Here is a 55,915-nt window from a genome sequence, read left to right as displayed (position 1 = left end):
AGATCAAGGCAGCTGTGAACACAGAAACAGCTGGGAAGAAACCAAAAACAGGTGAATTAGGATCAGGTTACAGCTCCATCTTGCTTCCCTTTCTTTAGCAAGCAACCCAAAAAATTATTACATCTTTCCCATCAATATAGACAATTCCTAGAGTGCAAAATCTTACCAGATGCCTATTCATACCTGCAATAGGCATCCCAAGATCAAAGAATTCACAGCATTAGAGCTAAGTGGGCAGAAAGGGATGGTGTGGGAGAGAGGGAGGAAGAGACTTATGATATTTGGGGTGTTCTTGAACTACAACCTCTAATTGGTAATTCCGATTGGAATAGCTGGGGTGAGCGTTTCTTAACCTTGGCAACTTTAAGACAGGTGGACTTCAATTCCCAGAATTCCCCCGAAAGCAATTCTGGTTTGGGAATTCTTGGAGTTGAAGTCCACCCATCTTAAAGTCACCCATCTTAAAGTCACCCACCCAGCTATTTGAAGGGCCAAGCTTTGCCACTCCTGAACTTCACTTAGCTTGGGCTTGCAAGGTCCTTACATTAAAAAGATAATTTGGGCAAATGGAACACAACCAGATTCATCCAGGGTTCCAGTGAGCATTTTGCATATCATTCCAATTAAGTTAGACCTTAATATGATGGGGAATTCTGGGAGTTGAAGTCTACAAACCTCCAAGTGGCTAAGGTGGAGAAACATTGATCTATGCAATGTCCCCTTCCATTTACATGTTGCACATGGAAACATCTGCTCCCCTACAACTCGGCCCCAATCTTTCTTCCTTGTAGATGCTATCACCTTTCTCTTGTACTGTGATTTTACGGCCTCCAAATGATGATTAAATTTGGAACCTTACCAGTCAATATCTGGAAAATCCCTGTGGCGTAAAACAGGCTTCCCCGCTTCATCGTGTAGAGCTGCCACATGAAAATAATGAAAGCTAAACTGGAGAAGAGAAGGCTTAAAACCATGAATGCCTGGACTCCATGAAGCCATTCTGGGGAGAGAAATCATTGAAGAGGGAAAAAAACCATTAAGAACAGACCTTATCAATCTGCCTTCTCCAGAAAATTTTCCAGCAGCCCAAATGGCTCGAAAATATGAGTCATATATAATGGGAAATTCTGGGAGCTGAATATCTGAGGGGCACTTGGTTTGAAAAAACGCATTCTTATCTTGAAGCAAAATAGTGAATATCACACAAGTATGCAACCTTCACTCCAACCTCTTGCCAAGTTTTACCCTTTCCTGCAGATTCTAGGAGATGACCAGGCTGGGCACAAGGGAGGGGTCAAATGCTTAAAAGTCATGAGTCTCTGCATGCCCCACAAGAAATCTAAGTCCAGCCCACCTTGAATACCTTCTTAATTCCCTCTCATTTCTCTTGACTATTAGTAGCTCAGATTCTTCTAGAGATCTTAAGTCTTTATACTCATCTGAACCGCCTGAATCTCCTGATTTCCCTGCCACTTGAAGGGAAATGGCCATAGATGGTCCTGGGCCATTTCCACAAAACCCAAAGTATATACTCACTACTGTCAGACACCGGGTGACAAGTCCAGTTCTGGTGCTGGTTATCCATCAGACATTCATTCCAGATGTTCACTGTTTCTCTGTTAGGCAGAACCCACCATGACTAGAACAAAAACAAAATAAAACACCCCAGCAGAGACAAGGAATTAGGACAAAACAGATGAGGCCAAACAGGTCACCTTTCCAAATGGGTGAGTGAGTGTTAATAAACTTCCTCCAACCCATAACAGGTACTGTTCCAGTACGGTGCTCCAGAGAGCCCACCCGTCCTCCTTACCTGTATTTGTGCTCTTCCGCGCAGGGAGCATACGGCGCCTGTGCAACGCTCTGCCGAGCATTGCAGGAGGTAAGGACGCATGCCCGCACTGTGTGCGTTCATGTGGTGGATGCCAGGCCCCGTTGCACCGTACCAATTGCATCAGGATCCGGAACCCACCACTGCTCTATATATACCATTTCAGACAAGTGGCTATCCAGTCTCTTCTTAAAGGCCTCCAATGATGGAGCACCTATAAATTCTAAAGGCAAATTGTTCCACTGGTTAATTATTCTCACTGTTAGAAAGTTTTCTTTAATTCCAGGTTGCTTCTATAGATATAGGCAGAATGAATGAATGGATGGATGGATGGATCCTTGAAATTGAACTGCGTATTATACAGGCAGTCCTCAAACTTATTACTGATCTCTTAGTGACCAATCAAATTTCAAATGCAGCTGCTACCTTGAGGCTAGTTATGACCTGGATTCAAAGTTCTAACAGTCGCCCTACATCCCATAGCAAACTTTGGGCACTCAGCAACACGGCTGCATTCACAAATGTTTGCATTGTCCCATGATCACACAATTGCCTTTTACAACACTTGCAACCAAAATCAGCACTTCTGGTTTTATAGAAAATCATTGGTTCGCTTAACCATGATGGTAATTTGCTTAATGACTGCTGCAAAAAAGATTGTAAATGAAGTGTCATGTGACCAACCCATTTTATGACTATCATGACTTACAACCATGGCGATCAAGCTCCATTATGGTCATAATTGGGACTGCCTGTACCTGTAATTGTAAAGTTTGTTTTCCCATCCTGTGGAATCAAGGAGGAAAATGTATTCAGTGCAACAAGAAGCATTTGAAAATATTCTGACTTTCCTAAATATTTTTTCATAACTTTTTCTCTTCAAGCTTTTCTTCTGTAATTGGTTTTATGTGTAGTCTCGTAGTGATGCTGCCAAGCTCTGGAGGCTGCCACCCATTCCTGAATCTTTCTCCCAATAACTTCTCCTAATGTTTCTCTTCTCCGTTCTTCTTTCCTAGTGTTTTGATCTAGGCTTCCCCAAAAAGCACGAAGCAGATTCCTGGTCTCAACTAAAGCCCTTTTATTAAAGAATGTGAATTCCTCTCATTCACATACAGCAAAGGCCTGCCTGGTAAACAGTCTTTCAAAGGTGAATTTATGACCACAGACATTATCTAGCTTGGAAAGCTGCCATGTAAATATTTTCCAAACGCAGAGCTGTGCACGGAAAGACTGGGCACAGAGTCTCTGAGATTCACGGACAGATCTTCACACTCCTGAAACAAACTAATGAACAAATTGTTTCCTGCAAAATCCCACTCCCCTTCCGCTCCTCTTTTATTTCCTGTGGATGGGGCCATTCACTATCCTGTGGCTTTATTCCCAAGTCGACCCTAATTTCTGAGCGGTTCTTTTCTTCTGGCAACTCTGTGCATGTGCGCACTGAGAACAGGCTCCAGCTGTTCTTCTGCCTCACTGCTGTCCAGCTCTGAAGGCAGCTGACAACTGCCAGATGGCCTTGGCCCCATCTCTGCCTCTGACGCAGAACCCTCGTCGGAGCCTTCCCCAGCCACCAGGACTGGCCCATGCTCCTTCCCAATCTCCTCACTGTCCGAATCTGCTGCCAGCTCTGCTAGCCACTGGCAGGCCACAACACCTGGTATAGGTGTTCTCTATTCCTTCATTTTTTTTCTCTTAGTGGACAGAGGAACTTTTGACTTTTTAAAAAAGATGTCATATACAGATAGTCCTCAACCTATGACCACAATTGAGCCCAAAATTTATGTTCTTAAGTGAGAAATTTGTTAAGTGAGTTTACCCCATTTTTTCACCATATTTGTTAAGTGAATCACTGCAGTTCTTAAATTAGTACCGCAATGCTCAAATGAATCTGGTTTCCCCATTGACTTGGCCGGTCAGAAGGTTGCAGATGGGACACTGCAACCATCATAAATGTGAGTCAGTGTAAATCACGTTGGCATGGGGATGCGGTAACAGTCATAATTCTGAAAAAACGGTCATAAATCACTTTTTTCACTGGCGTTGTAACTTTGAATGGTCACTAAATGAACTGCTGTAAGTTGAGGATTACCTGTACAGGTAATCACTTGACTTATCACCATTTCTTTAGTGACCATTCAAATTTACAACAGCACTGAAAAAACTGATTTATGCCTATACAGCATCCCTTGTACAGCATGAGCACAGGAACGTGAGACTACTGTATCCTTTTGGTGAGACACAAGCAGAAATCCAACAGGTGACTTTTCTTTCCTTTTTTCTTCCCCTGTGGCCAGGAGGGAAAGGAAAACAATTGCAGATAGTCCTCAACTTATGTTCGCTTAGTGATCATTCAAAGTTACAACGGTACTGAAAAAAGTGACATGCAATCTTTTTTCAAACTTACGACTGTTACAATATTCCCATGGTCAAAGGGTTAAAATTTGGACACATGGCAACTGGTTCGTGTTTATGACGGTTGCGGCCTCCCAGGGTCAAGTGATGATTTTTAGTGACAAGCAAAGTCAATGGGGAAGCCAGAATCACTTACCATATATACTCGAGTATAGGCCGACCCGAATATAAGCCGAGGCACCTAATTTTACCACAAAAAACTGGAAAAGTTATTGACTCGAGTATAAGCCTAGGGTGGGAAATGCAGCAGCTACCGGTAAATTTCAAAAATAAAAATAGATACCAATAATGTTTTTGAATATTTATTTCAAAGAAAAACAGTAAACTAGCGGTGTATTCAATGAAATACTTCACTCACCTCATGATGCTGATGTCCCGCTGTGATGATGATGTCCCGTGCAGCCACGGGAGCGATGTCCCGCCTCCTATGACACACGGCACAGTGATTCCTATCATTGGATCACTGTACCAGAGGAGGTGGGACATCGCTATGTGGCTGCTTGCCATAACAAGGAGGAGGTGGGACATCGTTGCAGAGCGGCAGGAGGGGGAGGAAGGGGAATCGTAAGACAGCCCTGCATTACATTAGAACGTGAGGAGGGGGGATGGTGCGGTGCGTGCTGCGCGGCAAACTGACACAGAGGGAGGGGAAACTCACAGGGGCACTGGGCCATTCACGAGTGTCACCCAGCGGCATGGCCCCGCCCCTTTTTCTCCTCCATTTCGGGCAAATTTTTCACTGACTCGAGTATAAGCCGAGGCGGCTTTTTTCAGCCCAAAAAGTGGGCTGAAAAACTAGGCTTATACTCGAGTATATACAGTAACAACTGTGTTACTAACTTAACAACTGCAATGATTCACTTAATAAATGTGGCAAGAAAGGCTGTACAACGCGACAAAGTCCACTTAACAACTGTCTTGCTTAGCAATGGAAACTTTGGTCTCAATTGTGGTCATAAGTCAAGGATTGTCTCTGTTTAAGATGTAACTGGTGGAAACCCTATTAAAGAATCAAGTTTTGGGAGCGAAAGGGAAAGGTTGCATGGGAAGAAATAAAACAAAAGGGAGTAAAGCAAATATCTTGCAAATTACTTTCATTTCAAGTGATACAACAGGGGACACAATGTATCTATCAAATGTCTCAAACACAAAAAAATATTTTAAGACAGGGTTTCTCAACCTTGTAATTTTAACATGTGTGGACTTCAACTCCCAGAACTCCCCAGCCAACATTGGTAGCTGGAGAATTCTAGGAATTAACATTCACCCATCTTCAAGTTGCCAAAGTTGAAAAAGATTGTCTTGAGGAATTAAGGTGCATGGAAATTTTGGCTTGTTTTGTTTTGTTGGAAAGTTAGATTCCTCATTCAAGATAAAATTATTAATGAGTTAAACAAGTCATATGTGCAAATTGTTCAAAGTGGAAACAGGATTCATGGCTGTAACCCAGCCTTTTCCTGTGTTAACAGGCATGCTTCTGTGGTTTTTTAATCAACAAACTACTAATCCTGAGGGATTTGTCAGATTTCTGAAGCAAGGAAAGAGGCACAGACAGAGAATTATCTGTCTCTTTCCCCAGCAGAGGTTCAAAATGCCGCCACTGACAATTCACCATTCAAAACAGATACACGCACGAACACACAATCATCTTAAATCAGAGGGGCTTAATATCAATCATCTTCCCAAAACTAGTCAGAGCAACAAAATATGGGGATACAGACATATTCTTTGGGATCAGTATAAAGCAGAATAAGACAATCTTTATTTTATTTTTTAAAAATCTGTTTTGAATTTAAAGGAGGAAAAAAAGAATATACAGTAGTTTAAAAAATAGTTAAAAAATTGAGTTCATAAAGGCTTTTCAGGTTGTGTCATATACCCCATTAGTTGTTAGTTGGTGCTTGTTTCCCAAATGCATTTTTGTTTACCTTTTAAGAGGGCTCTCCCAAAACATAAATGGTGTGCATAAGTATGTTTACAGATGTGTAAATATATTCTGCTTTTGGGGAGAAACAAAGACCAATTAGAAATGCAAGGAGCAAGAAGAATTTCAGGCAAAAGTGTTCTGCCATTGGGGAGTCTTTGAAGTGTCTATGGCCTTCTCTTAGGCTCTATTCTTGACATCTGAGGAGCAATTATCTTGAATAAAAAATGTGGCTGGCACTTTCAAGGGATTCTCTTCAGATCAGTTTATGTGCATCCCTTACATATATTTAGCTTGTGAATAAATCTTATTATTCTTAACAAAGAGATGAGTAAATGTGTAGGAGCCAAGATCATCTGGGGCACATTTGAATGCCCTTTGGTTCAAAGTCTTTGCCTAACCAATCTTAAAGAAAACAACCAGATGACATAGCCTGCTTCTCATTCTTAGCTCTTAAACCAAGGCATATTAATTTCTTATTTTTCTGAACTAAAAACTAAAGTGGTGTTTTCCATCTTCTCTTGACACCAGCCTTGCTATCCACATAACTGGTGGTTGATGGTGATCAAGCTTATATTGCAAAAGGTGAGAGATCAAGCCAACTACCTTCATTTTTATCATTTTTTCAGCAACAGATAGAGATGATGGATATAAGTAAGTTGTTCAGCATTTTTTCTTCATTCTAACCCACATTATTATATGTGTAAAACCTTTATCCTAGGAGTAAACATTTTAGCCTCTGGATAATCAGATGATGAGCACATACTAAAATTTGGAAGGTTAGAATCGCTTGCTGATAAAAGAGAAGAGGCAGAACCTGGGAGAAGGTGGAGTCAAGAAAGCAATCAGCCTGGAGTCCTTACATTCCCATAAGTAATCAGCCCCCCTTGAATTCTGTTGACTCTTCTCTAGTCCCAATTTAGTGCTGACCATTATATTAGTTGATTAGATTCTTGTGTATAGGCATAAGCAATAAATCAGCTTAACTACAATTTAACTTGTAGCTATGGTTTTCCCCTCAAGTGAAATGCTGAGCAAAGATATTTACTATCCTTGATTAAAACCTGGTACCTCATCAAAGAGTCAGAGGAAATTGTCTCTACAGTTGAGCTTACTAAATCATGAAGCACCCCTTATGAAATCCAGATGGCTGGACAATTCTGAGAATTGTAACGTAACAGCACTGAGCACAGAAGGGTAGGGAATGTAGAATTAGTAAGCAGCTCTCAAACAAAATATTGAATCTGCAGATTAAAAAAGAACTGGACTATTTCAATTCTTACTTACCTTGTCCAAGGTGGCTACGAAGAGTAAGATGAGGATAAGAACATGGAGGGCTGTGACCGCAAAGAGTAGGAAACTCATCCTGGAAGCTGAATGGAGAGAAGAAAAACATAGATTAAGTTTACACGTATCCTTCCTCGTGGCTGGTTAAAGCAAGTAGGAACCACTGTTTTCCCAAGCAAAATTAATCCTACTATGTCTCCTCAAATTGATAAATTATGTGCTCTCCAGATTCTGCATTCCAGAAGCTTTCTCCCTGTTATCCAGTTATCCGTGTCCCTTTCCAAGGATTCACAAATCTCAGTTCCAAAGGAAAAACAAATGAAAAATTTCTCCCGTTACTCAGACCTTAGCCAGTTTATTCCAAATTGCCTCAGGATGCTCAGATATTGAAGCCCATCCTTAAATGCAACGTATTTCCTCCTTCCTCCTACCCCACGTCAGAGAAAGCAGTATCTGGGCTCCTGCAGCTAGTTTAAATTCCTGTGGTTGTAAGTCTGGCTTAATCTGATCCAGATGTTTTAGAATTATGTGAGTTGTGGGCAAGAAGAGGGAGGTAGAAAAAGAGCAGTAATTGCCTAGCTATGTTGCCGCCCTTTTCAGTCCCATCAAGACTGCACACGCGCACGCTTACACACACTCACAAACGGTTTGTTTTCCTCCAAATGGCAAAGAAGTAATCCAGTGTATCTCAACCATGGCAACTTTAAGACATGTGGACTTCTACTCTCAGAATTCTGAGAGTTGAAGTCCACATATCTTAGAATCATAGGGCTGGAAGGGACCTTGGAGGTCCCCTACTCCAACCCCCTGCCCTTGGCAGATCACTTCAGACAAAGGGTTGTCCAATCTTTTCTTGAAAGATCCTCCAGTGATGGAGAACCCACAACTCTTAGTTATTAAAGTTGAGAAACATTGTAATAGGCAGTGCAATGCAGTGCAGTGCAATGCAGAATAGAGCAGAGAAAATAAATCTGGGTCTGACTTTAGAATTAAGCAATAAATGCTTCCACTTTTCTCGTCTTCTTGTTGCTAGCTGCTTTTTTCAGTTTGTTTTAGTGCCAAAATTTCCCCCACTATATAGCTTTGCCAACATGGCTCAGATTTGTGTTTTTCTTCCACACTGTCAAATTTATCACCAGGTATTCCATTAACAGCAAATCTGATTATCTAGTGGGGTTACTTGTGTGACCATATTCTGGCCATAATCCATGGGTTGCATTCCTACTTTGCAATTTAAGATGTACATTAAAAATAATGTATTCATTAATCTGGTATTTGAAACAGATTTACTGCAGGCAGTCCTCTACAAGACCACAATTAAGCCCAAAATTTATATTGCTAAGCGAGACAGTTGTTGTGAGTTTTGTCCCATTTTACAGCCTTTCCATTGTTATTAAGTGAATCACTGCAGTTGTTATTAGTAAGATGCTTGTTAAGTGAATCTGGCTTCCTCATTGAATTTGCTTGTCAGGAGGTTGCAAAAGGCGATCACATAACCCTGGGATATTGCAACCGTCCTAAATATGAACCAGTTACCAAGCAACTGTATTTTGATCATGTGATCATGGGGATGCTGCAATGGTCATAAGTGTGAAAAATGGTCATGAGTAACTTTTTTCAATGCTGTTGTAATTTTGGTCACTAAACAAATAGTTTGTAAACCGAGAAGTATCCGTAATTCATCACCTTCAACTTATGAATGGAAACATTTTGGTTAATCCATTAATTCAATTGTTTTGGAGAACCCAAGTCTTTACTTTAAGCTCTATTGTAGCTCATACCATAGAAAATGCTGGCCAGGGCTGTTGAAAATTGTAGCTTAACCCCAACCATAACTTAGCCAATGATATGAGCCATTGGAATTTTTGACTTGGCAATATCTGGGAGGTCCCATGTTACTCATCTCCAAATTCTAGCATGGGTGAGGTTTAATCATATGATTTTGAGACGGGAGTCATACCAGTATTATTATTACTGAAATGAAATTGGAAGTGGCCTCATCTGAGCAGTGGGAGACAACAATAGCACCATTGTCCTCCTCCTCTAGCAAGAAAACGTTTTGGGGTCAAGCCTTACTAATGGCCTTCAAATTCCTGAGCTTTGAAAAAATATTTCATTTCGTGTTTTGAACAGTTCTTGAACCTTTTGTGTCTTGGGGCCCTTGTTAGAGGCAGGTGAAACCTACAGGGCCCCTTCTCAGAAATGTATTTTAAAATGAATAAAATAAAATAGTGAAATCAGTTGTAAATGTTATCCCATAAGTCCACAGATGCCACCATCACCCTGAAATCTGCGCATAGATCTTCAACTCCATGGACTGCAGGTTAAGAGCCCCCTTTTTTAGAATAAAATAAGAGACCCAGTCTGGTGGGCTGACAGGGCTGTTGCCTTCTATGGCTGAGAATTTGGGGAGCTGTAATCCCTATATATCTGGGGTGTTAATTGGACAATAGGAGCGCAAACAAGAGGATAACCACAGATATGTCAGCTTAGAGTAGGGCTGCAGTTTAACAGATCTCATTATCCACTATGTGACTGCTTTTCAACCTGATCTGCTTCTTCACAAATGCTGCAATATTATGTTTGAAGGGGCATTTCCTTCATTTTGTAATCTAAACAGAAATTCTTCATGGACTAAAGCTCGATTGTTAAAAATTCTCTTCTGCTTACTGTTACACATGAACTTTGCTGCCAAGTGACACTTTTCAGACTAAAAAAGGCGTTCCCTTCCTTGACTAATTCTTTACCAAGAATTGGAGTTTCCTGACCTAGGCAGCAAACAACCTTCTCCAATCCAGGAGGGGATCAGAGGATGGTTAGAGTAAGAATGCTGTGAAAGGGTTAACCTACTGCTGAATCAAAAGGCACCCTTTCTTGGAAAGTTTGGTTACTCTGCAAAGATGCCTGAAACTGCATAATTATAAGGTAACATGCACAAAAATAAGTTCTGCAAACTTAGCAGCTCTCCCTGCCTTGCAAAAAAATAGGGGAAACCTTGAATAATGCAGCAAAGATTAAAAGGAAGCACTGTTGCATTGGAAGAAGTGTAAAGATAGTCCTTGACTTACAAACACAAAATTTATGTTGTTAAGTGAGAAATTTGTTGAATTTTGCCGCATTTTATGACCTTTCTTGTCACATTTGTTAAGTGAATCATTGCAGCTGTTAAATTAGTAACACCGTTGTTAAATGAATCTGACTTTGCCATTGACTTTGCTTGTCAGGTCACAAAAGGGGCTCACATGACCCCGGGACACTGCAACCGTCATACATATGAATCACTGCCAAGCATCCGAATGTAAATCATATGACCAGGGGGCTGCAGCAACAGTCATAAATGTGCAAAATGCACCCAAGTCATTTTTTCAGTGCTGCTGTAAATTTGAACGGTCACTAAAAGAACTGTTGTAAGTCAAGGATTACCCTGTAATTGAAGGAAAGTTTGCATAGAACGAACTACTGTAGTTTACAGCACAAATATTCTGTATGTATTTATTCAGCAAAATATAGAGCCAGTGAGACTTTTTTTCTGAGTTTGTGTTTAAGTTGAAATTCTATAGGCAATCCTTGACCATTCATTTAGTGACCATTAGAAGTTACAACAGTAGTCTAAAAAGTGATTTACAAGCGTTCTTGTCAAGGTCTCTCCATGGTCATGTGATCAAAATTTAGGTGCTTGGCAACCAGCATGTATTTACAAAAGTTGCAGCAGCCCAGAGTCACATGATTAGTATTTGGGACCTTCCAAGCTGGCTTCCTACAAGGAAAGTCAGTGAGAGAAACCATTGCCAATAACCATCTAACTGCAGTGATTCATTTAAGAATCATGCCGAAAAAGATAAAATTGGGTGTGACTCACTTAACAACCACCTTGCTTAGCAACTGAAAGTCTGGCCCTCAATTTGGTCATAGCTCAAGGACTACCTGTATTTAAATCTTAAACTTTTCAAGGTAATCTGCATGAAATCCAGCAGTTTCACTGCAAGGCCATTTTCAAAAGCTTTTCAGCCACATTTAAAAGTTGCTTAACAGGATGCAGCAAACCGAAAGCAATCAAAGGCATTAACAATAAGCTAGCTGGGTTTTGCATTTGGTTGTGATGTAATAAACCCTTTTTAGAAGAACATAATCCAGAAGTGGGGAATCTGTAGTTTTCCAGATGTTGAATGGCAACTCTTAGCAGCAGCCCCAACAAATGGCAAGGACATAAATGAGGAATGCCATAAACCTTAATGGGACAACACCTGGAGGAGAATCATAGTCCACCCACTTCTTTACAACTTCTCACATCCAGATTTTTCTCCAATAAAGTCGGTGTGGAATGGGGGCAGAAACGAAAGCCCTAAAAATTTACTTTATGCCCAAAAAAAAATTGGCATTCCAGCCTCCTGCTAGTTCTCCAGCAACATTCCCCTGCCTCCCAAGAATTGGCGTTTTGAAATCTATTCAGAATCGCGATTGGCTAAAATTTGGGGATGCATGGGGTGGAGCCTCCATTGGCGGCTAATCCACTACCTTTCCCCCCAATAATTTTAAATAAAAAGTTTGATAGAGGAATGGAAGCATAACATGCCTTGGGACTCTTTCTTTTTCCTTTTTTAAAAGACTGCTGCTTACGGGCTTAGCCAAAATACGGTGCCAAACAATTAAAAAAAAACTCGAGAAAGCAACGATATGCGTTCTGAAAGGAAGGCGCGAAGGATAATGGATGTTGGGCGGGTGAGAAAAGCGATCGCTGGAGAAAGGATGGGCGGTTTAGGGATTAGATTAGATGGCGGGAAGGGAGGGGGGCGAGTAGATCGGCCGTCTGATAGGACGGCGCCGTTTCTCTCCCTTCTCCCGATCCTTTTCCAGAAGAGTAAAGTAATCGCTTGCTATCCTCCGTCGCCTTCCCGCCTCTCCAAGTCTAAACGGATGAGATCCCTCCTAAACCCTTCCAAAAGTCCACTCGCCCCCCCCACCACACACCGATTCCCACTTCGATCGGTCTCAGAACGACCCACTCGCAACTTTCTCTCCGTCTCATCCACCCGTGTGGGCTTAGTTACCTGTTGGCAGCGCAGGGCTGGGCAGGGGTGCAGCCGATCTGTCTCCGTTGGCGCTCAGTACTTCTTCGGAAGTTTTTTTCCTCTGGACTGCCCCCGCTTCTTTTTTTTTTCTTCTTCTTCTTTTTTCTCTAATACAAATTTAGTTCATCCTGCTCGTACCACGTTCCCCTCGCCCTGCCCTTGGCTTCTGGCCACGTGGGTGGGAACAGAGAGCGCGTGGCTGGCCTGATGCTTTCGAGAAGGGAACTGGGGAAAAGGGTGGGCCGGGGGTCGCTTGAAAGGCGCCCGGCTTTTCGAGAGGGTTGGGTCACTCCCCTCTGTCGGTGCCTCTGCTTGGTTTTTTGCCAGTAGTTGCAAGGAGAGACAGATACAGGTAGTCCTTGACTTATGACCACAGTTGAGCCCAAAATTCCCATTGCTAAGCAAGATATTAAGTGAGTTTTGCCCCATTTTAGGACCTTTTCTTGTCACCATTGTTAAGTGAATCACCGCAATTGCTAAGTTAGTAACACGGTTGTTAAGTGAATCTGGCTTCCCCATTAACATTACTTGTCAGAAAGTTGCAAAAGGGGATCTCATGACCCTGGGGAACACTGCAACAGTCATAAATATGCAACCGTCTTAATTTTGATCACCTGACCGTGGGGAAATGCTATGTGTGAAATGTGCGAAAAAAGGTGGTTGTCACTTTTTTTCACTTCCTTTGTAACCTCAAATGGTCCCTAAACAAATGGTTATAAATCAAGGACTACCTGCAATTGTTTCCACCTGCCCTTTGGGAAAAAGTCACCTGTTGGATTTCTGCCTGTGTCTCACCAAAAAGACAAATGGGGAGGAAAGGGCAGTCTTGGCTCCAACTGTACAAGTGATGCTGCACAGCTGAAAATTCATAAATAACATCTAATTAGAGCCCCCTTTATAGGAGCTACTGGATACTACCATGATGGCGAACCTATGGCATCCGTGCCACAGGTGGCATATGGAGTCAATTCTGAGGGTACGTGAGGCGTTGCCCTGTCAGCTCCAGCTGATTTTCGGCCTTGATTTTCAGCCACTTTTCGCTCTCCAGAGGTTTCCCTGAAGCATCCAGAGGCCGAAAAACCGCCCAACACGCAAACCGGAAGTTCGGGAACGGACTTCCGGTTTCTACATTGGGCTGTTTTTCGGCCTATCTCCCATCCCAGAATGTTTGAAATACATGGCCTGCCGGAGAGAGCGGAGGCCACGGGGGGGGGGGGGGCAAATAGGGTCTACGGGTACGGGAGTGGGCTGGAGCATTCCAGTCATGATGGGGAGGGGCAGGTACGATGGGAACTTCAGGGCTAGCCATTACCGGGGAAGGAGGGTTCGCTACGTCACGGAGATCCCTCCTTCTGGCCCTGCTAGTTCCACTCCAGGGCCAGATGGCGAGAACTGTCAGGGCCCTGGTCTCTGGCTGTTGTTGCTAAATGCCAGCTCTGTGGTTCACAAAGCTCCCCTCATCCGGGACCTAATTTTAGACGAGGGGGCAGACCTGGCATGTATTACTGAAACCTGGCTGGGCCCGGAGGGAGGAGTCCCCCTCACTGAAATGTGCCCAGAAGGTTTTCAGGTGCTTCATCAGCCGTGACCTCATAGAAGGGGTGGGGGAGTGGCCGTCATCGTCCGAGGGTCTTTTGCTCCTCGTAGGATCCCTGCTCCAGAGCTTGTCGGGTGTGAGTCCCTGCTGATGAAGTTGGACCTTGGAGGTCAAGTGGGTCTGTTGCTAACGTACCTACCTCCCAACAGCGTTGCAACAGCCCTCCCCTCGCTCCTCGAGTCAGTAGCCGAGTTGGTGGTAGAGTTCCCCAGGCTTATGGTTCTGGGGGACTTCAACCTGCCTACCCTTGGTGAACGCTCTGATGGGGCGCAGGAGTTCATGGCTTCCATGACAGCCATGGACTTGACCCAAGTAATTCGGGGTTCGACTCATTCGGCGGGTCACACGCTTGACCTCGTATTCCTCTTGGAGCAGTGGAGACGTGATCTAGAGTTGAAGGGCATTAAGACCTTGCCCTTGTCATGGTCTGATCACTTCCTACTGAGGCTTGACTTTTGGAAACCAATCCCCCACTGTAGGGAGGAGGAACCAATTAGGTGGTTCCGCCCCAGATGCCTGATGGACCCTATGGGATTTCAGACGGCGCTTGGAGAAATACCTGACACTCTCGTCCGCAGTCCGGTGGAGTCCTTAGTCGCTGCCTGGAATACAGCGGCAGCGGGGGCTCTAAACCGGATTGCGCCTTTGCGACCTCTCCGAGGCAGCGGATCCAGGAGGGCCCCTTGGTTTACCGAGGAACTCCGGGAGATGAAGCGCCAAAAGAGACGCCTAGAGCGCCGCTGGAGGGCCAGTAAATCTGAGTCAGACCAAGCACTGATGAGAGCCTTTATCAGAGCCTATCTCGTGGCAATACGGGCGGCGAAATGTTCGCATTTTGCTGCCCTTATTGCATCCGCTGAATCGCGCCCAGCCGCCTTGTTTAGAATAACCCACTCCCTCTTGAAAGGGAGGGATGGGGATGACCCTTTACAAGGTAGAGCTGAGGAATTTGTTCAGTATTTAATGGATAAAGTCACTCGGATTCGGACAGAGCTGGACTCCAATTGCACGGTACCAGCCGAGGTACCGGGGGAAGGTCTTGAGCATACTTTATGGATTGAGTTTCAACTTGCTTCTTCTGAGGAAGTGGACAAGGCCATGGGAGCGGTGAGTGCCTCCACTTGTATACTGGACCCGTGCCCCTCCTGGCTGGTCTTGACCAGCAGGGAGGTGACACACGGCTGGATCCGGACGATAGTTAACACCTCTCTCCGGGAGGAAAGTTTCCCGCTCCTCCTAAAGGATGCAGTGGTGAGACCCCTCCTGAAGAAACCATCTCTGGACCCAGCCATTTTGAGCAACTATCGCCCAGTCTCCAACCTGCCCTTTGTTGGGAAGGTTGTTGAGAAAGTGGTGGCCTCTCAACTCCGACGGTCCTTGGATGAAACCAATTATCTCGACTCCTTTCAGTCGGGTTTCAGGCCTGGTTACAGCACGGAAACTGCTTTGGTCGCGCTGATCGATGATCTCTGGCGGGCCAGGGATAGGGGTCACCCCTCTATCCTTGTGCTCCTTGACCTCTCAGCGTCCTTCGATACCATCGACCATGGTATCCTTCTGCGACAGTTGCGAGAGGTGGGAGTGGGAGGCACCGTTCTCCGGTGGTTCTCCTCCTACCTCTCGGACAGGTCGCAGTCAGTGTTGGTTGGAGGGCAGAGGTCGACCCTAAGGCCCCTCAATTATGGGGTGCCGCAGGGTTCGGTCCTGTCCCCCCTCCTATTTAACATCTACATGAAGCCGCTGGGTGAGATCATACGCCAGCACGGGATTAAGTACCACCAATATGCGGACGATACGCAAGCTGTATCTGTCCGCCCCATGCCAACTCAGCGAAGCAGTAGAAGTGATGTGCCAGTGCCTGGAGGCTGTTAGGGTCTGGATGGGAGTAAATAAATTGGCACTCAATCCAGACAAGACCGAGTGGCTACTGATGTTCCCTCCCAAAGATTGGCCAAATATTCCATCTCTCAGGCTGAGGGGTGAAATTATACACCCCTCAGACAGGGTTTGCAATTTGGGAGTCCTCCTGGACCCTCAGCTGACTTTAGAACACCATTTGTCAGCTGTGACCAGGGGGACCTTTGCCCAGGTTCGCCTGGTGCACCAATTGCGACCCTACCTGGATCGGGAGGCCCTTCAGACAGTCACTCACGCCCTTGTGACCTCAAGACTGGATTACTGTAATGTTCTCTACATGGGGCTGCCCTTGAGGAGTGTTCAAAGACTCCAGCTGGTCCAGAACGCAGCCACGCGAGTGATCGTGGGTGCACCCAGGTACACCCACGTCACACCTATCAGCTGCACGGTTACCCATTAGTCTCCGAATCCGCTTCAAGGTGCTGGTCGTTACCTATAAAGCCCTTCATGGCATCGGACCTGGGTACCTGAGAGATCGCCTCCTGCCGATCACCTCCCATAGGCCGATTAGATCACACAGGTTAGGTCTCCTCCGGATTCCATCTGCCAGCCAATGTCGGCTGGCGACTCCCTGGGGGAGAGCCTTCTCTGTCGCAGCTCCAGCCCTCTGGAATGATCTCCCCGTGGAGATCCGGACCCTCACTACTCTCCCGGCCTTCTGCAGAGTCGTTAAGTCCTGACTGCTCCAGCAGGCTGGGGGGCTCTCGAAATATCCAGCCCCTTGGAAATTGTGACTGTTGTATATTTTAATATGTTGTTTTGTGTATTACCCCCCTCCCTTGTTTTATTGTAAGCCGCCCGGAGTCCTTCGGGAGTGGGCGGCATACAAATCAATAAAACCATAAACCATAAAACCATAAACTCTGGGGGCTTCAGGGAAGCCTCCGGAGGGAGAAAAACAGCCCAACGGGCAACCCAGAAGTCCATTCCCAAACTTCCAGTTTGTGTCTTGGGCCATTTTTTGCCCTCCCTAGGCTCCTAGAAAGCTTCTGGAGCCTGCTGAGGGAGAAAAACGGACCTACCAGCCCACCGGAAGTCAGAAAACGGGCCTTTTCTGGCCTCCAGACGGCCTCTGGGGGAGAGGGGAGGCCGCTTTTGGCCTCCCCAGGCTCTAAGAAAGCCGTGTGCGCATGCGCAGGGCAGGGGGGTATTACGCGCACAAGCACAGTGGGCACAGCACGGGCGGAATAAATTATGGGGGTGGGTGCGCGCATGCTTTTGGCAGCCGAGGTGAAAAAGGTTAGCTATCACTGGTATAGTATATTGGGCATTCTGTTGGATTTACCTCTGATCAGACCATTCCAATTCTTCGTGACTTGATGGGCTTCATTTGTCCCAAGATTGGGTGTCAAGAATGGCTCCTTTGAGTTCTTGTAATGTCATGCATGGGTCAGTTATCCAGCCACATTGTCTTCTCTGCTCAAGGTAGTCCATGCTTAAGACCATATTTGAGACCGGAATTTATGTTACTAAACTAGGCGGTTGTTGATTGAATCACAACTGATTTTACAACCTTTTTTGCTGTGTTTGTTAAGTGAATCACTACAGTTGTTAAAAGTGAATCATGCAATCATTATTTGAATTTAGCTTCCCCCCCCCCCCATTAAGTGTGCTTGTCAGATACCAACTAAGACCTCAAATGGTAATCATATGACCCTGGAACATTATAATCATCATAAATACATGCTGGTTGCCAAGCACCCAAATTTTGATCATGTCACATGGGGATGTGGCAACAGCTATATCCCCAGCTATAAGTGCAAAAATCAGTCATATGATTCATATTTCTTTCGGGGCCATTGTAACTTCAAATGGATGCCAAATGAATGACTAAGTGGAGGTCCACTTGTATTTTCTTTTCAATTGCCTTCCATTTTCCAGTATCGGGATCTTCTCCAATGATTTCTGCCTTTTGTGTCCAAACTATTTAAACCAGGAGTTTCAAACTCAAGGCCTGAGGGCCAGATCTGGCCTATGGGGTGCGTAGATCTGGCCCACAGGGCCGGCCTGGAAACAGTAAATGACCTGCCTATGGTACTTCTGCCAGAAAAAAATGAGCTTGGGGGAGGGTGGGCTCCATTTTCACGGGCAGAGGGCTAGCAAAACAAACTAAAAACAAAACAAAAGGAGAATGTGAGCATGTAAGAAGGGACAGGAAAGGGGAAAGGGGAAAGGAAAAGGAAAAGAAGATGGGAATAGAGCAAGGAAGGAAAACGAAAGAAAGAGGGGAAGGAAGAAGAAAGGAGAAGGAAAAGGGAAGGAAGAAGAACAGGAAGGAAGGAAAGAGATTATAATGAGGTAGGGTCTCAGGGAAGTCCTATCTTAGCATTTGGCCACCAAAGGTGTCCCAACACGAGTGATGTCAAGCTGGCCATCCGCACCATGGCCACGCCCCCCACCCCGGCCATCTGAGATCAATCACAACCCTGGTGCAGCCCTCAGTGAAATCAGGTTTGACAGCCCTGAGTTAAACTTTAGCTTCATTTTCAGTGTTTCTGATGAGCAATCTGCCTTTACCTCACCAAGGACCAAACCATTTGTTCAGTCCTCAGCAATTTCCCCCAGTGCCGCTATTTGATTTTCCTTTGTTCAACTTTTGACATGGCCCAGCTTTCATATCCCTATTTTACAACTGGAAAATCTATGACAGTATATATGCTTGGTTGTCAACAGGATGCTTCTGAACATTCATGTTTTATTTGGATTGCATTCACTATGTGAGTTCAAAATGGGGTCACCCTCTCTGCTCCATTTGATAAGTTGGATCACCATCTTGTTTTCAGAGCAAAACAGCCCAAACCAAATTCTATCAATTCTCCAGAGTCAGGTATCACAACAGGTAGTCCTTGACTTAACGACAGTTCTTTGAGTTACCATTCAAAGTTACATTGGTACTGAAAAAAAGGGATTCATGAACAGTTTTCACACTTACGATTGTTGTAGTATCCCGAGGATCATGGGATCAAAATTCAGATGCTTGACTCATATTTATGACATTCATAGTGTCATAATGTCCAGGGAAGGGGGGTGTCACCTGATCACCCTTTATGACTGACAAGCAAAAGCAATGGGGAACCAGATTTACCTAATAATAGTTTGACCAATTTAAGAACTACAATGATTTAACAACTGTAGCAAGAAAGGTTGTAAAATGGGCAAACTCACTTAACAAATGTTTCACTTAGCAACAGAAATTTTGTACTCAATTGTGGTCATAAGTTACCTATGCTCTTTTATTTTTATGGCTTTTAAAAAATTCCAGCTTTTTGATTCTTTAACAAATACATACGCATAAAAGCAAGCTGATATTATTCTGGCATGTCCTTTCATGGACTGTAATTTTCCTCCTTAGATTATCCTCAGCTGGCAGTTATTTTTCCTGGCAGGAAAATATGTCTACTGCACTGGAGAAGAACTGAAGGGGAAAGGTGCAGAAATATAATAGACACACAGAGAGAAATGTTGCTAGGCTAAAATCTAATTCAGTACTCTAATAGTGGCCAACCACTTATCCTTAGCAGCTGCTGTTCAGCGGTACATTATCTCTGAACGCAGAGAATCCATTTAGTCATTAGTATTAGTAGGAGTTTTATATATTATGCAGTTATAGCTAAGCACAGTACAGATATAGAATAAAACATATTCTATAAAATTCTATTATAATTACATTATAATGTAAATTTAGAGCCTCTAAACTAAAAGGTCCTTGCCATATAATGTCAATCACTATACATATACAATTTAATGGATGAAAATATATTATATTTTAAAGCAATTTCAGAAAGACTCATAAAAAAGAAGCACTTAAATACTTTATTTCAAGTTTCTATCCACTTAAGTAATCCAATTCCATAGGTACCTGTCTCCCTTAAAATAAGATCACCCAGAAAATAAGCCGTAGTATGATTTTTTTCAGGATGCTCGTAATATAAGCCTTACCCCCAAAATAAACCCCAGTTAAGATCACCAGCCAGATGGACGCATTTAGTACCGTATTTCCCGAAAATAAAACCTGACTGGAAAATAAACCCTAATGTGTTTTTTTGGAGCAAAAATTAATATAAAACCCAGTCTTATTTGGGAGGGGGGGAAAACACGGTAGTTTGGTGAGTGTCTTTTCAAAGAACCACAACTAGATGAGAAAGACTCTTAATAAACAAGTCACTGTTATCTTTATTAAAAAAAGTCTAATTAAGAAATCAATCACACATTAAACAAATTGGGTACCATCCAGGTGCACTGAGATTGCAATCCAAAAATTTCAGTCAGCAAGATAATTCTAATCAAGAATTCTTGGTGTGCTCCTAATGTATCTGTGGCACAGCAGTCTCTGAATAACGAATTTGTTCAGATCCCAGTTAGAAGCTATTAGTACATTGTTTTATTGGGGTAAATAATAATTAACCAGAGATTCCACAAAGAAATGCTTTTAGAAATCTGCAAATCACAGATTTTCATTGTCATTTGTAAAACCACCCCAAAATTTGGTAAGATTTGTTAAGATTCTAAGGCCTACCACAGCTGTTGCTATACCTGGTTATAAAAGAGGAAATCTAATCCTGAAGTAAGGCTTATTTTCTTGAGCTGCAAAAATACAGGATGACCATTAGATGGCAATGAGGGATTAATATTTTCTGCCTCTCTTTGCTATCCGCCAGGGGTTTTATGGATTTCTGCTACCTGGATCTGATGCTCAAAGTAAATGTATAGAGGTAGAAATAGCCAGAAACAGACACAGAGATTTATTTATTTTTTAAAATGGTGATCTTTGGAGAGAAAGAAAAAATAGTGTACAAAGTACTGTTCATAATAGTTGCCTGTTACATTCAACCAAACCTTCCACTATTACATTTCTGGTTAACAACTTTACAAGACTGCATCACTTTCAGGGAAAATATCCAAAGGCACTTTATAGCTGTGTATAAAAATAACAGTGTGCTTTGTAATACTAGATCTCTAGTAGTTAAGACAATTTGATTATTTTCATACAATTATTTACTATCTTCTTGACAGCTCAAGGTAGTTAACAATGATGTACAGGGAGATTAATTACAAACACAATTCCATCCTCTATAAAAACATGTATAATTGCCTATCCAACTGAGCAGTCGGACCAATTCATATGCAAAAAAATTGTCTGAATAAGACAAATTTTGCTTCAATGGAAAGGTGTTAACTCCATCTACTTTTGCAGTCTTAACGTGCCATCCCATTCTAACAATATATTAACCCAAAAGGTGCTTCATAGTTTTTTGGTTTAGCTTTTCTTTGATACTAGCATTTGTACTTTGAGAGTCAATTTGGTGTAGTGGTAAAGGCACCAGACAAGAAACTGGGAGACCAAGAGTTCTAGTTCTGCCTTAGGCACAAACCCAGCTGGGAGTCTTTGGGTCAGTAACTTTCTCTCAGCCCTAGGAAGGAGACAATGGCAAACTACTTCTGAAAAGAAGTGCCAGGAAAACTAGTGGCTTGTGCAGTCTCTTTCCACTCTGAAAATTGGACATATTTAATGTTCGTGGGAAAAAGTATGGTAAACTCTGATTTGTTGCTCAATGACATTTAAGGACTCGGTTTGCTGTGATTAATTAAATAAACCTATATTTTAAACATTTAATGGTTTTGTGCAATGGATGGACCCAATCATTATCCCCAATGTTAAGATTAAACAATCATGGGATTACACAAAAGAACTATGTATATTCCACATAAATCCTGACAAAAAATGGCCCCGTTTTAAATCACAATTCATATGTGTGTGTGTGTGTGTGTGTGTGTGTGTGTATAATTGTATATACCGTGGGAAAACCAAGAATTTTAGGAGCCAAAATGCACTCTAAAAATTGAATTTGGATTATCTGCAGATTGTCTCTTAATATATATTACATATTTAATACTTTAGGTATTGGATAGAGCAAGGACAGCCAGACTGAATTTCTCATTCAATCACATTAGCCCAACCTATATCACAGAAATGCTATGTATGTTATGTATGCCATCTGGAGCTCCTAAATGAGCTATACCTTTCACAAACATACTGTCATCAAATTTACTACTGGTACTAACATGCCCAAAGATAGTAAAATATTTTTTTGTTTACTGATTAAATTGCTATCACATCTTTTCATCAAGAAAGAATGGAATCACATTAGATGTTTCAACTTATTTTAAACAAAGTTACCACAACTTTTACATATACAAGCTACCTTTCTTTCATCATGGAGATTTAAGAAATGCTACCTCTTCTGGAATATGGCTGTGCTTTGTGAGATAGAAAGATGGACAAATATGAAGAATGAACGGGTGGCAAGAAAATAAGATAAAACAGAATGAACTGGCAAAGTACTCATTTCTCTAGAAATAAGTAACAGGTGAAGTGATAAAGATATTACAAGATAAAAGACACAGTTTCCCAAATAGGTAATTTTCAGGTGTTAGAATTTCAATTCCCAGCATTCCATTGCCAGCATAGATAGATAGCCTTGATGAGAATTCTGGGAATTAGTTGGTAACCACCAGTCACAAGAGACAGATATTATTCCCATTTGATGCAGGTTGCAGAAAAGATGATTAGAGAGTAACTTTCTTCCTTCCTTTCTTTCTTTCCTTTTCTCTCTTTCCCTTTCCTCCATTTTAAGACCTTTTTCATAACTACTAGTCCCCTTTTCTCAAATAAAGGATTAACTCATCAGTGAGGAAAGTTATAGCTGAGTCTATTTTCTTCTGTGTTGTTGTTTTCATTTGCAGTCATTTCTTAAATATAGGAAATCATTTAAGAAGAATCCAGCACCTGCAGTTAGGAGTAATACAATATTTCAATCATTTCACAGTTTACTGCATCATTCAAAAAAAAATATGGTGACCTGATTGAATGATCCAGCAATTACTGGTCACCAAAGGAATTGTTTCAAATAAAAATCCAAGGTCTGAACCTCACAAAAATGCTGTCATTCTAAATTCTGCTCTTTTTATTATAAATACAAGAATGAGAAGCTTTGATTAGAATTATAGAATCTGAATTCAGGTTGATCCAGCACAAATTTAAGAGTCCATTTTTTCATGATAATAGTTTCCACAATTGTTATTTGTAGCAAATTCTCAGAAATCAGATTCCCTTTAAAAGCTTGTTTTAACCTCAGTTTCCTTTCTATATCATGGGACCAAATGTGATATTTTAAGACTGATGTGGAGATTATCTATATGAAATCTACCAGAAATTTCAATAAAAACATTCTGATTTAAATAAATAACACAATTTAGTGAAGAAACACAGGATTAAATATTTGAATATAAATATACAATTTAGATGTGGTTCTGTATAGCCAACATTCAAATCTGTCTTATATTTCTGCAAAGGTCAGTGGATGAGGTGCTATTTCCTGTTTTATGATATTCTTAGTGACATGTTCAATGTTTGATCTTTCACTACATTTCAATCCTGTCTCTCTTCAGGCTAATGTGAGAACCAGGATGAGGTAATAGTTAAAGGCTGGGAGAAAAACTGGAAACCTCTATACAAATCTACTCCTAGTTACGGATTTTGTACCCACCAGTCCTCCAAGCCCAATTTACCTCACAAGGCTATAGTAGGAAATCAGAAAAAGGAGTATTATACTTGGAGTTTCTAGAAGAAAGACAGTACACAAATTAATGGAGGATTGTGTATTCTAAAATTTTTATTTTAAAAATGGAAACGTGGTCTTTCAACAATCTGTACATTCTGATGTAAATTTTTGGTGCTCTAAATTAACAATATCCACAGTTTGAAGCTCTTATTCTCCTTTAAGCTGATGGGCAAATGAAAAACTTCTCATTATCAAAGGCTGTAGTATCACACAAATTTGCCTCTCCCGGTTTTAATGGACCCCATTTAATGTGTTTTAGTAACTAATCCCTTGCAACTGAGATAAACTGAGGTGTCTATTACCAGGTTCTGGGTCTCCCTCAAAAGTCATGAGGACTAGAACCATAAGAATGCAACTCATGGGCATTATATCCAGGACATTCTCTGTCCATTTGTTTATGAAATTTGCTTCCTACATTATCTCTAATGTCCCTAAGGCAGTTTCCAACAAAACTGTTGTCACAACTGTGACGCCCCTCATCCTAATCTTTAGTTCTGGATGGGGTTGCATTACCTGAGACAGACCCACTGCACAACTTGGGGTTTCTTCTAGACTTGTGATTCCTGCTCAAAGGTGAGTGGCAATCATGGCTAGGAGAGCCTTTGTACAACTTTGTGTTGTGCACCAACTGTGTCCTTTTCTGGATCAGGGTCACTTAAACCACCTTGGTTATTTCAAACTTGGGACTACTGCGAAGCGCTCTTTATGGGGCTACCCTAGAAGATTGCAGGGACAGTTTTGGAAGCTGCTAGGGTGGCACATGTAAATACCAGTGCACTAAGGGTCAATCTGCTTCTGGATGCAATTCAAGGTCTCTCATTATTTTAAAGCCCTCTCTGGCATCCGGCAGAAGGATATCTGCAGGACTGCCCTTCCCCAATGGGATTGGCCTGCCCCATTCATGCTGGCAGAAGTGATTCTACTGCAGATCCCATCAGTCAAGGAATTTCAGCTGGTGGGATCCAGAAGAGCCCTTCTTGCCTTGTCCTTTGGAACATCTTGCCACAGGAGGTGAGGTCTGCCCTCACCCTTCAGGAAAAGCTTTAAAAGCTTGGCTATGCAGGTTGGTTTGGAGTCCTGAAGGAGAAGCTTTTGGTTGGAGCTTTTGGTTGGTGCAGAAAACAGAAGAAGGCACCACCATCACTTTCTCCACTCCAAATCCAAGGTTTTTGTTTGATTTTTTTTTTTTTTGTAATTTTATCCGGCTTTATACTGGTTTTATATCTGCATATTTTACCACACCCCAAGCCTCTCAGAATAGCCTCCAACTGCGAGATCGGTGGCAAATAAGTTTAGTAATTTATTAATTAGTAACATAATTCTGTTATTAATTCTCTGGCATTGGGAGCGACCGTATTAGCAGAAAGCAGAGCAAAGAGTGGCTTGTGATATCTTGCCAGCCCAGCAGAAAAGCTACATAAATCATACTCTGTCTCTCTGTGTGTGTGTGTGTGTGTGTGTGTGTGTGAGAGAGAGAGAGAGAGAGAGAGAGAGAGAGAGAGAGAGAGAGAGAGAGAGAGAGAATTTTTGTGTGTGTCTCCTCCCAATCACGCGGATGGTGCAAGATTTCCCCGCGTCTCCACCAGGCTCCTGCCTGCTCCTTCCCCACCCTCTCTGGGACTTCCCCTCTTGCTGTCCCCCCTTGATCTCCCCGCCTTTGCCAGTTTCCTTTCCGAAAACCGTCTCCGTGGCAACCGGCTTCAGCGGGACAAACTGAACGAAGGATGTGGTTTTGCATGACACTTCAGCGATGGAACATTGCCATGGTAACCCGCCCGCGCCGCCCCTCAGCCAGGCTCCGCCCGAGCAGGTCGGGCGCGGGGGGGGAGGGGTGGGAGGAGGAGGAGGAGGAGGAGGAGGAGGAAGAGAGAGACGAGAATCTTGGAAGGGTGTGGGCAAAAGGAAGGAACGAAGAAGGGAGCTGTTAGTCTCGGACATGCGCAGTGGGAGGGAGGGGGAGGCCTGGGAGGTAAGAGGGCTGGCTTATTGGGAGGGGAGGGGCATAAACGTCGCTGTAGTTTGAAGGGGGCTGAGACCTGTGAGGCGGATGGCTGTGATTGGGCAGGGCATACAAGTATTATTTGTAGGCACGTGACTTTGCAGCACCGCCGTGTGGCCCTTTCAGGACCTTAAGGGCTGACATGTTGAAAGGGCTTTGATGTGCGTTGTTAGATACGGGTTGGGAGACTATCCTCCATGATCACATGGGTCCTTGGGGTTCAAGTGAAGGGTCGCATGGCTAGAATTAGGTGAGATCAGGCTTCGAGGTTATCTAGCAGGATTTGAAAAAGAAATTATCCCCAAGAGTAGGTGTCTCCTATGAAGGATTGTTTTGATCCTTTACAGGGAGCACTTGATTCACCTTTATTATATAGTGTAAACAGGCAGGAGCTATTGTGATTTCATCTACTTATCCTTTGGGATCTCAAGTTCTGGATCTTCATACTGTAGGACGTTATCACCCAGCCCTCTCCCAGAAAAAATGAACTATCCTAGGAAATATTGAAAAGGCAGAATATTTCTCTGGATGTGAAAAGGAAGAAACATGTTTTAAAAGACGGAATAGCTTCCTGCAGCTTCCTGCCCAATGAGCCATTAAAGCCTGAACGCTTTACATAATAAAGAGTTCTCCCCTTCAGCTCCAGAGTGATGGGATTAAGGCATGATAATCCCCCTTTGTCAATGAGCCATTAAAGCCTGAACCCTTTACATAATAAAGAGTTCTCCCCTTCAGCTCCAGAGTGATGGGATTAAGGCATGATAATATTGGCCCTTTACCCAACTCGCCACATGGCATCTGAGAACTCTACCAAACCTGGATTCAAAATGCAGCCTAGAGAGTTGCCCCTGCATGGGCCCATGAGAGTCTGACAACCAATCAGAATACAAGATCAAGATCAAAGGCCAGAGAGGGCATAAAACCATGGACTTTCAGCCTCTCTTCCTCCCTTCCCTTCTCTTCTCCACCAACACATTTCTTCCAACAGTACAACATGCTGAAACAAGGACTAGATCTACGTGTATCCACTCTTTAACTAATATGCAGTTAGAGCCTGCTGACAGTGCGCCCTAGGCAAAGTTGATGTATTACAGGTAGTCCTCAATGTACAACCACAATTGAGCCCCAGATTTTTGTCACTAAGTGAGCGACAAAATTTCTTAAATAAATTTCACCCCATTTTACAACCTTTCTTGCCAGAGTCGTTAAATGAATCACTGCAGTTGTTACATTAGTAATATGGTTGCTAAGTGAGTCTGCTTCCCCATTAACTTTGCTTGTCATAAAGTTACAAAAAGTATCAAGAGGACCCTAGGGCATAAATATGAATAGTTGCCAAGGGTCTGAATTTTGATGACATGAGACCATGGGGGTGCTGCAAAGGTCACAAGGGTGAAAAATGGTCATAAGTCAGTGCCATTGTAATTTCAAACAGTCACTAAATGAACTGTTGTAAGTTGAGGACTATCTGTATTATACCATCTATAACAAGCTTGAGTTGTTATTAAAGGCATGCAAGCACATAAGATTAACATAATAAAGTGGCAACCTCAACTTTAAGGCACTGCAGAGCATGGAAGTGTTTACTCCGTTCATGGGTCTGAGTTCATATTATGCATTTATTGGAGGAAGATTCAGTCAAAATGAAAAATGGAATGCAAGAAGGAAAAGTTTGGAAAAGAAAGTAGCCTGGAGGGTGGGTTAAACATAAGGCAAATACAAGACAAGGTTTTTGGGAGAAGAAAGTACATCCCTCTAGGCAGAATGTGCAGAGAATAGGGCTATACCTAAGGTTTAAAAATGGTACAATATTTGACTAGGCAGCTGCTGTTATTTTGAAGATCCAGTGACAATGATAAACCTGAATGGGATGTTAGTATAATCTGAAAGCCTAGAACTTTATAGTATACAGCATGATAGAAAATTACAGGAATGTATGGAATGTAAAGTAGATGATGGGGGTAGGAAACAGAGCAATATATCACTGTCCCTGAGTACACTTAAAAGTTTCTTGAGGTTAACAATAAATATACATTCTTGTGCAATCTTGTTTTAACTCATTCAATTGTACTGCCCTCTTAACAAGTAGTGGAATTTAACAGCTCTCAATCAATCATCTTTTTTATTTTTTAAATGTCAAGGGATTTGTCACTTACTAATGTTTTTCCTTTCCTACCGTAACTCATTTAACCTTTTTTTTACTTCCTGTTCTGACCTCCAATTTTTAATCCATTTTATTTTGTTGGCATCCTAAATTACCTGTAAATGAATCAAGGAAACACTTCAGCTAGTTGGATATAGCTCACACTTTTGCTTCTCCTTCCCCTCCCATCTTTCATCAGGATTGGTGGAAAGCTGATGCATTTCTTGGAGATGGTTGCTAACAACTGAGTGAACAAAAGCAACGGCTGATGTTGGCTGGAGAGACCAGAATACTGTATCAGAGCATACAAAAATACTGACTGCTTAAATATTAATTGTATATTTGTCATAAGGGTTCTCTAGCGAACAAGGTACTTTTATTATTTTTTGTTGGGGGGGGTGCTGATTTAATTCAGGTTTCAGATGCTAGAAAATTATTAGGCTAAAGAGAAAGGTTTGTGAGATAGTGATGAATGTGAGGATAAAAATGAAGGAGGTTTTGTGGTTTTGAACTGAGTCATATTCAGGCAAGGATATTGAAATGGATCTGATTCTAACAGACTCCTAAATCCTCTTGGGAAAATCATTACATTTTAGTTAAAGTCTTCTCCTTGAATTGCTTTAAGTAAAAACAAACCATGGTGGAAGGGTAGAATGCATTTTTTTATTTCATTAAATAATATTTGTGCAATATGGAATATTTCTTTTGGGGGGGAAAGAGGATAAAGCGAAAGAGCTAGAGATATAATTTTTAAACAGTCCTGGGACCATTGATGAATTCAGGTGGTCTTTCAGTGGTGCTTTAGATAAATTTTGAAATAGAAATGGACCTAACTGCTGAAAAGGTGTGCAGTTGTTAACTTTATGAAAAGTGGTTTGTCTGTTCAACTTTGCAGACATTTGCAATAAAATTAGTTACTAAAGTAACTATAAGATCTCTCTATTGTTCAGCCAGTTCAAGGAACCTGGAAGGCAGGCTCCTTTAATCTGTTGCTTTCCAGATATGCTGGGATCACAATTCTCAGACTACCAAACTACATAGTTAAGGCCATATTTGATTGGGATTCTGGGAACTGTTATCTCAACACTTTGGAGAAGAGATAGTAGATATGATTAGATTTTTCCATGATCTCCTATGCTGAGACTGCAGTGACAGCCAGATTTTAAATGTGGCAGTGGCAGACAATGTTGCATCATGTTCTTCCATGTTCAGGCTTACTCATATCATATAGGAAGTCTTGACTCATCCTTAGATTCAGACCTCAGATCGTGAACTCGCCATTCAACCTTGCTAAACTTCAACTTGTCTGTTCCTCTGCATCCAGAGTCGTCCAAATAACCCAGTCAGACTCTTCATTGCACCATTTTTTTCTAACCCAGTACAGACATTTAAAGATTAATATCACCAACATGTTGATGATACTCACCTTCTGCTGCTGAGTTTCATTCCCTAATGGCTTCATGTAGCTGTTAAATAAGAAGAGAGACAAGGCCTGTGGCACTCCATAATGGGCTCTATTTCATTCTCTCCATCAGGATACTGGCTGTTCAGGAATAAGAACCACCACTAAAAAAAGGGTGGCTGCATTCTTGTAGAGGCAATCCATGGTGGTATGGTATGAACCTGGATTCAGAGGCGTACCATAGGTGGCATGAAACATGTAGGCAAAACTGACAAGTTTAGGAGGGCGACACTCCTTCCCCCTTGTCTCATAAAAGCCTACCAGTTAGGACAAATAGTGCAATTCTCATCCCATAATACCCTGACTTGAATTTTAACAAATAGTCATCTAGATATTCCTTTTTAATATTTCCCCAAATAGAATTACAAATAATTCTACCCAAGATTCTTCTATTTCATAGTTTTTATACTCTGTCTTCTGCATGTTTAACTTATTTGTCATTTAATGTCAACATGGAAGAAGAGGGTGCTTATGTCACTATTTTTGGTAAGCCTTTCCATTAGATATAATTCTTAGCTGACACAAAACAATTAGGGAATGACTGTATTTACAAGTTGTGCATTTCAGTATTATAGCTCTATTTTGGGAGACAGCCATGGAAGAAAAAAATCACGATGAATTGAGAAGATGAAAGGAAGATGATATATAGCACACTGTACAAGTTATACTAAGTATCAGAGGTAAACATCTGATGAGGATTTCTTTTATAGGAATAGTTGAAATACTCACTTTTATGGAGCATCGCTTTAAAGGAAAAGGTATTTAGTTTGTTGTTTCATCATTGCCATTTAAATGATAGCCATTTGTATTTTAATCTGCTCTTCCTTCAGAGGGCTTAGGACAGTGCATATACAATAGGCCTCTTCACCCATATGGTTATATAGGTTAAAACACATTCTTCAAACACAAAGACTTCAACTGCCACCTGGTTGGCCAGGGAACTCTGGGATTTGAAATTCACACTTCTTAAAATTGTCAACGTTGAGAAGCCCTGATGTAGACCAACAACTCTTAATGGCTTAGGTAGTAAAAGAGTCATTATAGCGGTTTTAGTCCAACAGCCGTTTGCAAAACTACACTTTGTTTGTTCCTAAATAAAAAGAACAAAACAGGCTTGTGGTTTAAAGTAGTATAGTTCCATGGTTTGCATAAATTTGTTTGTTGGATTTGTATCATATGCCAAGTCATAAATCAGTTTTACAACAATAATATGTAAATGTATTCAACATGCTAAGCCAGAGGCATAACACATGATGGCTCAGTATGATGGGTAAAACTGGGCCCCAGGAAATGTTATGACACCAGGTTTGAATTTGAGGCTCCTTAATTGCAGGTTGAGGATTTTGGCCATTTTTCACATGCTACTTTCATGAAACAATTATTTTTAAAAAGTGATATAATGTTTCAGAATTCTCTTTCTCTCAACAGGTAGAAATTGAAGATGCCATTCTTCAAATCTGCCTCAAGCTTTCGTTCGGAGAGTAGTGAAGGGGACCTAGAAGGCATAGGTAATTTTCCAAGAGAGGAAAGAGAATATTGTGATGGTGATGATGGAGACCTAAAGATATGGGTACCTTTTAAGGGAGAAGAAGAAGTTATCGCCATAGGAACCGTCTGCACTGCCAAATTCTACATTGGGGTTAGAGATATTGGAGCCTCTGAAACAGGCCTATAATATGTTTTCATTGTTGAAATAGGAAAGCAAGAAGCCTAGTTTTGCCTAATTTTCCCTAGTTGACTGGGACAGTGGTTGTTTCAAAGTGACTGTCGGGCTGGGATCCAAAAGTTTTGTTTATCCCTTTTGTAAGCCATTATCTCTACCAGGGACTTGAGAGTAACTTCTATTGGCATCCTGCTGTCAATTGAGTTGGTAATGCAATGCAATGCAATGTAATACAGTACAATATAATATTTTAGCATGAAAGTTGGATAACTGTGACTTTAAATCACTAATGGAGAATCTGCCATAATAATTCAAGTCCCCCCTGCTTTTTTATCCTGTTGGAAAGCCCTTTATCCCCATAGATCAAAAGATTTGGCAGGCAGTAGCTAAGGACTTAGAGCAAGTGTTTTTTTTTTTTTTTGACATTTAGATTTACTGAAGGTTTCCCAGAATTTCACCGTCTATTTTATGTGCTGCAGTTTTTCTCGGTCTAAATCTGTTATAAAATATCTGTACCATCTTCATTTCAAATATAGCTTGACAGTTTCATAAAGGGTATTTGACTGGAGGTGTTCCTGTGGTTTTGTTTCAAAAATGTTGATGTACTGCCATGGAAAGCTGTGAAACCTTTAGAGAAAAAAGTTGAGAAAATGTAGGCTGTATAGTAAAGTGTGCAAATGTGCACTGCTAAAAGAGCTTCTTGCCGAGCTGAGCAAACAATAGTGCAAAATAGGATGGGAACAAAAACGGAGATAACAGAATCTATGCATGTCTCCCCATTGAATCAAATGATAATTTTCCGCTAATTTTTGAGTGGAAGAGATTGGGAGCTCATTCTCAGGCCAGATTAAAATGCTGCCAAAGAAGCCAGCTTTTGAAAACGAACAGGCAAGAAATAAGCTCTTTGTATCCCAATAATAAAGGGGCCAAAGAAACAGAACCAGGGCACTGTGGCTGTTTTCCACATGCCTTGGTATGTTTTGTGAGCAACCCTGTAAGCTAGAGCTCTTCATTGTACATTGGTATTGAAATTGGAACTAAATTAAAGGAGGCTGAAACACAAAAGTCTTTGCTAGCATATGGGGATAGCTAGGGACATGAGTCTCTGGTAGTATGAGGACCTGGAGAGTGAGTCATTAAATTGTGAGTGAGCAAGAATGTCTGCCTGTCCTTGACTTCAGAATTGTCCAAAGCAAGACAGAGGCAGAGGGATGGAATAATAAAGCATGTATCCAGATCAAATTAGGAGTATAAAATCTTCCTCCCTTTTTCTAGGCAAGTATTTCCCATGTTCAGAAGAAGTACCGCAATGTTTATTTTCCAACAAACCCTATAGGGCCTTGATACATTCTTCTAAATAAAGACAATGCTTTTCAACAAGCTAGCTTCTCATTTACATTTTTAATGATTTTTTTTCTGGAAAAGCAAAACATATGGGTAGAGGGACTTGCCAGGTCAGCAAAGAATATATCTGTGGCTACTTTAGTGTTTCTGAGCATTATGTTGTTTATCTCTGATCTAGATAGTAAGTTTGTGTATTCTCAGTTTGACTCCATAGCACAGAGGTGGGGAACTATGGCTCCTTTATGACTTGTGGACTTCAACTCCCAGAATTCTGGAAGTTGAAGTTCACAGGTCATAAAAAACCATAGTTCCCTATCCCTGCCATAACATATCATATAGCAATAGCAATAGGTATATAAGTCTAACTGCTATATCATCTGAAATTCAGAAGGTGTCCTGGAGAAAAGCAGAAATTATTTCTCCATTGGTTAGGTTCTGTATGGATATGTGTGAGATGATACAGCTTTTGGTATTCTTGGCAGGTGCACTCTGAGATTGGTGGAAAATAAAATATTCTGGTATATGAATATAAGAGTAACTGTCCTGATTTTATGGCAAGTGGTTAAACTTCAGGGAACAATCTAGGCCAGAGGATATTCAAAGAGTGTAGGGAGTTTGTAATAGGACAGTGACATATATTGATTGGGCAGGGACAGAATTGAATTTAAACAGAAACATCTAGTTCTCTGTGTTCTTAAAAGTGCTTATAAGTGCGTTAAGTTTAGCAAAGACAGAAAAGTAATTTGTGACCACCTATAAACTCTCATTTTTTGTCTAGCCACAAAAACTGAACTTGAACATTAGTTTGATCACAAAAATTAATATTGGCCAAAGAAGATACTGTTTACGCAGAGAATCATACATATTGTGTTTCCCCGAAAATAAGACAGGCTTTTATTTTCTTTTGACCCCCGAAATATTTCCTTATTTTCAGGGAGGTCTTATTATTTTTGAGGTGCAAGAGGCAGCGAGCATGGCTGCTACTGTGTTGCAATATTTTGGGGGAGGGATTATTTTCGGGGGAGGGATTATTTTAGCAGATGTGCTCAAAAGCCCAATTGGGCTTATTATCCAGGGCGGTCTTATTTTCGGGGAAATGGGGTAGATCATAAAGCATCTTATTGCTCATTACACAAAACCTATTTATTTGGACAGGGCCAACAGAACAAAATACAGATAGGATTATCAATCCTAAACTCAGTGATCCCTACCCCAGGTGTATTGCTCCAGGAGTGATAAACAGGTCTTTTAGAGGGATTCCTACTTCACCTTTCAGTGATTGGGAGGGGACCTCAGCAAAAAAATACCATATTGGGCTGTCTTCCTTATCACTTTTCTTTCTTTCAACCTGCACTTCCCACGACATTGTCTTCCACCAGCTGAAGGCGAGTTGGCCAAGTTGCAACGCCAGTTCCGCCTTTTAGAAGGTGACCGCCATGCTTATGCCTTGGAGTCTCGCGAAACCATCCGCAGACAGACGTACGTATTTAATCAAATATCGTTTATCAATTATTCATTTCTCAAAATGTATTGTGAAACCTTCAGCATGTGTAGGCTGGGAGGAAAAGCTACCTTTTCCTTTCATTTTATGCAAGAGTTAAACCATTATAATTTAATTGACATTATATTAGGGGCAAAGTAAGAGAAATGAAGGTGATTTAGAAGAAGCTTCTCATGATCTTTTATATACTTTTAAAATGTCTCATTATTATGTCTGCTTCATTCTTCAGATACATTGGACCTCAGCTCCTATTTTGGCCATGGGATTTAATGGTGTCAACTTCAAAACACATAAAGGTGCTTTTTCAAATAGCAGCTGGAGTTTCTAGAAGATGTTTTACTTCTTATCCAAGAAGCTTCATCAGTTCTGATTGAATGGTGGAAAATGGAAGGATTTATATTCCTTGCAGTCACGTAAGGACCACATGACTTCAGGGAATATAAATCCTTCTGTTCTCCACCATTCAGTCAGAACCAATGAAGCTTCTTGGATGAGAAGCAAAACATCTTTAAGAAAAAAAAACCAAAGAAATTCCAGTTGTCTTTTGAAAGAGAGCAGAAGAATCGTGACCTGGATAGCTGAGAATCTCCACAGACATTCAAAACACATAGAAGTCATAATATGCCTAATTGAATAGATTTTTGAAATTATAGAAAAATCTGTGAAATCTGTTCCAATTGCTATTATTAGAAGTAGCATTAGAAATAGTGTAGCTTCCCTCAGATGTTCATGTTGTTTGTTTCCAACCTTAAACGTTTTAGCTGAGTAGCTGATTTTGTACCTTATTATTTTCCAGTCCTGAATAATTTCATATTTTCTTAGCCTCATCTTTTTTTGGGTTAGCGATGACACCCTGCATCCATTCTTTGATTTCCATCTTTTGAGCTCTCATTTCCAATTTTGGCTTTTGAAACACAGTCTGGATAATTACATGCCTTACTTCATGGAGAAGACTAAAAATTGAAACATTAAAAAAAAATCAGTCTCTTTTTTCCTTTCCCTCTTCATATGCTGATCCAGATGTTGGCATAATGCCAATGCACGTGACAACCGCTATGCTCTTAGCAACATATAATTGACCATTGTGAATGTGCATGGGTTGCTTTTATTTAATACCATGTGGCCATGTGGCCTACCCCACACAATGCTATACAAATATACATCCATTTTGTAGGAATAGTTGGTGTCTACCATTATGTGTGCTTGCAGAATTGCACAGTATTGATCCAGGATTTTATCCATCTTCATCTTATCCCTTTAATCCAGCGTATTCCTAGAGAATCCAGTATTCCTACTTCCTTTCCTCCTCTTATTTAAACTGCTACTTCATTTTGCCTGCTATCAGGAGAACTTCCCTTCCTGGTTTTCTCTCTAGGCATTCAAAAATTATACCAACTTTAAGGGAATCATGTATTTTTATTTCCCCTGCTTATTTTACACTGACAAGTCCTATTATCCCAACAGTCATATCTGCCCCAGACAATTATGCTCACAGATTTCCTAATGCAAATAGGAATAGTGGATTATCCAGACTGGCTGTCTTTTAAATGCACATTCCACCTGAATTTCCATTTATCCTTTATTCCCCATTCATAATTTGTGAAACACATGTTCAACTGCAAATTCATATCCCTCTAATCTTTCCTTGCCCCGTGCCACAAACTCTCCCAAACTGGCGCTGCCACCACTTCCAACCAAAACTCACCAACATCACCACCATGAACATCTTGTTCCTGCCCACCAGGCTTCATCTCACCGTGCTATTTTACCACCTCTGAAAATCCCCACGTTTTCGTTGGACAGGGTTGAGGTCAAGCGCCTGGAAAAAGAGAATGAAGATCTACGATACAGACAGGGTGTGGCTGAGGGCCATTCCAACCAGAAGAAGGAAAAAGCCCAAAGTGAAGTTCTCCGATCCTTGTTGACTGAACGGGATGCAGTGAAGGAACAAATTATTAAAGAAAAAAAGCGGATAACTCGGCTTGATCAGGAGGTATTGAGAGACAAGATAAGACCAAGATTTATTTTTCTAAATTGGGATGAAGCAGCAAGTTGGAGAGCTAGGATTCTGGGACCTTAGAAGATTGATGTAGTTGTGATATGAAAGAAGATATTAGGCACATGCTCATACAAGGTCTTAGAGGCAGTATGGAAAAGTCTAAAATGGCTGTGTGCTACATAACATCTAGTTGATGTGTGGGGTTTTCAATTTTTAAAATACTCAGCCCTTTGGTCATGTTGCTGAGAATTCTAGCAATTACAATCCTCCTACATTAGGGAAAAATAATGCAGGTAGTCCTCAATTTACAACTGGTTGCTTAGTGACTGTTCAAAGTTAGGCTGACCCAAAGAGGGGCTTATGACTTAGATCTGAAGTTCCAACAGTCATACCCCGTTCATGGTCACATGATCGAAGTTTGGATGCTTGGCAACACAGGCGCATTTATGGCTGTTTGCAGCATTCTGTGGTCACATCACTGCATTTCACAACAGTTTTGCTGAAAATCGGCACTTCTGGATTTCAGCAAACATGCTTAACAATTATTGCAAAAAACCATAAAAACAGTTTGGTTGCATGACTGATCCATTTTATGACCATCACGACATAAGACTGCAATAGACAGGCTTCATTGTGGTCATATGTACACAACTACCTGTACTGTCTTTTTTTTTTGGCAGATGTCTCTCTCACATCCAGAAAATTGGAAATTTGTGTGGGAATAAGTGAATTAAGATTTAGACTTCTGGGTTAAATATAGGGATGAAGAATGCAACAGCGTTTGGCATTTAGAGCCCAAGATCAAACGTTAGAGCAAAAGATGGGAGAGCATATGGGTTTCTTCAAATATCTAATTTCTTGGGTCTGAAACTAACCTGCATGTCACTTCCATTAACTACCGTAATTTCTTTTTCTGTTATTTATAGATCGAAACCTGGGAGAACCGTTTGGCTGAACGGAAGCAGGTGATGGGCAGTGACTGCATGATACAGGAGCAGAGAGCCCATTTGCAAAGAAAGATTCAGACAGTAGAAAACCAACTAGATAAGGTAAAAATAGTTAGGAATACCCAGATTTGGTGCCAGAATTTGTGGGTGGTCTAAACTTTCTTCATTCTGCTCTCTGTTTCCAGATCACCTCTGAATTCAGTTCTCAACTCGTCTTGAATTCACAACTACGTGAGGATCTAGACATTCTCCGAGTTGGACATGATCACTTTGAACAGCAACATAAAGATTTAGAAGAGGTAGAGTGAATTTAAAAGAAAATGGTTGAATTTGTTGGGATTCTTGGCTAACAGAATTTCAAGGAAGACTGGAGTCATGTTATAAGATAATGAGGTTCTGTTAGAGAATTCTGGGATTCAGTTGCTTAGCAAGAACTTTTGTCCAGAATGGAAAGGTGTGATTGGCTATTTTGGTAGTCTTAAAACTGAGGTGCCAGATTGGCAAATAGGAAATAATGGGCTTAAAAATATAGTTTGGAAAGTTATTTTGGGTTATAAAGCTGAGAACATAATTTAACAATGAAATTCTGATTCTTTGAGTTATATCAGGTTCTGCATACATTTGCTGTTAAAAGAGTTACCCAGAATATTCCAATCTGTCACAAATACAAGTTGATTAGTCACCCATTTTTTGTAGAATTTCCCAAATGTAAGCTGTTGCATATCTATGAAATTACATGGTGAAGATTACCTTGCTATATTTGTTAATGAAAATGTTAACAAATAAATAGATTTCTTGACTTTTTCCGTGGAAGAACCTGCAACTTTTGATGCTGCTGCAGATTTCCCAAACGTGCCTAAAGGATACTTTATGCTTGTGGAATTACACCCTAAAGAATAATCATCAAGCCCAATTTCATTTTTGAGATTCATCATAGTTTATGAATAAGAGAATTAGGAAGAAAAATGTGCAAATAGGCATGTTGCTAAGTCGAAGGTGAGGATGTTTTGGAGAGAATTAAAGCCCAGTTACTAGGCTTCAAAAAGGACATGGAACCTTTGTGCAGAATGATAATGCTGTATAGCAACAAAGATGTTTTCTTTCTCTGTTTGTCTCTGTCAGGAACTGCTGGAAACTCGTAAAACCATCATCAATGTCGTCAGCACCTCCTCTGCAGCTTATGATGCAAGGTTAGAAGAAAGCAATGATCAGTCGTTATGAGGAACCTGTCCTTGTATCTAGATGTGGTCTTATATTGCAAAGAGTTTATACTTCCACTAGTTCATGATTGCTGCTTAACTGTCATGCTGCTTTCCCTTTTATCTGTAACTTTCACTGGACCTGATTGATACGGCTGCCTATCTCACCTGAAGTGACCCTTAGTGGTACACATTAAAACCAAGAATTAAAACAATAGAACAATAAGAATATATAAAATAAGACCACAAGAGTGAAGACGTTAACATACAATATAACCAGCATGCAGGCTTCCAAATTACCAGGGAATCCCCAGTCTTGCTATAAAAAGCACATTTTGAGGTCTTCCTGGAAGGTCATAAGGGTTGAGGCTAATCTCACCTCAGGAAGGAGATGTTTCAGAGGATGGGTGCCATAGCAGAAAAGTTTCACCTCCTAGGTCCTATCAGATGGAATTATTTCGCAGAATGAGACCTGCAGAAAGCTTGTCTTGCCCAAACTGATGGAATGGGTAGATGTTGTATGGAAGAAGTGCTTCCTTAAATAACCCTTTAAAGCCCATATCATGTAGAATCAAAAACATCACTTTGAATTGGACCTGGAAGCAAACTGGCAACAAATGGAACTCAAAGAGCAAAAGTGTAATGACTGTCCATCTACAGCAGTGTTTCTCAGCCTTGGCAACTTGGAAGATGTGTGGACTTTGACTCCATGCTTGTTGGAGAATTCTGGGAGTTGAAGTCCACACATCTTCAAGCCACCAAGGCTGAGAAGCACCGATCTAGGGATACATACAATTGCCCATGCCACTGCATTCTGTACCAGCTGAAACTTCTTGATATTCTTCATGAATACCCTTCTCTATCCATGCATTGTGGCAATTTCCTAATTATTAACCATGATTCCTCCATAGTTCAAACTTTTAATAGTCTCCCTTTAATATCAAAAGTGGTCATTTACATTATATAAAATAACAGTCTGCTTTGAGATCACTGAAAATATATGCTCCCTGTACATTATGCAAACCATACCATAAAGACAATATTGCATTGGCTAAAGGTGATGTGAACACTGCAACCTGTCTCTGGTACCCTGATCTCCCACATTCTTAGTTTGTTACTGTTGGATTTCTTGCCTTTCCATAAACAGAACTAGAAACTGAGCCAGGGTATACAATTTAGGGTATGTCAAATTTTTCGGCTTTCAACTTCCAAACATAAAGGTGCTCAAAAGTTGTGATATGCCTTGGGGATTGTAAAGATATTTTGGTTGCTTTAATATAATTTAGATGTGCTTGATAAGTAACTATGTAAATATCGTAACTTTTTACCATTTTGTTTGCTTTATATCATATGATGTATGTGTAAAACACAACCATTGTGGTTTGTAAATAGTGATTTTGGTTTAAAATCCAGCCAATTGTGGTTTATTTGGTAAACCTGGATAAGTATATCATGGCTAGCATGATTAATGAAGCCAATCTCAATTAATTGGAAGTTAGGGGTGGAAGTATAGTCTCACGTTTGATGCTTTCTGTTATCTTTTTCCTAATCAATCTCAGAATACTTAGACAGGTTAACAATATAATACAGTAGGAAAAGCTAGGAATCTGGATTCTTGAGTTCTTAGAAGCTGTTTCAAGTCCAGTTTGATTCCCAGCAAAGAGCTAGAACTATAAGCTTCACAGGCATGGGCATCTGCAGCAGGTGGGCAGTGAGAACACATGTGCTTTGACGCAAATAATATGACTTAGGTATTCATCTCAGATGTCCAGATCCAAATATAATTGTGTTATATGTGCAATGGCATCATTTCGACGTTGCTGTGGCTTATTTCTGGTGCTTGTGCTTGTAGACTGTGATTCATGACATGATCAGTGTGTTTATAGCAAAAACTAAGAAAGCCATTGAGAAGAAATCTAGCAAGTGTCAAGGGTAAAATGCAAGCAGTCCTACATAAAGCAGAAGTAAGGCTCAGTTCTTGCCGTCTTTCTCACACTTGAGCACCACAATGGGCCAGAGGCCTTCTCCTTTTATTATTTATTTATAAATTTATATGCCTTATCTTTTTGGGTGGCAGAAGCTGTTATTCTCCCCATTTGTTTGTTATTTAATGGAGTGCTCAGATTTTAGGTTGTTTGCTTTAGACTTTTTAAGCGATCCACTTAAAAAGATGTTGAGACTCTAGAAAAAAAATGCAGAGAAGAGCAACGAAGATGATTAGGGGTCTCAAGGCCAAACTGTACAATGAATGTTTGGAGGAACAGATATGTCTAGGGAAGAGAAGGACTAGGGGTGACATGATAGTCTTCCAATTCTTGAGGGGCTGTCACTGAGAAAAGGGGTGGAGCTAGATTCCAAAGTATCTGAGGGCAGGATAATAAGGGACGGATGGGAGATTTTCAAGAGGAGATTGGACAGCCTTTGCCCAGAATGATATAGAGTTTCCTGCTCAAGCAGAGTTTTAAGTCTGGAAGACCCACAAGGGTTATTCCATTATTCTAAAACAAAACCACAAGGAAGAAAGGCAGGTACTAATAAGCAGGAGCAAAAGGGGGAGTGATTGGAGCCTTAAATACTAATGAAGTAAATGTTCAGTCTGCTGAATAAAGTTAATTTCATTGGCCTTAGGGATTCCTTTCCCTAACCTCATCCCTTTTCTTTTTTCCCACCCAAGCGGACTTTTCCTCAGTTTATGTAACTGAAATATCCCAGGCTGGATAAGCTGGGATTGAAATTTAGCAGAAATCCTTTTATTTGAGGTGCCAGGAATTCTGCCTGCACTCATTCCACTGTGAGAAGAATGCTGGGCTAAAGTTGCAGGGAGTTTTTGGCTTCTTTGCAAACAGAATTATTTCTGTGCCCTGACCTGAAGAGAAGTTAGGAACTGGGATTCTTAGTTCTGCCCACCTCTGAAAACTTGCCTTTATTTCTTCTTTGCGATAAACCTAGGGATGAAGCTCATGCCCGTTTGGGCCAGCTGCAAGACAAAGCAGAGAAAGACTTAAAGCAGTATATCTCTGAGATGAAAGAATTGGAGCGCTTCCTGGAGAACGACCGGCGCATGTCTGAATTCATCAACATCAAGCTGCAGGAAAGGTCATTCACTGAAGAAGCACTGAAAGCCAAGGCAAAGAAACGTGTGTATTTATTTTGCATAGGATTGACTTCCAGGTTTCCATCTTTAGCAGGGGAAAGTGACTTCGAAGCTGTAGAAAGCAAGTTCTGAACCAGGAGGGGTTGCAAAGATTTAAAAGCAAGCAATTCTGCCATTCAACCATCTGGGTAACTGCCCTTGCTAGGTTACTTGAAGCCAGACATTTTATTTATTTTTTAAAATTTATAATGCTGCCCATCTCATTATCAAGCGGCTTGCAATGCCATAAATAACAGCATAAAGAAGTTTAAAGGTTAAAAGCATTAAAATATTTTGTTTGTTTGTTTGTTTGTTTGTTTGTTTGTTTGTTTGTTTATTTATTTATTTATTTATTTATAAATTTTATTGGCTGCCCATCTTACCATAGGGTAATTCTGGGTGGCTTACAGTTACATATAAGCAGAAACATAAAATGTTAAAATCAAACTTTACAACCAAAGACGTACGAGGAGGGTGGGTGTGGAATGGGGTGTATGTGATAGGTGGGATCTGTTATTACTCAGTCAATGGCCTTCATTATGCTGATCCGTCACAGGTCCCAGGCCAAGTGGCGCAGCCATGTCTATAGACCCTTAGAAAAAGATAGGAGGATTGGGGTTAACTTCACATCAGGGGGCAAGATATTCGGCGCTTTAAAACTTTAAAATTACCATCATTTTTGGAGTATAAGATGCACCAGAGTATAAGACACACCAAGATTTTGAAGAGGCAAATTTTTGTCAAAAAAGAGGGCATGCATAGCCTTTAGGAGGCTTGTAGAGGGGAGGGGAAACAAGAAAAAAATGCTGTATTCAGTATATAAGATGCACCTAGATTTTTACCCTCTTTTTTGAGGGAAAAGCGTGCATCTTATACTCCAAAAATACGGTAATAACAAAGTGGATAAAAAGGACCAATGCATAAACAGTCATGTGACCTTTCCAAATTATTTGCTCAAGTGTTTTTTACTTTTGGTACAGGGGGCTGCAAAGAAAAGTCAATTGATTGTCAGTAGAATTTTAGTCAATTTTAGACAATGCACATATGGATAAAAAAAAGGGCAGTGAAAAGAAGATGCCGGCTTCATTCACTTGTATAGACCTTAGATGAAGTTTGTTTAAGAAATGGACAAAGGCCTCTTCAAAGGTGGTACTTAGAATCACTGTAAGAGTTGTCTAAAATGAAATTCTGTTGTTTGATGAATTGGGAAGGCCTTTGGATCAAGCTTGGTACAGTTGCTGGTTCATAAACTGCAATGATTCTAGATGGAGTTAACTTGGCTTCAGTGGTGTCTTTTCCAACATCCTGATAACTTGGTTACTGTAATGCAATGGTGCACATCTGGGACCCTCTGAGAGACTGACAGATGTTATCTAATTGCAGTTTTTAATAAAACAGAAGGGGAAAATTATTACAGATGTGACTTGGGAGTGACCATATTAAATATGAATGAAAGCAAATTCAGCTTTTGTCATGATCACACTCACTCCTATCCAGATGTCTAGTACAACACTCTTGCCAGGTTTGGCATTCAGTTTGGAAAAATGTTATTAAAAATTTATTGATAGAAAAATCTAATGGTAACATCAATGTTTTGGATCTAGTGAAAAGTGATTAAATTGTAATGGTTCTCTTTTTATTTTTAATGTGTCTTCAGTCTTTAGGCTCTTATAAAGAGACAGGTTTCAACTGTTTCTGAGCATTGCAGAGTTGGGAGTTACAGAAAGGAGATTTAGCACATGTAACGTTAAGAGGGAGAACTGGGATCCTTTCTTTCACTTTTGTTTTTTAACTCTCAATAGAAGAAGAACGCAGACGGAAAGACAGTGAAGAAGAGTTGCTTGAATCTTACACCAATGCTTTTGATAAACTCCTGGAGCTCACTGGCTCAAAAGATCTGAATATGGCTCTGGATACATTTGTTAAAGGTGATGTATGTGAATGGCAGTTACTGGTAGTTCCTTTTTTAAAAAGGATCAGTTTGAACTAGATAGTGTTCACTGCCTCGGCCTACCGAGGTTAGTCAGCCGAGAAGAGCCTACTGACTGGGACATTTGTGAGCTATTCCCCCTCCGGTGCCCCTTGGATATGTGGTTGATTATTAATGCATTGGCTGCTATAATGTTTATCCTTCTCTCTATAGATAGGGAAAGAAATTTTGCTCAATTCAACTATGTCAATGAGCAAAACAGTCAGAAGGACCGACTATGGGAAGAAATTCATGAGGTGAGTGGAAAAGATTATCTTTCCTTTCCTTTCCTTTCTCCATTCCCTTTTTTTTTCTTTTTAAGAAGGGCAGTATTTTTTCTAGGTGACAGCCTCTTTGACTTTACCAACCACTGAATTGAAATGCTATCCACCACGGATGGGTCCCTACACAAACCGGTACCTCTTCGCTCACGCATGCGTGGGCCGCACGTTGCTTGCGCATGCTCAGTTCACTTTAAATGGTTGCACACATGCACGAACACCATTAAAAGCTAATAAACAAGATGCCAGCAGCGCCAATGGAGACTGGGGAACCAGTTTGGCCAGATTATCACTACCAGTTCAGCCAAACCAGGAGCAACCCACCTCTGCTATCCATCCATCTTTGAATGAGCAGAAATTTATAAATGCATATGAATGTATCCTGTTATTCCATGTTAGATATATTTGAAGTATCCCAGGCCTTCATTCTAGGCTCTGCACATTCAACATATTTATAAATCACTTGGATGAGGAGTTGGAAAATATGATTGAAAGATTTGTAGATGTAGACTTGTATACCGCTTCACAGTGCTTTACAGCCCTTTCTAAGCAGTTTACAGAATCAGCAAATTGCCCCCAACAATCTGGGTCCTCATTTTATCGATCTCAGAAGGATGGAAGGCGAGTCAACCTTGAGAGAGTCGGGATTAAACTCCTCCATTGGACAGAATTGGCCTACTATACTCCATTCTTACTACTGTGCCATCATGGCTGTGTAACAAAGATGAGGGTAATATCAGAATTGATAAGGCTTTTAACAAGTTGAAATTCATCTTGCTGTTTTTCAGCCCAAGCAATATCTTGCATTTAGATAGGACAAATCAAAGGGACATGAATATGGGGGGGGGGGGGAGTTCTAAATAAACAAACAAATAATTAGGAAGTTTTATGTATGAAACCAATCTGAGTGTCTTGATAGATCACAAGCCAAACATGAACCAGTAGTGTGATGTAATTGCAAAAAAAAAAAAAAAGCAAAGACCATCCTAAGCAGCTTAAAAAAAAGTACAAGAGAGAACTTGTCATTCCACTATTTTGCAGCAGGCCTGGAATACTTTGGGAAGCAGAATCAGTGTCAAACTGGAACATGTGAATGCGAGATGGTGAGAGCCTTGGGAAGAACAAGAGGAACAGTTGGGAACAATGGCTGATTTTAGCCCGGAAAAAAGAAAACTTGGATACCTGATAGTTGTTTTCAAATATCAGATATAGTACAGCCGTCATGTAGAAGGAAGAATTGTTCTGAATTGTTTTAGAAACTGAGAAAGAAACAACTGTAAATAAGAAAGAGATTTTAGCTGGATAACATTTCTTAATAGTAAGAGATATTCAGCAGTGGAGCAGTCTAACGGGAGAATGGTATTTAAACAGGGGCCACATGCCCTTCTAATGGGGATGCTGTAGAAATGGATTCCTGAACAAGACAGCGGGCTGGAACAAATGATCTCCCAGGCCCCTTCCTTCCCTAACAGCTACGCCTCTGCAGTTGGTAAAAATAACTTCCTTCCATCTTTTATCTCCACTTTTCCAGCTTTGTCATGAGATCCAGGAGATTCAAAAGCGGAACAGTCAAAGGGAGGCCCAGCAGCTGTTGCAGCTCCATGACACTGAAGGCCAGCAGGAGGATACGGTGAGAGAGGCCAATCAGGCTGAGCAGAACGTGAAAAAGTTCCTCAAGATGTGGGAGCAGCTTAAAAGTGGTGAGCAATGAAGGGAGAAAAAGGAGTTGCTTACTAATGGTTGTATTAAGTAAATCTGAATAATAATGAGAAAGTTATTTTCTGAAGCTTTGCAGCTGGATACTATTTCATGACAGCTATAGTTTTGTTTTCTTAAAAAATTTACTCCAGGAGTGCAATACCCTTTTTGGAATGTGGCACCGCTTGTGATTGTTGCCAGGTTGATCTCAGCCAATTGTAGAATTCCAGGTCATCAGTTAAATTACCAGAAACCAAACTGGTGCCATAGCTGGTACCACAGACTGCCCCCCAGTGCCCCCATCACCATTGTTTTCCTTGAGTTTTAAAAATTGATTTATGTGAAGCCCACAGACTTCAAAACCAAAAACTTAGTTATAGTCACCTATGATGATGGACAGCAAACATCAGGGGAAGCTTAATGGACATCAAAGTTCACGCGTTCAAGGTTCAAGGTTCATTTTATTTATATGCCACCCTATTCCCTGCGGGACTCAGGGTGGTGCACAAACCCAAGGGAGGGGAAGGGAAGCACAAAGAACTACAACAAAAAATACAAGGGAATTTAAAACAACCAACAGCCACACGATTCGAGAGGGGAAGGGAACTCATCGACCCCAGGCCTGCCGACACAGCCAGGTTTTAACGGCTTTTCGGAAGGCCTGGAGAGAGGCGAGGGTCTGAATCTCTGCGGGGAGCTCGTTCCAAAGGGCCAGAGCCGCCACAGAGAAGGCCCTCCCCCGGGTAATAGCCAGATGACATTGGCCGGTAGATGGAACCCGGAGGAGGCCTAATCTGTGTGATCTAGTGGGTCTTTGGAAGGTAATTGGCAGCAGGTGGTCTCTCAAGTACCCAGGTCCAATACCATGAAGGGCTTTATAAGTGACGACTAGCACCTTGAAGCGTATCCGGAGACCAATGGGTAACCAGTGCAGCTCACGGAGGATAGGTGTAACGTGGGTGTACTGAGGTGCACCCACAATCGCTCGCGCGGCTGCATTCTGGACGAGCTGAAGTCTCCGAATGCTCTTCAAGGGCTGCCCCATGTAGAGCGCATTGCAGTAGTCCAGTCTTGAGGTCACGAGGGCATGAGTGACTGTTGCGAGTGCCTCTCGGTTCAGGTAGGGACGCAATTGGTGCACCAGGCGAACCTGGGCAAATGCCCCCCTGGTCACAGCCGACAAATGATGTTCTAAGGTCAGCTGTGGGTCCAAGAGGACTCCCAAATTGCGAACCCTGTCTGAGGGGTGTAAAATTTCACCCCCCCAGCTTGAGTAATGGAATACTAGCCAAATTTTTGGGAGGGAAACACAACAGCCACTCGGTCTTGTCTGGATTGAGTGCAAGCTTGTTGACCCCCATTCAGATCCTGGTAGCCTCCAGGCACTTGCACATCACGTCAACCGCTTCACTGAGTTGGCACGGGGCGGACAGATACAACTGGGTATTGTCCACATACTGATGGTATTTTATCCCGTGCCGCCGAATGATCTCGCCCAATGGCTTCATGTAGATGTTAAACAGGAGGGGGGACAGGACCAAACCCTGTGGGACCCCATATTTCAGGGGCCTAGGGGTCGGCCTCTGCCCCCCGACCAACACCGACTGCGACTTGTCCGAGAGGTAGGAGGAGAACCACCGAAGAACGGTGCCTCCCACCCCCACCTCTCGTAACCGTCGCAGAAGGGTACCATGGTCGATGGTATCGAAGGCCGCTGAGAGGTCAAGAAGCACTAGGACGGAGGCATGACCTCCATCCCTGGCTCTCCAGAGATCATCGGTCAGTGCGACCAAAGCAGTTTCCGTGCTGAAGCCAGGCCTGAATCCAGACTGAAAGGGATCCAGATAATCGGCTTCATCCAAGGACCGTCAGAGCTGAAAGGCCACCACTTTCTCAACAACCTTCCCAACAAAGGGAAGATTGGAGACTGGACGGTAGTTATTCAGAATGGCTGGATCCAGAGATGGCTTCTTCAGGAGGGGGTCTCATACCGCTGTCTTCAATGGTGGAGGAAAGAAGCCCTCCCGAAGGGAGGCGTTCACTATCGCCTGGATCCAGCCCCGCGTCCCCTCCTTGCTGTTCGCGACCAGCCAGGAGGGGCACGGGTCCAGTGCACACGTGGCGGCACTCACCGCTCCCATGGCCTTGTCCACTTCATCAGGAGTAACAAGTTGAAAGTAAGTCCAGAGATGTCACTCAAGACCCTCCCCCGGTACCCCGGCTGGCTCTGCGCAATTGGAGTGCAGGTCTATCCGAAGCCGAGCAACTTTGTCCATGAGGAACTGGACATACTCCTCCGCTGTACCTCGTAAGGGATTATCCACAACCCTCCCATTCAGGAGGGAGTGGGTTACCCTAAACAAGGCGGCAGGGCGCAATTCACGGACGCAATCAGAGCGGCAATATAGATGTTCTTAGCTGTCCGGATTGCCAGAAGGTATGCTCCGATGCAAGCTTTTAATAGTGCTCGGTCTGACTCGGATTTACTGGACCTCCAGTGGCACTCTAGGTGTCTCTTTTGGCGCTTCATCTCCCGGAGGTCCACAGTAAACCAAGGAGCCCTCCTGGATCCACTGCTGCGGATTGGCCGTAAATGCGCAATCCGGTGGAGAGCCTCAGACGCTGCTGAGTTCCAAGCAGCAACTAAGGTCTCTACTGGACTGCGGGCGAGAGTATCAGGCACAACACCAAGCGCCGTCTGGAAACCCTGAGGATCCATAAGACACCTGGGGTGGAACCACCTAGTCGGCTCCTCCTCCTTACAGTGGGGGATTGGTCTCCAAAAGTCGAGCCTCAGTAGGAAGTGGTCCGACCATGACAGGGGCAAGATCTCGCTACCCCTCACACCAAGATCACAACTCCACTGCTCCAAGAGAAATACGAGATCGAGTGTGTGACCTGCTGAGTGAGTTGTGCCCTGGATTACTTGAGTCAAGCCCATGGCTGTCATGGAAGCCATGAACTCCTGCGCTCCATCAGAGTGCTCGCCGAGCGAAGGCAGATTGAAGTCCCCCAGTATCATAAGTCTGGGGAACTCAACTGCCAGCTCAGCTACTGACTCGAGAAGCGAGGGGAGGGCTGTTGTCACGCTGTTGGGAGGCAGGTACATTAACAACAAGCCCACTTGACCCGCAAGGTCCATCTTCACCAGCAAGGACTCACACCCGACAAGCTCCAGAGCAGGGATCCTATGAGGAACTAAAGACTTTCGGATAACAATGGCCACTCCCCCACCCCTTTACTGGGGCTGCGGTTGATGAAGCACCTGAAAACCCTCTGGGCACATTTCAGTGAGGGCGACTTCTCCCTCCGGGCCCAGCCAGGTTTCAGTAATACATGCCAGGTCTGCCCCCTCGTCTGAAATTAGGTCCTGGATGAGGGGAGCCTTGTGAACCACAGACCTGGCATTTAGCAACAACAACCTGAGACCACGGTCCTGATACTCACGCCATCTGGCCTTGGAGTGGAACTAACAGGGCTGGAAGGAGGGATCCCTCTGACGTAGGGAACCCTCCTTCTCCGGTAATGGCTCGCCCTGAAGTTCCCGCCATATCTGCCCCTCCCCGATATGACCCTAATGTTCCGGCCCACTCCCGCATCTATGGTCCCTCCACCCTCTTCCTGGGCTGCCGGATTCACCAGCAGGTCCTTCGACACACAGATCCGGATTAGGCCTGGGCCCCCCTGACACTTCTGCCAAAGCACTCAGTGCAGGAGGTACCCAGCTATGCTCCTGGCCCACCACACATACACACACATACAGTCAGTCAATCCCCACAAACAAGTTAAAACAAGGGAAACAACAATATTATAATAAAAGTGGGAACATTCAGTCAACCACAATCATACCACGCACTCTCCATACAATTAAAAATTTAAAAAAAATTACAAATTTATAAAAATTATAAAAATTGTGCAATATAGCAAATTGATCGAATATAGTCCGAAAAAGCCGAGGAGGGAGTAATGTCCAAGAACTCCCACGCGAGAGCCCGAGATCCAGGGAATGATGAAAGAGACATATGGTGATAGCAATAAAAGAGAGAGCCACACTTCCCAGTCCTCTCTCTCGTTACTGTAATAAGATTGCAGAAAGTCAGTGGGGGTATGAACAAGAGGCCCAGGATGGCAATAAAGTCATGGGCCCCAATTTGCTCCCCAACGATGGTCCGGAGGGCAAGGAAATGTCTGGGAGGCAAGTAGGCCATAGGCGGTGGATATAGCAGCGAAAGTTGCGGGGCCAGCCATAGGCGACAACAGACTAGCAACACCCCTTCCCTCGGAAACAAAAGGACACACAGGAGCCAGGGAAACCCCACGGTAAAAGGGAGGAGGGAAAAAAAAACCCAAACCCAGCTGTACCATGAGACTCCCAGTGGTGGCAGCCGACCGGTAGGCCGCTAGGCTAGCAACCCTACCCCCAGCCTCACCCTAACCCTAACCTTAATCCTAATATTAAGATAAACTAACCCCACCCAATAATTCTAATCTAACCCTAGCCTGTCCCTAGCCTGACCTTACAGCAGCACAGACAGCGGATGGAGGTGTCGGACTGTCAAGGGGGTCAGGTCCCCCCAAAACAGTATCCGATAGCTGTCTCCACGGTAGCCAGACGGTCTCAGCCAGATCTTCCAGGCTCCAGCAGGCCCCCTCGGTCCCGGTGGCCAGGAAGTCCCAGACTGCGTTGACAGTAATAAGCACTAGATTAGCTCCCTTTGCCATATTTTGCGTCAGACGCTGCACCCCCACAGTAAAATCAGTGAGTGTGTGGAGTTGTGCATGATCCAAATAAGCGGTAGGTAAACGTTATTTAGTGTGAAACATCTTAATATAATGAGGTCAGAATTTCGTTTATCTTATGCATCTCCTCTTCCGGTAAATACTGGTCCCTCAAAGGTGGTCACCTTCTATTTTTTAAGCACTAGATATATATACTTTACCTAGGTTTAGTAGTTACAGTTAGAACTATGAAAGGGAAAAGAGGATATGAAGAAGATTGGTTTGTTGGCTGATTGTTCATTGATCAGCTGGAAAAAGCTTCTTGTTGAGAATGGCTCAGATGGTATGGGGGCAACCTGTGGGTAAAAAGGCACTTCCTATTTTGAGCAGAAAGTTGGGCAAAGTAGATACTAATTCCCCCTGGATCTGGACAATATGGCCAACGCAAAGGGGAATTTAGTCCAACTTTCAAAGGCTACAGATTACACACTCACCTTCATTAGTGGGCAGAGTATTTGAAGGGTATAGTGTGAACAAGAGAGTGTGTTTTTTCCTCAAATATGAATACCTTATCTGGTGGATCTGATGCAGTTCTTTCAGAAAACATAGAAGAAGCACCTTTCCCCCCCAACACTACACATGTATGCAACTTGTAAGTTTAACAGGAGACAAGACAACAGACAACAAAGGTTGTATCACTTTTTTAGCTGTTCTTCTTTTCAGTCTTCCTTTATCTTGGAAAACCAATGATCCCATCATCCATCATGCAACTCCTAGACAGAAGATCAGATAAAGTCTATCCATGGAAATAAGTATTGGAAGCAGGTTCCCCACAGCTGCAGTGCAGAGCAGTTGATTAATTTATCTTATCTTTAGGGCAGGCGGAAGCCGCACCTTCTTTCTGAAGAACTTGGCAATTACTGCAAGCGTGAATCAGAATTCACTTTCGTTTCCCCCCCCCCCCCTTCTCAAAGGTATTGAGTCTCTGTTCTGGAAACTGGAGTGTGACCATTCTTCGCTGGAAAAAGTGCTGGGCGGGACAACAACAGCTCAGGATGAGAACGTTGCCATTTACCTGAGCATAATTGAACGGAAGGTCAATATGCTGCTGACAATGTATTCCTACAAGAAAGCTGAGGTATGCAGACAGCAACAAGGCAGGAGATGGGTCATTTCACATCTCTGTCTGTGCAGACAAAGTGTTGCATGGTTCCTGTCCTCCCCTCCCCCACCCCCCTGGCTCCCAGCTTAGGAAGAGGTTACTTTCAGCTTAATTTTTCCCAGCTTACCCAACCTAATTTAGATTGCTATAACAAGAACTGGAAAATGTTTTATTGCATAAAAATCGACTTAGCATTTGCAGGAAAAATACGTTACTGAAGCTGCAGGACCACGGTGTTCAAACTTGGCATCTTTAAAACTCATGGACTTCAACTCCCAGAATTCCTCAGCCAGCTATATTCTGGGAATTGAAGTCAATAAGTCCTAAAGTTGCCACAGGTGGACAGCCCTGCTGTAGGATTAAGCTCTGCTTTGTCCCATGTAGTCATAGGTCTCCATAGATCCAATAAAAGTTCTCACTTTTGCAGTGTTTTGCTTTACCTAGCTCATTCCCATTTTTAAAAACAGTTTATGATATTATATATATGTGTGTGTGTGTGTGTGTGTGTGTGATATTTCTACAAACATAAAAGTTGGAAACTTTTAATAATAGTAGCAACCCATTTAATGTTGGCATATTGGAATAAATTTGGTCTCTTTTTAGGATAAGGATGAACCCTATGATACTGTGGAGACAGCACAGCTGCTCCTGGGGCAGACACCAGGCCTGCGCCCAACTGCGATTACTGTTCGGCCACCCACAGCTGGGTAAGGAGAGCTGGTTATTACACAAACAATCCAGAAGGATATCCCACTAAGCCCCCATTTGGCCTGTCCCCACTATCAACATTAAAATTAGAATGGGGCATGGGAGACGTATTTTTTGTGGTGGAGTCACCTAATCTTCTGGAATTCTTAAGGGCCTTGGGTTATATAAATGTCAAGTGAGTGGTGCTTCAGTGTTCTTTCCATTAGGAGCAGCTCGACCGCTGGAACTGATTTACTGGGCTTTTGCTCATCAGAAATCTCTAGGCACACAGGGCAGCAGTCTGATAGAGAAGTTGTAGCTTTGAATTTCTTGTTGTGAGCAAGAAATTGGAGTACAGTAAATCACAGGGATGAGGAATCTGACTCTCCAGATATTGCAGACAGCTCTCAGAATCCCACATTATTGGCAGGACTGCTGGTACGGATATTTGGGTAGCATTTGGTGGGGTACAAGCTCTGGATCCATGGTGAGTCGATTGGATTTGCCTGCACCGTCACTGTTATTATTACTTTAATTTTTATACTGATAGCCCTAGGCTTATGCATGGCATTTAGCAAAGGACATATAAATTTACTGTATAAGCAGTGACATATGAAAGTAATTTTAAAACAAAGAAAACATGACTAAATTCATGAAGATTTGCGCTCTCTACATTTGAAAGATACCAGGTTGGGGAAGCCTGCACTGAGCCATGGTTCATTTAAATATGGTTTGTTAACATAGTTGGCCAGATCTCTACCACATGCCAAGTGATTAATCATGGTTTAAAACTACTGTTGGCAGAGTTAACACAATCTGACATAAAATAAAAGTATTTTATGACTTCATGAAATATGGGATCTGCACCCAACATACTTTGGCTTGGTGGGGTTGAAGATTGTGTTAAATTCTAGGAATGATGGGATTTTAAACAATGTATTTTATATAGCAATTTTGTGACTCAGATGCATAGAAAAAGCAGCATATATGTTAAAGCCAAGAAACATCCACAGCTCAGCAAGAGAATGCAAACCATTTTTTTTAAAAAGCAGGAACTGGAGCAGTAAAAAAAAATCAGTAAAACAAAGACATATGCTGAAATAAAACTACTTTAGCTTGATGCTCAAACTAAGATATGCTTCTCTCTGACAAGAGTCAAAGTCACAGGTGAATTATAAAACAGGGAAGACTATTTACCATGTTGCAACATTTGCTCTCTGATGAGGGGGCACAATGTGGCAGGGGCATTATTGATGCTTGGATCCTGGTATTTAGAGGTCAAGGCCAATAGGAATAGCAATTGTGGAAAAGCTCCAGTTTCTGAATCATTTTCTAATCTACATGGAATTCTACATAAAATAGAACACAGCAGGATCTGTTTAGTGGGTTAAACTAAAAAAAAAAGGAACAAATAGAAGACCAAACTCTTGGGAGGAGTATGAAATCAATGTTCCCTTATTCTTCTAATCTCATAGGAGCAATCAGAGTTTAGAATAGCTCAAGAACAGATTTTTTAAAGGACATATTTGTAGTATTTAGGACAATATTAATAAGATCATTCTTTGTGGTTTGCAGACTTGGCCATGACCCAATACAAGAAGAGGACAACAGACCTTTAACTCATGAGGAGCTCAGAGAAAAAGTAATAAAGGAGGTGAGTTCAAGAGATAGGGCAAACTAAGTTTGTGTTAAGATGAAAATTAGAACACCTGGATGCTTTAAAACGTGTATTAGAAAAACTATTTTTATTTATATAAAATAGACTTATGCACTACGCCTGAGTATGTAAGAAGGAACTTGTTCACTAAAGTCAGGGGATGATTTCCTACAGTTGGCCAAATTTTGCTTTCTGTAGTGGTTCTCACTCCTGTTGTAGAAACATTTTCCTACAAAAGCAGCTTGGGGAATTGGTGCCTAAGTTCTTGAAAGTAGGTCATGCATTCTGTCTCAGTTCCTTTCTTTGTATTTGTTGATTAACCTCAACTGTCCAAACTCCTCAGCCATCAAATAATCCTTTCAACAACAAATCCATACTTCTACTGGCCCCAAGGAACCCGGTTTTAGAAAAGAGACTATGGGTGCTGGTGTGTCTTTGCACTTCAGGGTGTCCTCTGGAATATTGCAAAGTGTCAACTCTCATGCTGAAGCAGCCTTGAGCTCCCAGTGGTAGCTTTCTCTCCCACCACTCAGCAGAGATGTAAACCTTAGCAATAATATTAGCCATGCACATGCTAATATGCATCCAAACTAGACTGTGTTTGTTTCTGTGTGTCATATAATATGTGTGAGTGTGTGAGTGTGTGAGTGTATGCGTAATTTTTTTGTCATGTTTATGTGGTGTATATTGAAAGTGGTGACCCTTTGAGAACTGTATGCAACGAAATTTCATTTTAACGTATGCCGGATTAATGTACATTTAAAGTGACAATAAAGTTATTCTAAGTGTAAGTTTAAGTCCAAATATTGGGACTATCAACTCTGGGCTGCAAACATCTGGAAGTCAGCAGTTAGCTTTCTCTTTGTTGTTATCTAATAGTTGTCTAGACTTTTTTTTTTTTTTTTTTTTGCTCAGATCTGGTAGCTCTAAGTAAGCAATCTTTGGCACTAGCCACAAAATGAAGTCACCTTTCCCCAACTAATTTTTTGAACAATAATAGAATGGATTTCTCTCTCTTCCAGATCCAAAGCAAGGCAGCAGCACTTTCTCTAAAGAAAAGCACGTAATGTGCAGTTCAGTGACTGTACCCTGGGACCAACACACACAAGAAATAACCTCAGGCCTCCAGACGTGAATAGGAATCTAACTGCAGCCTGGACTACTTTGCCAACCAAAGAAGAAAACTGAGGCAGGTTGAATTCCAAGTGTGGTTCCTGAAACATTTTTCTTTACGCCCTTGCCCTCTGCTGCATCCTTTCTCATGTCTGGAAAGGCTGAGTGTAGCCTTCATCCTGCAGGATCCTTCCCTCTGCTGTAGTCCATGGAAAATCTTCCTCTTGCTGCTGAATTGTTCCTTTTCTGGATTGCTCATGTGATCAGGACAGATGTATTGTGTCAGTGGTACATAATTCATAGCTGTCATACCATCCAAGCTGCTTGCTTCCCGTGCTGTTTGTTTATACAGTATGCCTTTAATTTGACTCCACATTCTCATGCAAAGAGAGAATGCATCGCAAAAATTTTGCCTAAAGCAGTGGTATTTTACTTTGCCACTGTTCCAGTGATGGAAGCAAGAATTTCCAGCTTCTAAAATAAGATCCTTTGGTGAAACAGGTGACCAAATTTGCTCTATTCCCCCAGCAGCATTTTGTATCTACAACAGTTCTTTCTCCTGTTAGTCTCCTTAGCTGTCAGACTGTTTGAGGCCCACAAGGGGTATATTGTGTCTTTTGATGTATCTGAGCAGGAATTGGATTTATTTAAAGCACTTAGCCACATCTTGAACGGGTGTTTCTTCAAAAAAAACAAAAACAAAAAACTACTAGCATGTTCCTCAGAATGTGGTTTTTTACCACATCATCATCTGAGGCTGTATCAGTCCCACACAAAGTTCCCATTTACAACTGCCAGTTAGAGCTCCATAAGTGGCATATTCAAAAGATTCCTCCTCCCCCCACCAAGTAAATTGAAAAATACACAAAAAAAGCAGTAATCGAGGTATGTGTCAGAGGAGAAGTTACTTCCCTGTAGTTATCTTTTCATTCTCTTTAAGCCCCCCTTTTAGAAGAAATTTTTTTAAAATATCCCCCATTATTTCAACAAAGATAATACCACTTAAGCTGTTCCCCAACCCCCAAATGATTTCCCCCTAGAGGGCCCCTATTTCCAGCCTCTTAGGTAAGCTGTTCCTCTCTCAAAGTTGATCATCATGAAAAGAAAAATCTGATAGTTTCACTGAAGGAAGATAGGTGCTTTCAATTCTGCCATTCCTGTGGGTCTGGAATGGAGGGGGTCATGCGTGTATATCTGTGTGTGGGAAGAGTGGAGGAGACTGGTCCCAGATGGGCTGACACATGCACAGTCCTGTGGCAAGTGAAAAGACTATTGTGGTTTTTTTGATGATCAGTGTAAATCGAAAGTGGATGATTAAAAGGTTTAATTGACAACAATGGTTGGTTTTTGATAGTTTTGTTGGAGCATTTGTTTGTCTGTGGGCAGGTCATTTCTCTGCTCATCCAAATTAGCAGTCACTGATCATTGATATTGACCCTTGCAGCTAATTTGCAATGAAGAACCAAAGTTGAAATCCCCTATGGAAAAATTTTAATTTGAAGAGTACTTCTGCCACAGCACTGAGTTTGGGTTCACATGATGAACCCTGATTAACAAAACGCAATTGTGGTGTTCACCGT

The 55,915-nt window shown here is 42.0% G+C and overlaps 2 protein-coding genes across 3 annotated transcripts in view; one reads left to right on the top strand and one right to left on the bottom strand.

The window, feature by feature from the left end:
- EMP3 (epithelial membrane protein 3) overlaps positions 1-12,725 on the bottom strand; it is a 15,796-nt gene extending 3,071 nt beyond the window's left edge. The window contains exons 1-5 of the mRNA XM_032237885.1: positions 12,503-12,725; positions 7,455-7,540; positions 1,537-1,639; positions 860-1,000; positions 1-30 (exon numbers count right to left, since the gene is read on the bottom strand). The exon at positions 1-30 is cut by the window's left edge and continues 3,071 nt beyond it. Coding sequence (XP_032093776.1) covers positions 1-30; positions 860-1,000; positions 1,537-1,639; positions 7,455-7,532 — 352 coding nt within the window. The 5' untranslated portion in view covers positions 7,533-7,540; positions 12,503-12,725. The remainder of the gene's footprint in view (positions 31-859; positions 1,001-1,536; positions 1,640-7,454; positions 7,541-12,502) is intronic.
- A 12,483-nt stretch (positions 12,726-25,208) lies between these two features.
- On the top strand, positions 25,209-55,672 carry CCDC114 (coiled-coil domain containing 114). Of its 2 annotated transcripts, XM_032236748.1 has the most exons (17): positions 25,209-25,425; positions 28,001-28,171; positions 29,974-30,021; positions 30,692-30,771; positions 33,650-33,749; positions 35,575-35,764; positions 36,697-36,819; positions 36,903-37,016; positions 37,840-37,907; positions 40,866-41,053; positions 42,852-42,977; positions 43,193-43,275; positions 44,831-44,999; positions 50,691-50,854; positions 51,482-51,585; positions 53,141-53,219; positions 54,245-55,672. In XM_032236748.1, the coding sequence occupies exons 4-17, from the start codon at positions 30,705-30,707 to the stop codon at positions 54,287-54,289; spliced, it is 1,620 nt and encodes a 539-aa protein (XP_032092639.1). In that variant the 5' UTR covers positions 25,209-25,425; positions 28,001-28,171; positions 29,974-30,021; positions 30,692-30,704; the 3' UTR covers positions 54,290-55,672. The 2 variants fall into 2 exon arrangements, with proteins under 2 accessions (XP_032092639.1, XP_032092640.1); XM_032236749.1 differs by lacking the exon at positions 29,974-30,021.
- The last annotated feature ends 243 nt before the right edge of the window (positions 55,673-55,915 follow it).

The sequence above is a fragment of the Thamnophis elegans genome, chromosome Z, assembly GCF_009769535.1.
Source record: "Thamnophis elegans isolate rThaEle1 chromosome Z, rThaEle1.pri, whole genome shotgun sequence".
Classification (NCBI taxonomy): Eukaryota; Metazoa; Chordata; class Lepidosauria; order Squamata; family Colubridae; genus Thamnophis; species Thamnophis elegans.
Note: the sequence above shows the minus strand (reverse complement) of the source record. Positions and strands in the feature narration are given on the sequence as shown.

Excerpts from the sequence above, each read along its gene's own strand:
- CCDC114 (XM_032236749.1), top strand. The coding sequence starts at position 30,705 with ATGCCATTCTTCAAATCTGCCTCAAGCTTTCGTTCGGAGAGTAGTGAA. Across the intron at positions 42,978-43,192 it reads TCTGGATACATTTGTTAAAG|ATAGGGAAAGAAATTTTGCT; the intron begins GTGATGTATGTG and ends TTCTCTCTATAG. Across the intron at positions 45,000-50,690 it reads GTGGGAGCAGCTTAAAAGTG|GTATTGAGTCTCTGTTCTGG; the intron begins GTGAGCAATGAA and ends CCCTTCTCAAAG.